This window comes from Octopus sinensis, linkage group LG2, assembly GCF_006345805.1.
Source record: "Octopus sinensis linkage group LG2, ASM634580v1, whole genome shotgun sequence".
NCBI classification, from domain to species: domain Eukaryota; kingdom Metazoa; phylum Mollusca; class Cephalopoda; order Octopoda; family Octopodidae; genus Octopus; species Octopus sinensis.
The window spans coordinates 69,574,448-69,646,536 of record NC_042998.1 but is presented as its reverse complement, the minus strand read 5'-3'; the positions used below and the strand labels follow the sequence as shown (position 1 = coordinate 69,646,536).

The window sequence follows — 72,089 nt, the reverse complement described above, 5'->3', positions numbered from 1 at the left end:
CCAAGCCGAACGCTGTAATAAGTGTGTGAACCTGAGAGGGGAATATGTTAGATAAAGTCATAATTAACTGATCCTTCTGTATTTTCTTTTACTCAAAGCCAGGAACTTTTCACCACCACCTTGTATAGACATAAATAGATATTATATACACACACACGCTTGGTACAGAATGACCTTGAACTCTGCTCTACATGCGCACTAAGTTTTAACGTTCTAGCTCACTTCCGCTGTTTACTGCAGTTTTTAGAAGGAAATTGTGTAGCATGTGATTGTCGCATTGACCATGACAGAGAAAATTGTTATTGCGACATCTGGTCAGAAGCCTATACAGAGTTGCAGAAAGTGTATGGAAAGAAATGTATGAGCCGCACACAAATGTACGAGTGGTTGAAGCGTTTCCAAGATGGCTGAAAAAATGTCGATATTGACAAACGTTCTGGGAAACCTGCAACCAGCAGAACTGAGAAAACTATCTCAGATGTGCGTGCAGCTATGAGGGGAAATCATCGAATCACCATTCGTGATTCATCAGAGGATGTGCAGATTAGTTACGGTTCAGTTCAGTCCATTATCACTGAAGATTTGAGTATAAGACGTCTGCCAAGTTTGCGCCAAAACCGCTTTCAGCTGACCAAAAAGACGCTCGCGTTTCAGTTGCACAAGAACTCCTTGATTGTGTCGAGAACGATGAAAACTTTTTGAAAACTTTGCATTTGCCCGAGCTTTTGGCAAAATTTGATGCAGATTCTCTGCTCAACTTTCTATCTCATGGTGTGCATGCACAGCAGAGTTCAAGATTAATCTGTGCCAAGCGGCTTCATTCAGCATGCTTTAGCTTCGTTACTATGACAACAGCTCGGATACTTATTGATCAGATACACCCAGTGATAATGTGAGTGCGTGTGTGTATGTACGTATGCGTGTGTGTTGGTATGTATGTGTGCATTAGGGTGTGTATATGTATGTGTGAGTGTCTGTAAGTGTGTATGAATGGACGGATGGATGGATGGATGATGGATGGATGGATGGATGGATGAATGGATGGATGGATGGCCAACTGACTGGCTGACTGGTTAGTTTGTTGGCTGACCAGCTGGCTGGATGGCTGGCTGGCTGGCTGGATGGATGGATGGATGGATGGATGGATGGATGGATGGATGGGTAGATGGGTGTATGAATTGATGGATGGATAAGTGTGTGCATGTATGCTTGTGAGGGAGCATGGTTTAGTGGTTAGAACATCGGGCTCTCAATCACGAGTTAGTAAGTCCAATTCCCGCACCGTGCTATGTATTGTGTTCTTGAGCAATTTCACGTTGCTCCAGTCCACTCACCTGTAGAAATGAGTTGCGACGTCACTGATGCCAAGCCGTATCAGCCTTTGCCTTTCCTTTGGATAACATCGGAGGCGTGGAGAGGGGAGGCCGGTATGCATGGGTGACTACTGGCCTTCCATAAACAACCTTGCCCGGACTTGTGCTTCGGAGGTAACTTTCTATGTGCAATCCCATGGTCATTCTTGACCGAACGGGGTCCTTTTTTATGTATATATGCAGTTGTGCATACATGTATGTTTCCTTTTTCTCTTTCAGTTTAAAGTTAATCTTGACCCGCCAACTACATTGTAGCAAAATTTTGAAGGAAAACGTTTTGTCTTGCCCATCATCCTTTAAATCATAAGCGGGTTTTGTAGATTTTTCTTGCCCCAGATGTCATGATCATTTGTAGCGTATGAATTAAGGAATTGCATTCTATCCTAATGAACCTAAATTCAGCTATACTTTGTTCCAAGCGAATTGGTACGTATCCTGTTGTCCCAATTCTATTATGCATGGAACTGAGGCTGCGAGCTGACAGAATCGTTAGCACGCCGAGCAAAATGCTTAGCGGCATTTCATCCGTCTTTACGTTCAGAGTTCAAATTTCGCCGAGGTTGACTTTACCTTTCATCTTTTAAAGGTCGATGAATGTACCACTTGATCATTGGGGTCAATGTAATCGACTTACCTCTTCCCCTCAAAATTGCTGGCCTGAAAGTATATCTTGGGTACTAGATTTGCAAACTCCTGATCAACGGTCCATAAACGTTCTTTTTCTCCTGTATTGTTCTGACCACACTCGCGTCCAGAGGGCAACTGATTTCCACAAAAGGCCATATTTTTTGGTTTCCTTCTGGTCTAACTCAAAAATTTCTGACCGATCGTGTTTTAACATGGCGGCTGTTTTAATTTTTAATTTCCACCAATATTCTTTTGACCCGTCAGTCTCAACGTAGTCAACTTATTTTCTGCTATCTTCTTTTTGTATGTTTGCATATACACACGTTATGCATGCACGTTTGTATGTATATATGTATGTATGTATATGTATGTATGTATGTATGTATGTATGTATGTATGTATGTATGTATGTATGTATGTATGTATATACGTATGCATGTATGTATGTATGTATGCATGTATGTATGTATATATATATATATATATATATATATGCGTGTGTGAGCGTGTGTGTGAGTGTTTGGGTGTGTGTTTGTGTGCGCGTGCGTGCATGCGTGTGTGTGTGTGCGCATCATGCACATTCGATTGACGCCTTTTGCAACTACTCGAAGTTCAATGACAACTGGATCGGACACAGGAACTTTTAATCGACGGAGTAGGAATATTCGCAAGACTGATCAGCTAATCCCGGAATCCCGATTAGCTTCACAAGGCATCATCAGATCAATAGATATTATTATACATTACACCTTGTCTTGAACACTATTCTTCTATTTGTAATAAGCAATGCAATTATAACACTATATATATGAGTGAGATTATTGATTTATTTCAATGATACCTGGCATAATATTTTCAATAATGCATTGCTCCTTTTAGTCAATACCTTTATCCACTCAGTGAACTCAAATGATCTTTATCATAATGTGAGAATGGAATACAGTGAGATAGCGCCTGAAGAAGTCGTAGAAACAATGTGGTTGATTTTGTTAGGGTCCCATAGATATAATCATGAGGAGCTCATTATATCTGAACAAGAGCAAGCTGCGGTACAAGAAGATTTCACAAGCGCTATAGATATACTAGGGGACAAACAAACATGCACACATACATGAAATATATATACACACATAGATACATATATATATATATATATATGCATTATGTATGTATGTATGTATGTATGTATGTATGTATGTATGTATGTATGTATGTATGTATGTATGTATGTATGTCATTCTTCAGTTTATTTCAAGATTTCTTGCCAATAGAGAAAGAACCGGTTTCTACCCTAGATCCAAGGCTCTTTCATTCGAATTTCAACATCAAAACATCAACAGTAGGGTATTTTTGTATGTATGTATGTATGTATGTATGTATGTATGTATGTATGTATGTATGTGCAGATTTATATGTTGTATGTATGTATTCTCATGCATAGAGTTACATATCTAGACATGCTCATATATATTTAAATGATAAACTTCTGGAAAGTTTCACTGATTTTTACAGTTCTAGTGATGGATGGGATCTGTAGTCTTCGAATTGGCTTTCTCCTTTCTAGTTTTGAGAAGCCTAATTTTTCAAAATTGGCATTTAGGTAGTGTGTTACATATCCCAGGGCTCCAATAATTACAGGTACAGACCTGAACTTGTAATCTGGATAGAATAACTTCAGATTTCTCAATAGTTCAGCATAGATGTTCTCTTTTTCACTGATCTTCAACTTTATGTTAACATCCGCTGGACAGCTAATTTCCACAACTGTGCACAGTTTCTCTTTTCTACCCCCAAATCATTATATCAGGTCTGTTGTGCTTACATTTTAATGAGATTTTCACTGGTACATTCCACCAGTATTCCTTTTTATTATGAGTGGCCATGGCTTCTATCATGTTGTGGGTTCTTATTTCTTTGTCCTCAGGATTATATTTCCGACGGATTTCATTAAAGAGTGTTCAAGCTACAACGTCATGTCTCATCGGTAGATATTACCGTGATGGCATTTTCCGACAACTGTGTATGATGTGGGTGATATCTTCAGCGTGAGCTCTACAAAGTCTGCATCGGTTGCCACATTTTACGGCTTTTCCTGCATCTCTATCCACTTTTGTGCCTCAGGTAGTTGGTTCATATTTCCTGTCCCTGGATTGCAAACGCATACTCTTCAAAGTGGGCGGTAGTAATCCGGCCATTGGTCCATGATAAACTGCTTTGATGATCGATGTTTTCTACTGACATATCCATACATAGTATTCTGCTCATATAGGCTCATCCTTTCATCTGATGATATGTTGCGGTAGAGTCGTGCGACTTTGGGCATGTATTCTAGGTTGTCAAAGAGCGTTGCACAACGAGCTGCCTTCCAAGTCTCATGATGTTATCAGCCTCATGTATGCAAACTCGGTCAAGGGATGCACTTCGACACTTGGTGTTTAAAAGATGTTGCTGAAGAAATATGATGCGACATTCAAATGCATTTTGGATCGCCTTGTTTTCGTTTTAGGTAGGGGCGTTATACGTCACTGTTTATTTGGAAATTATGTGTGCTTGTTAGTATTTTTTGGGTTTTCACATCAATCTCTCGGATCTCATCAAGCGTCCAATCAAGCAGCCCTAATGTTGGTATGAGTACTGGCACTGCAAACACTGTGGGCCACTGTTTTATGTATGTATGTATGTATGTATGTATGTATGTATGTATGTTGTATGTATGTATGTATGTTGTATGTATGTATGTGTGTGTGTGTGTATGTATGTATGTATGTATGTATGTATGTATGTATGTATGTATGTATGTATGTATGTTTGCATGCATGTATGTATGTATGTATGTAAGTATGTATGTATGTATGTATGTATGTATGTATGTCGTTCTTATATCTCATATGTTGAAATAAATCTTGTTGCGTCTTGGGAGAGTCATTAAGCCAATAATAATAATAATAAACACACGCACTGCGAGTCTAGTATTGTTGGCGTGCTTCCAAACCACATGGTTCTGGGTTCAGTCCCACAGCGTGACACCGTGGGCAAATGTCTTCTGCTATAGCCTCGGGCTGACCGATGCCTTGTAAGCGGATTTGGTAGACGGAAACTGAAAGAAGCCCGTCGTATATATGTGTGTGATGTCAATGGCCGCTGTGTATGTGCTTCTGTTTGCGTGTTTGTCCCCTACCCCATCACTGCTTGACAACCGGTGTTGGTGTGTTTACGTCCCCGTAACTTAGCGGTTCGGCAAAACAGACCGAAGGAATAAGTGCTAGGCTTCAAAAATAAGCCCTGGGTTCCTTTGTTCGACTAAAACCCCTCAAGGCGGTGCTCCAACATGTCCGTGGTCAAATGACTAAAAACAGATAATAGAATAAATGAATATATATATATATATATATATATATATATATATATATATATATATATATATATATATATATATATATATATATATATATATATATACGCTCTTAGGTCATCAAAGTGTTTCTACAATATATTACATACCAACAACGCAATGAGAATTACATCCGAAGAAAAGTATCAAAATTAATACATCGTATTAGGATACATAAGCAACAGATCAAAGATTCTTCTGTTATAAATGTGTCATATAGTAAACATCTAGACATTCGTGCAATGGAAAATTCAAAATATTCCCATATTTTTCAAATTAATGAGAAAGAATGATCGATAACGAAAGACAAAAGCTGAATACTGTATAAGAGTTTTAAATCTGAACCCGAACCAGAAATAGTCAATACTGCTACTAAAAGCAATTTCTTCTATACAGGTTACCCTCAAAGTACGTTTGAAAAGCTGTAAACAGCGAAAACGTTTACACAACACTTCTTTCGAAAAGATTTGTGTTATTCTGCTATTTAAGAATTTTTTAAAGATTATTTTTGCTTTAATTTATAATTTTTAATTTAAGAAAATTTTTCTTCAAATGTGATTGTATCAAGAATTCTTTCTGAAAGCGTTTTTGAATGCACTCACATATAGACACACAACCATACATACATACATACATACATACATACATACATACATACATACATACATACATACATACATACATACATACATACATACATAACATACATACATACATACATACATACATACATACATACATACATACATACATACAATATATACAGGAGTGGCTGTGTGGTAAATAGCTTGCTTATCAATCACATGGTTCCGGGTTCAGTCCCACTGCGTGGCACCTTGGGCAAGTGTCTTCTACTATAGCCTCGAGCCGAGCAAAGCCTTGTAAGTGGATTTGGTAGACGGAAACTGAAAGAAGCCCGTCGTATATATATATGTGTGTGTGTGTGTGGTGTGTGTGTGTGTGTGTGTATGCTTATGTGTCTGTGTTTGTCCCCCAAACATCGCTTGGTAACCGATGCGGGTTGTCCCCGTAATTTAGCGGTTCGGCAAAAGTGACCGATAGAATAAGTACTAGGCTTACAAAGAATAAGTCCTGGGGTCGATTTGCTCGACTAAAGGCGGTGCTCCAGCATGGCCACAGTCAAATGACTGAAACAAGTAAAAAAAGTAAAAGAGTATATACAAATATAATACTTATACATCTATATGTATGTATAAGTATATATATATATATGTGTGTGTGAGTGTGTGTGTGTGTGTGTGTGTGTGTGTCTGTGTGTGTGTCTGTGTGTATACACATGCATACACTTGTCGTAAGTCTGTATAGCAGATGTATGTTTGTATATCGTCTGCACTTCATATAGCAGAGAATTATATCAGTCTTTATCGTGTTAGTTGTCATGTCAAATTCCGTACAATTTTTATAGTAATGTGCATGTGTCTATTGTTTAATGTCTGTTTTATTTTGCAGCATTAATTTGTATGTGTGTATGAGTTTGTTTGCTTTATGCTATTCTTATATTATATTATGCATACGTACATACTTAGATAAGCACCTATATCATGTGTGTGTGAGAGGAAGAGGATAGTTAATTGCATTCACCGAAGTGCTCAACTGGTACTGATTTCATCTCCTCGAGAGAATGAAAGACAAAGTCGGCCCTCGGCAGAATTTGAACTCAGAAATATCGTTAATCGTTTTGTCCGACGAGTTAACCAATCTAGCTGCTCGCCACCTTAGAAAGATAGATAGATAGATAAATAGATAGATAGATAGATAGATAGATAGATAGATAGATAGATAGATAGATAGATAGATAGATAGATAGATAGATAGATAGATAGATAGATAGATAGATAGATAGATAGATGGATGGATAGGCAGACAGACAGACAGATACATACATATGTATACATACATATATATATATATAATATATATATATATATATATATATATATATATATATATATAAACACATATTCTACGTACACTAATGTATTACCTGTCCTATGACCCATAATGATAAGAGTAGGTAATATCAGGTAATATTATATAGATCCAATCAATTTTTATTTTATTTTAAACAAATACTGCGGTTTTTATACGAAAATAATGATATGAAAACTACTCTTAAAAATAATATTTAATAAATTTACAATAAAATTACATATAACAATTTTTAATTTTTCTATATTTCCAATAAAAATATGATTTAAATATCAATAATTCTGTTTAACTACAAATTAATTTTTCATAGAGCTTTAGGTGATAAGGACCACAGTTCCAAAATTATATACCTAACATTAATATAGGGCATCATATGACGGTAACACGGTAGGTACTGTATAGTAAAAGGAATAAATCCAATACTATGAAAGTTGTCTCCCTTCATAGGACGGACAAACAAATTTTAAAATGGCGACACTGCCAATTGCATTAATATTACATGCGTATAGAAAGATAGAAAGATAGAAGATAGATAGATAGATAGATAGATCGATAGATACATACATACATACATACATACATACATACATACATACATGGGTGGATAGACGAATGGATGGATGTTATGAATAATAATATTCTTAAAATAATAGGTTTAAATATATACCTTGGTTTATAAATATTCAAATTAAAATTTTAAAAATGGAGAGGTAACGTTAATATAATTTATTAACTGCAAACATTCAACATGTTGACTTACAATTGTTTCGCTTTTGTCCAAAAGAATTAAATTCCAATAATTAAAACATTTTATTGAGCAAAATCTCGTCAGGGGAGTAAAAAAGACATATCGTTAGGTAAATACATGTTCTTCTTCCAAAACATCTCAATAGACTGAACCTCGTCAGAGTAAAAAATAGATATCATTAGGTTATTACATTTTATTTTTCTAAAACATTTCAACAGATTTAATTCTAAATTATTTGCATTTGACGGATATTTGTACTCATCTTGTTTGTTGTTAACACAATGTTTCGGCTGGAGAGTCTATCAGCCGAAACATTGTATGAACAATAAACAAGATGAGGACAAATATCCATTAAATGTAAATAATGTAAATAATGAACATAATTCCTCATCTCTAAAATATAGAACTAGATTTAATTCTTTTGGGCAAAATCGAAACAGCTGTAAGCAAACATGTTGAATTTTTGCAGTTAATAAATTATGTTAACGCTACTTCTCTATTTTCTGGATTTTAATTTGTATGTATATAGATGCAATCAATTTTTATTTTATTTTAAACAAATTGTGGTTTTTATACGAAAATAATAATACTCTTAAAAATAATATTTAATAAATTTACAATAAAATTACATATAACATGTATATATATATATATAATGGCCCAGTGGTTAGGGCAGCGGACTCGCGGTCGTAGGATCGCGGTTTCGATTCCCAGGCCGGGTGTTATGAGTGTTTATTGAGCGAAAACACCTAAAGCTCCACGAGGCTCCGGCAGGGGGGGTGATCCCTACTGTACTCTTTCACCAATCTTTCTTCTGTTGGCCTGCTCGCTTAGCCAGGACTTATTCTTTGTAAGCCTAGTACTTATTCTATCGGTCTCGTTGCAGAAGTCATCACAAAAGTCATCACTCAGAGTTTCCCGTTCCCGTTCATCGGGAACGTAGAACTCCGAGTAACAGTTTTGAGATGTTTTTGCAGCTTTATTAATAAAGTATATTACTCTACTTCCGAGTACAATTTTTTCCATCTTGTTTCACATTTATGTGCTTACTCTGGTGTGTGCAAGTATGTATATATATATTATATATATATATATATATATATATATATAATATATATATATAAAGAAATAAAGAAATATATATATATAATATATATATATATATATATATATATATATATATTGTATGTGTGTATGTATATGTATGTGTGCGGTATACGTTTATATATTTATACACACACAAACATACCTGTGTATGAATGTATGTATATATACGTATAAATATATATTTATATTGTGCGTGCGTGTATGTTTGAATGTGTCTACGTGTGTGCCTCTGTGTATGTGTATGTGTGTGTGTATGTGTGTGTGTGTTTGTGTGTGTGTTTGTGTGTGTGTATGTGTGTGTTGATATTGAGACATGCTTTGGTGCATTGTTGAGGGAAAGAGAGACACGTGGGAAGGGTAGGGTGCACGTATGTATTTATGTCCACCTCCGTAAACAGGACACTATCAATGTAATCAACAGGAAGTGTAGCTAAATGTTGATGGGATTGAATGGCGGAAATTAAATATTGAACGCAAAAGAATTATGTAGAAGTTCCCTCCTTCCACCAAGAGAGGTCACGGCAAGGCTTGTCCCATGATTAAACAGGCTCCTATCGGTTCAGAAGATGATTAAGAGTTTTCTGGACGAGATCAAGAAACAGTAAGGGAAGCGATACTAATTCACGTTGCAAGAAGTAGTAGTAGTAGTAGTAGTAGTAGTAGTAGTAGTAGTAGTAGTAGTAGTAGTAGTAGTAGTAGTAATGGGGTGGGGTGGTATTCGATCAATCGTCACATAAATGTGTATGGTCACTTCACATCTATCCCAGACTGTATACTCATCATTGTTCTGGATCCACATATGGCTGATAAGAATAATTTACATCTTCGAATATCTGTTTCGCTTAAGAGACTTGATACCTATTTCTTAACTACCCACAAGGGGCCAAACACAGAGAGGACAAACAAGGACAGACAAACGGATTAAGTCGATTATATCGACCCCAGTGCGTAACTGGTACTTATTTAATCGACCCCGAAAGGATGAAAGGCAAAGTCGACCTCGGCGGAATTTGAACTCAGAACGTTACGGCAGACGAAATACCGCTAAGCATTTCTCCCGGCGTGCTAATGTTTCTGCCAGCATCTCTGAAACAAGGAGTACAGTATTTATACACCTTACTCATGGTTTTAATTTCGACTGATTCCCTGTCTCAGAGGAAGTGACCCTCCTAATGGTTTAACCGCGCGATCGGGTATTCAGTCCGATTATTTCTATGTCCCTGCGCATGATACAGTCTTAAGACATTTATTAGATGGTCGTTGACTCTCAAGAATTCCTCCGCCCTTTGATGGGTTTTGTTTTTCATCCCGCGATTAAACCGACAACTTGAATAAGAAACTGGCCATGCCGCGAGAATGATTCTGGATTGAAAGTCAACTGCAACCATTCAGTATATATCGTACACTTTCTAACCTTCCGTCTACCTTACACATCACAAAACTTATTAAACCTTTGTCCAAGAAGTACTGTCAATAGACTATAATACGGGATATCAGCGCTAAGTTGTGATGTGTACAAATGCAAACTTGTTACCAGTTCAAATGCATATTCGAGCCCGTAAGAAAGTTTTCACGATGTTTTGCCATGCAGAACATTTCTCACTGTTGACAAATGGGTGTGAATACGTTGAATTAGTTCGCAGTGTCACCCTTATTTACGGTGAGCCGCCAATTAGCGCTACCGGTCATTGAATGATGTCGGGAATGTCATAAGAGAGATACGGTCGCTAGTCAGCTTGCAGCGCCGTCCTCTCTGGGTTCTGTGGCTGAAGGGGAGATAACTACTGCGAAATGCAATGCAACTTACAGTCTGGGCAGGTGGTACTGCGAGCCTCAAGCATATTTGAACTGGTAACAAGTTTGTAACTATCAGTAGAGTCTTCCAACATTCCACAGCTTAATATTAATCTTTTGAAAAAGTGTCCAACAAGCCAAAACGCGGAACTGTAGCACTCCATCAAATATGATCTATCCATCCATCTTCTCCGCCCACTAGTCTTGCGAGGGCTGTGGTGATGGAATCTTCATGCACCTCCTACATAAAGTATTATCAGAAGCAACTGTCATCAAATCTTCCAAATAGATTCTCGGGCGAGACCAATGGATATTATCCCACCATCTCGTTCTCGGGCTGCCAGAAGATCACCTGCCGATCAGCTCGGCTTGAAGAGTCGGTCTTGCGATTCTTTCTTATAACAATCTAATAACATGTCCGCAGTAGCGGAGCTATGACCTCTCAATGTGGAGAAGAATAGTCTACTAGATTTCATTATCTGAAAAGAAAAGGAATGCTGTTGAAATTATCCCTTAATAACTATAGCTATTACTTAACTTATATATAATTATATTTTTACTAAACTATATAGTGATATAACTATAAATGTTAAACACAGTCTAAACATTTTTGAACACACAAATGCACAATATAAACACTACCTAACGCAGCTTAAACAATACCCAAACGTACAACCTAAACACAGACTAAACAAGCTTAAACACTGCCTAAACACAATATAAAGACGCAATCTAAACCTTACCTAAATACGAAACCAAAATACTACATAAACACACAAACATTGCCTAAGCTTATAAACAGTACCTAAATCCGAAACCTAAACGCAACATAAAAACAGGCTAGCCGTTTTGGTAGTGTTTAGATTGTGTTTAGGCAACCTAAATACATAGTCTAAATGCAATTCAAGCACACTGCCTAAAACAGACAACCTAAAAACCTAAATCCAACACTACCTAAATGCAATCTAAATGCACATCCTTAGCACGAAACCTAAATAAAACTTACCAGACATAAAGAGAAACTTGTACATCTTCCAGGGATTAACTAATAAAAAGACCCAGGATGGATTATGGTCGGCCTTTCTGGTCCCTAATCTCTCCACAACAAACTGTAAAACATCCTACATTGTAGACAGGTAACACCCAGAGACCACAATGAAACAACATTCAATATGAAAGACCATCCATTTAGCACGTCGGAAAAAATGCTTAGCGGCATTTCGTCCGTCTTTATGTTCTGGGTTCAAATTCCGCCGAGGTCGACTTTACCTTTCATCCTTTCAGGGTCGATAAAATAAGTACCAATTGATCACTGGGGTCGATGTAATTGACTTACCCACTCCCCCGAACTCGTTAGCTTTGTGTCAAAATTTAAAAGATCATTTGAACATGTGAGGGACAGTTTGTTGCTACAAGAAACTCCAGCAAACACAGGCAACTATAACCACTACTACAACACTAGAATAACCACGCACTGTAACAACCACCACCACTACACTATTGTCACCACCAAACTCTAAGCGTCACCTCTACATTACAAATATCATATCACTTATTCCCGTCACTAAGATTACTACCAATACCACCGTCATTATCACCAACACTATCACTGCCATTAGTCAATGAGGGAGCCCCTGGATGATCACTGTACCTGATAGAAACAACATCTTTATATAAAAAGAAAAAGGAAGGACACATTGAATAGTGTAGTCCAAGGTACACTGTGAAACGAAAAATAACTGGATGGTCACTGACTGAATACTTTCGACCAAATCATCACCATATTTACTGTCACAGTGGTCGTTTGGTTCCTGATCTTATTGCTGTTGCTGTAGTTACAATAGTAGTAATAGTAGTAGTAGTAGTAGTAGTAGTAGTAGTAGTAGTAGTAGTAGTAGTAGTAGTAGTAGTAGTAGTAGTAGTAGTAGTAGTAGTGGTGGTGGTTATGGTGGTGGTGGTAGTAGTAGTAGTAGTTGTAGTATTTGTTGTTGCTGTTTTTGCTTTTATAGTCAGTGTAGTTACTGTTGTTACTGCTGCTGCTGCTACTGTTGTAGTTTTTATACTTCTGTAGTTACCAGTGTTGTTGCTGCTGTTGTTGTTGTTGTTGTCGCTGTATCAATTGCTGTAGTTGCTGCGAATAGTTGTAGTTTTTGCTTATTTTTATCGTATTTGTCGTTGTTCCTATTTTTTTCTTTTTTTTCTTGCTTTTGTAGTTAAGTTATATTTGTTATTGCTGAAACTGTAGTTATTGTTCCTATACTTGTTGCTGTTGTTTTAGTCGCTGTTGCTGTACCTGTTGTTGTTGTTGTTGTTGTTGTTGCTGTTGTCGTCGTCGTTGTTGTCATTTAATTAAAACAGCTCAAGTAAAACCTCCCATCCTAATCTGTACATCCGTTGATGATGTTTCCCCGTAACTTCACCCTTCACCATCATCATTACCTTTATGAAATATTAGCACTGCTACCAGTACGACGACCACGACCACCACTCGATTACCGGTGCCACTGACACCACCGTGACGACTACCACCACTCCCAGTCATCACCACCACTAACAACAACAACACACTGAAGCATAACTACACACCATCACCACTACCACCACACTGTACAGGCTATTCAAAAAGAATGAGTCAGAACCAAAATTATGATTAAAATGTTACAGACCGAGAAACTAAAATCAGGTCAGAGAGCAAGAAAATAACCAAAAATATCAACAGCAGAAGGATTGCAGTGTTATTAAAATCTCTTTCTCCCTCTCACTGAAGGAGGACAATTGTCCGAAACGTTAGACTTCATTCCGTACGGTAAACTAATTCATTGTGATTTATTATCTACTATTTTTTTTATCAGACATATATTAATACACACGTGACCACTGCTATCACCATCACTACCTCTACTACTACCAATACAACCATCACAAACAACAACAACAACATTAACACTACCACCGACCCGCTAATACCTATTTCTTTATTATCCACAAGGGGCTAAACACAGAGGGGACAAACAAGGACAGACATAGGTATTAAGTCGATTACATCGACCCCAGTGCGTAACTGGTACTTAATTTATCGACCCCGAAAGGATGAAAGGCAAAGTTGACCTCGGCGGAATTTGAACTCAGAACGCAACGGTAGACGAAATACCACTAAGTATTTCGCCCGACGTACTAACGGTTCTGCCAGCTCGCCGACCCGCTAATACCACTATCGCCGCTACCACCAACTCCACGACCATCGACGCTGCCACCACCACAAACATCATCTTCACAAACACTCCCACCATCTTCACTATCACTATTATCATCATCATCACCACAACAAACAACACTACCACTGCTAACACCAATTTTATCGGATCCTTAATATTACCTAAATAATATGGTCTGTACCGTTCGAGTGGCTGGAGTGTAGTAGTAACAGTAGTGGTTGCAGTGGTTGTATTATTATACACTAATAGTGGTGGTGGTGGAAGTTTTGGAGTGATGGTGACAGTGGTAGTGATAGAAAATAAGTTGGTGGTGGAGATAGTAGTAGCGGCGGCGGTGATGGCGATGGTAATGGTGGCCTGCTGGTGATGGTGGCGCTAGTAGTAGTAGTAGTAGTAGTCGTTGTCGTAGAAGCAGTAGTAGTAGCGGTGGTGGTGGTGGTGGTGGTGGTGATCGTCGTGGTGGTACTAATAGCAGAAGTAGTAGTACTATAGTGGTGGTGGTGGTGGTTGTTGAAGCAATAATAGTGGTGGCGGTGGTAGTAGTAGTAGTAGTAGTTAGTAGTAGTAGTAGTAGTAGTAGTAGTAGTAGTAGCAGCAGTAGTGTCAGTGGCGGTAGTGGTCGTAATGGTTGTAGTTTATGGGAGTGTGGTGGTAGTTTTGGTGGTGGAGAGAATATATTAATTTTTGATTTTTAATGATTTAAATTGGAATGATCCAGAACCATATTGGAAAGGGGTGTGGGGTGGCGAAGGGAGGAGACGGATTAGTGTGGAGAGAAAGAAGGGGGGATTGAGAGATTGAGATGGAGCAACGAAGGGAGGGAGGGAGGGAGGGAAAGAAAGGAGATGGAGCAGTACAGAGAGAGAGAGAGAGAGACAGGGAGGAGAGTGAATGAGAGGAAGGGGATGAGATTGAGGTCAAAAGGACTGCTTTTGTAATGTGAACGTCACGTAAGCTACATGTGAACATGAAGTTATATCCACTATGGAGTTTCGTTAATGAGGAGGCAGCGAAGAAGAAAAGCCAGCTCATCCAGGAAACTCTTCTGGAGCATCAACTAACTACACGACTTAGCACTAATCGTCGTCGTCACCATCACCGCCGACCCATCGTCGTCACCGCCGCCGCCACCGTTGTCTTCGTCGTTGGCGTTTCCTGGTTGTCGAGAATGTTTTCAAGGTTTCTGAAACCCTTGAGTCACTCGCTAATAAGTTTGTTTAGCGTGAGAAAAGAGTTGCGTGTTCGATTCCTACCGTGCTTAGTCTTCAAAACACCTACATCCATAGAATTGCTATGCAAGACGATGGAAGGCCATCCCGATTCTATAGCGATGTCAGTATTGATATATCTCAAAACACATTTTATTGATCAGCTGTCAAACTTGGACATCACAACATCCTTCATATATATATTATATATATATATATATATATATATATATATATTCATATATACATACACACACACACACACAGCATATACATGTATATAATTGTATGGATATGGAGCAGTTTGGATTTAAATTGCACGACAATTAGCCAATAAATAAAACTCCATTTCCTTTATAAGCAAAGGAAAACTGTGAGAGGGGTTCGTATTATAATCCGAAATTCATTTTGTTGGACTCTACAACTGGTTGGGTCACAGAACACACACACACACACACACACACGAGTGTGTGTGTGTGTGTGTGTGTATGTATCTGTATGTATGTATGTATATGTTCCTGCCGTAAGGCTTCACTTCCACACACACCAGCTTAATTTACTTCGTTCTTAGTCGAAAGACACCTGTTATTAATGTCCTGTTGTTTGTATTTGTAATTAGTTAGTTAGTTAGTTAATTTGGCTCAAAAGCAAATAGCAAGGCCATGTAGGGGGACATGGAGTTAAGTACAGGGTGGTGTTCATGTAAAGAGTTCAGGCCACTTGAGGTCCAGGGAGGCTTTAAACAAAGCGGTCGTCGGCATCTTTACCATCTCGTCTGGCAGCTTGTTCCACGGATCCGCAACCCGGACGGAGAAAGCTCCCCTCCTTCGATTGAGATGAAATCGTCGCAGGTAGAGCTTTTCGGAATGACCCCGCAGCCGACGCTCTGGAGCAGGAGTGAAGAACAGCTCTTTCGAGAGGTTACCCTTTCCGCTTATGATGTTGTGGGCGAGAATGAGATCACTACGGCGGCGGCGTTTTTCAAGAGAATAAAGGTCGAGCGTCCTCAGCCTTTCTTCGTAGGACAAATTTTTGAGACCATGAACCATGCGGGTAGCCAGCTTCTGGACTCTTTCGAGATGCTGTATGTCTTTGAGGAGATAAGGAGAAGAGGCTTGAATCCCATACTCCAATATGGGTCTCACCAGCGTGACATAGAGTGGTAGGAATATGGCTGCTGTGAGCATTCCGGATGACCGTCGAATCAAGAACAGAATTCCGCGTGCTTTGTTGGCAGCATGGACGCACTGGGCCGAAGGCGAACTACGGGGTTTTTCGTCCTTGTTTTCGTATACATTCCCTTGCTTTCTTCCAAAAAATCTAATGCTCTTAGCTTAGATTTTCTTGAGGCCGACCAGATTAGAGCGGTCTCGAGAGTAACCGGCCGAAACTGCAAAGACGATCTGGTACTCGACTGAAGACTGAAAGCTCCGAATAACCCGTCCTTGTTTTTTCCTGTCTTTTTTTTTGTATCGTCTATATGTCCGAATGTTTTGTTGTCGCCTGTTACGTTCTTGTTCCATTTTTTGTTTTGTGTGTGTATATATATATATACACATACATAATTGTGTGATGGTGAACCGCATTATTTCCTCGTACATAAAGGCTTCATGTGGTTGGCGTAACTTGAGCGTATTTATTGGCGAGTCTGAAATAGTTCTTTCTACTATGGGCACAAGGCCTGAACTTTTGATGTGAGGTGACTAGTCGATTAAAATAAGTACCAGTGCTTGCCTGGTACTTATTTTATTGTCTCCGAATGGATGAAAGGCAAAATCAGCCTCAGCGGAATTTGAACTCAGAACTTAAAGACGAACGGAATCCCACTAAATATTTTGTCCGGCGTGCTAAGGATTCTGCCAGCTCGATGCCACGTTTGGTGAGTCTGAAATAATGAAATAGAAAAAGTTGCTAGGCTTTCTTTGAAGTGTTGAGTGCTTCTTAATTGATCGTGTAGCGGGTAAAGTAGTTGGTCAGAGGAATGGTCACGTGATAGGTAATGTTGTCGACAAGGTTCCTTCATATTTACTGATAATGGCAAACAGTCTTGCTGGTGGTGCTGTCATGACGTTCTCCCTTTTTTAACATGTACCTATTTCTTTATTACCCACAAGGGGCTAAACACAGAGGGGACAAAGACAGACATAGGTATTAAGTCGATTATATCGACCCCAGTGCGTAACTGGTACTTAATTTATCGACCCCGAAAGGATGAAAGGTAAAGTCGACCTCGGCAGAATTTGAACTCAGAACGTAACGACAGACGAAATACCGTTAAGCATTTCGCCCGGCGTGCTAACGTTTCTGCCAGCTCGCCGCCACAAACAGCTCTGTTTAACAGTTACCAGTTAATCACACGGTTAGCAGTGTTATCGATATCATCCGTTCCTTTTTTTACAAGAATTAGCAAGGTGGAATTCTGTTTTTGGAGTTAATCCTGTAATTATTAATGATTTCTGTTCTTTTTGACGAGCAACAGCAGGCGGTTCTATTATAAGGTTTGTGACAAATGAACATCTTAAGCAACACTTAACATACAAAATCTCTCTGTTCAGCCTTCCCCTTAACAAATCACATGAACTGTGTGTGTCCATTGCTTACATCGATTATACCGCACAGGATTCCTTCCTGCCCCTTCTATGCATACTGAGGAAGGCCACTTCCCCAATTGCATTATGGTCATGGTCTTTGTTCCTGTTAAAAGTTTTGTATTTGCTAGGTTTACTTTGAGGCCTCTCGAGTCTTATTCATAGATTTTCATCGTTTTTTTCTTCTATACATTAACACTTTGTTTTCCTTCCACGCTAACAATTTCCTTCCTAAATCTTCGATAAATTCAGCTCCGTATGAGAACTAAATAATCGGTACACAGAAGTGTAGACGAACAGCTATTTTTAAACTCTTCTTTTAGTGCCTGGAGAACTATAATAAACAGAAGGGGACGAGAGACAATGCCTGGTGGATACGTAACTGCACGCTAAGTTCGTCACTGAACTCGTTAAAAAGTTTCACCTTTCTGGCGGCACCTCTGTACAAGGCTTGTATTGTTCTTACACATCATTCATCTACACTTAGTTTTATAGACGGCCATCAGACTATACAGCAAAGCAGTCTGTCAAAGCTTTCTCTGAGTCAGTCGCTGCCTTACTAGGAAAAGGAAGGACATCGGTGATACACCGTTTTGGTACAACCTAAAACTGCAACTCATCAAAGTTTCTTCTCTTTCTAATTAGTTGTGCTGTATTTGCATGGATTCTGACAAATGAACATCTTAAGCAACAGTATGGCAGCTATTCCATAACAAGTTCGCTGAAATGGTTGTTTTGTTTATCCATCAGTTCTGATAACGGTGCATATGTAGATATGATAGTCCCATTGTCTACATTATTTAACGCTAATCAAAGCTTAATTATTGTCACATACTCAAAATAATTCTCTTACATTATTTATTCGCTATCAGCAATGTCTACACTTTGAGGAAGTGGTAAGTTTCTAGTAGTGAGAAGGTTGTTTGATATGCATTTCCTGCATCCGAGATCGATGGATGCACACTAAAGGCCAAGTGTTCCTAAATTATCACGTTCCTACGACCATGCACAGTACTAACACCTTTTTTTTATATATATGCTGTATTAAAAACACAACTTTCCAAGTTTTATCTTTCTATCAAGATTTTGTTATAACATTATTGAGGTATGCTTGATAAGGTTCTTTTGTTTGTCTTTTTAGCGAGGGTGAAGTTTCCTTCTCTCTGCTGCTTGTATTGAGGCCTATGTACTGCGATATACATGATATTACACTTCTGTCTCTTGATGTCTGCAAGTAAGGCAGAATTGATGGTCTTTGCCTCTTGTTTCCTCTGTTTTATAATTTTATGAACTTAGGAAGAACTTTTGTTACAGTTACTACTCCTTTAAAATCAATCCTGAGTATGGCTTTGCTAACTTTTTAACTAACTGACCAAATGATATTTAAAGAGCTAAAGTAGTATTTGAATGGAATGACAGTGAAGATGATCAATGAAAATTCAACATCATCATCCTTTTAACGTCCATTTTTCCATGCTCGCAAGGTAATATTTCCCCATTACCATACATGTTCGCGCTTGTATAGCAGTGACAATCATTTTACAACTACCATGCAATATCAAGAGACAAGGAGAAACCAACATAGAACACACACACAAACCAGTAAGCACATTAATGAAACACAAGATGGAAAAGTAGTACTCAAATACGAAAAGTAGAGTAATACGCGTTTTATCAAAATCGAAAAAGATTTTTTCGATTTTAATTATATATATACACACACACACACATCATATATATATATATATATATATATATATATATATATATATATATACACACACACACATATATACATACACACACTTCTTCCAGTTTCAGAAAGATTTTCAGCTTTAATAAAAAGTATATGATATAATACATGTGTGTGTGTGTGTGTGTGTATGTGCGTGTAAATTAATAATAGCAGCTAGACACAATATAAAAATCATAGAGGAAAATTTTAATCTTCATTTATTGTGGATGAGAACACCTACATTGCAATAAAGAAGTGTTAAAACTCTTAAAACTGTGTGAAGAGCACATTTGTATATACTGGGTGATAACCACCCCATGAGCAAAGCTAGAAACTTTGGGCCAGTTTCATTCTTTACTTTGGGACACATCAGCAGTGTCACCCCATTACTTCCATGTCAGTATATACAAATGTGCTTTAAAAGTTTTAACTCATTTCTTGCAATATAGGTGCTCTCAGTACCCTCAGGCACAATTAGTGACGAATATATATATATATATATAACAGGTTTCTTTCAGTTGCCCAAGATACCATACAGTGGGACTGAACCTGGAACCATGTAGTTGGGAAGCAAACTTCTTTCCACACAGCCATGTCTGAGAAATGTTTAGTACATGATATTTGATAATAATATATACACTTTGAGTGTTCATTTTGAATTCTTGATTGAGCTATGCACAAACAAGTATACATTCACAGATATGTATCGAGGCATTAACTGTAATTCACAAAGCACCTCTGCTGGTTCCACATATAAAATATTCATACCAGTGTCATCTAAAAAGGCACTGAGTACACTCTGTAAAGTGGTTGGCATTAGGAAGGGCATCCAGCTGTAGAAACCATGCCAAAACAGACAACTGGAGCCTGGGCAGCTCTCTCGCTGGCCAGATTGCTGTCAAATCATCCAATCCATGCAAGCATGGAAAATGGACGTTATGATGATGATAATGGTGATGGTGGTGGTGGTGATGATGATGATGATGATGATATGATGACCAGCAAAATAAATTCTATGGAAATAAAACAATGAAACCAACCAATAAAAAGAATACAGATGTTTATTGTTCTTGTTGTTTCTTCTTTTTTTTTAATGATTCTGATGAAAAGATCAATGAAGAAAAGAGGAGTGGGGAGATGTGCATTTTATCATATCACCAGAGGAAAAAGGAGTCTGTCGCTTGATATGATAAATGAAGAGGGTTCTAGTGATGGTGGGCTCTTCTATAACAATAATAATTGTTTCTAGTTCAGGCACAAGGCCAACAATTTGGGGTCAGAGGCATACAGTTGATTAAATCAGTCCCAATATTTTGAGTGGTATTAGTTTAATTTATTGACCCCAGAAGAATGAAAGGCAGAGGTGATCTCAGCCAAATTCAAACTCAGGAATGTAGAGAGCCATAAATACCACAAGGTAGATTTTTTTTTTCCAGCACTCTTCCAATTCTGCTGTCAACTGTTATTTTGTCCAGCACTTTCCAAACTCATAATAATAATGACTGTCTCTAATATTGGAACATGGAGGAGGGAGCTAGCTGATTAAATCAACTCAGTACTTGACTGGACCATTATCTTATTAACCCCTAAAGGATGAAAGGCAAAAACTGACCTTACACAAGATTTGTGCTCACAAAGTAAACAGCCAGAAGAAATATCTTAAGGTATTTTGTCCAATAATAATATTAATAATAATAATAATAATAATCCTTTCTACTATAGGCATAAGGCCTGAAATTTTGGGGGAGTGGGCTAGTCAATCACATCGACTTAATTTACCAATCCTGAAAAGATGAAAGGTAAAGTCGACCTCGGCAGAATTTGAACTCAGAAAGCAGCAGCCGATGAAATACAGCTAAGCATTTCACCTGGCATGCTAACGATTCAGCCAGCTCGCCACCTTAATAATAACAATAATAATGATGATGATGATAATAATAAATGCCCTAATGCAGTCCCAGGCAGTGGCTCTCATGGTTTCTGATCCTAACTGATTGGAAGTGTTATCATGTATATGTTTTGTCTAATATAGACTTACTTGTCAATTGTTTGGCCTTCACCAGTTGAGCATGTCCCTTAGTGGCTGATGATATGTGCATATTAGATCATGAGCAGGAGTAGTGGGGGAGCATCATAGCCACATGTTGAGAGGAATTCTTTTAGAGTTTGAATAATTCATCTCTGGAAACATGGGTGTTTCATTCAACATCCTTAAACAATCCTTATTCAGGGAGCTTTTGAGTGGGATGGGCCACTTGACATGAGGGAAATTCTAACTGGGCCCCACCTGCAAGGTCATGATCTGTTTATCTTGATATGAGATCACCATGTTGCATGTATTTGATTGTGATGCATGTACCTGGTGTACCCTTATGTGATGGATAGTCATGATGGCCATATTGGGCTTTGTATATTTAAGTCATTTTGATGGCATGCACTTATCTCACTCAATAATAATAATGGTTTAAAATTTTGGCACAAGGCCAGGAAGTTTGGGGGAGTGAATAAGTCGATTACATCGACACCAGTGCTCAACTGGTACTTATTTTATTAACACCAAAATTGAATTTCAACTCAGAACGCAAAGACTGATGAAATGCCACTAAGCATTCTGTCCAGCATGTTAACAATCCTGCCACTTCACCAATAATAATAATAATAATAATAATAATAATAATAATAATAATAATAGTTTCTAATTTAAGCATAAAGCCAGCAAATTTTGAGGGGAAGGGCATTAATTGGTTACATGAACCTCAGTACTTAACTGGTATTTTATTTTATAGACCCAAGAAAGATGAAAGACAAAGTTGACCTCAGAACATAAAGAATCAGAAATGTAATAATAATGATCACCGATGTAAATGAAGTGAAGTAGTTTCGGTTGAGAATTGAAACTGTGACACCAAATTTGGCTCTCTGAGAACTTAGCACTCACTACAGCATCTGCATAATGACAATGATAAGGATCGTGATCATGATATTGATAATGGTGGTGGAAGTGCTGTTGGTAATGGTAGGTCATCTGAACAGGTGAAGAGCCAATTTTACAATGGGAACAAGTACAGGGAATTAAATCCACCTTAACAATGACTGTGGTATGTATTTTGTGAATCTAGAGGGATGAAAACATGAAGGTGATGCTGCCAGGATTTGCTCTCAAGAATCAGAGACCATTAACTGGATACTGTAGAACATCTTGTCTAATGCTATGTCATCGACGACCATTTGCTTGCTACTCGGCTACAGACTTACTAAGGCTAAGCTAGGCTAAACCTTGAGGCCAATTTTGAAACATCTCACCCAGTCGGTCTGCACATCTCACTGTTACACCCTACCCTCTCCCACTCCACCCACCCCCATCAACACAACCAACATAACCATCCCGTAGCCCCTAGAGCCCAACAAACACCCACTCGTCCATTGCTGTGGTTCTCATTCATAAAGATGTTGATAAAGCTCTTGTCCAAGTCGGATATAATTCTCTTTCTCTTCAGCTGTCATCTGGGTCACCATGTTGTCGGTAACTTCATGTAGAGGAACACGCATGTCTCCGATGCAAACCATGGGCACCTCCTCTTCTTCCTCCTCCTCTCCACTGTCCATCTCCTCTACACCTACAATACAAGACAAAAAAAAATTACTTGATGAAAACATTTCAGATTCAATACCAAAAATAACAAAGAAAATTTTTTTATTCATGCACAGGCACAGGCATGACTGTGTGGTAAGAAGCTTGCTTATCAACCACATAGTTCCAGGTTCAGTCCCACTGCGTGGCACCTTGGGCAAGTGTCTTCTACTATAACCTTGGACCAACTAAAGCCTTGAGTGAATTTGGTAGATGGAAACTAAAAGAAGCCCCCACTGCTTGACAACTAGTGTTGGTGTGTTTGAATCCCTGTAATTTAGCAGTTCAGCAAAAATGAGTGATAGAATAAGTAGGAGGCTTAACAAAAAAAAAGCACTGGGGTCAATTCATTCACTGGACTAAAAAAATTCAAGGCAGTGCCGCAGCATGGCCAAAGTCTAATGAGTGAAACAAGTAAAAGATTAAAGACAAAAAAAAAAAAAAAATTTTTTTTAAAAATAAGATTATGTAATTTCCAAGCTTTACTCAAAGACATTAGAAGCATATATGATGATTTGGTTCCTGCTAAGATCTGAACTCAGGTCAAGCACCTTGCTATACTGCAAACATCACAAAATCAAATTAAAATAAGAGGAAGAATGTTTACAAAATATATTCATAGGGTCAATATATGATCCCAATCAATAATGGATTTGCATTATATTTCTTTTATCTTACTAATTATATCTTAGATGCATTTAATAATAGCATTTTTAATTATTAGTTTCATTTGTAATTACTTCTGACATTTATATTTTATGTCACCAACACTTTTCCTTTTTTTAGTGGCAATAAACAGGAGAGAAACTACAATACCAGATGTAGGAAATAGGTTATTTAATTTGGTTAGCTCAAACCAAACTGATTAAAACTAGGAAGTGTCCATATGTGCATTAGCACCGGTTTTGTCAATCAATCAACCATTTGTTTTGTAAAATGGTTGACTGATGAAACAGATGTTACTGTATATATGGAAAACTCGAATTTCAATTGGGTTGATTTCAGTTAATCAAATTAACTTCATATAAATGGATCAGAGATGAAAGACATACTGGAGGAAGAGGAGACAGAAGAGACAGACACTGAAATGGCTACAAAACTGACAAAAAGTCCAGAGATGTATTAATTAATACATATGACATGACAGGGGAAGAGATAGAAAAGCATAACATAGAGAACACAGGGGAAGTTCACACAGGACAACATACTGAGAGAGACAAACAAGATCTGTAGCTGGTACAAGGTCTCAGTATTAAAAAAAAAAAAGAAAAAAGGGGGATGACATGGTGGTGGAATAGTTATGTAGATACAGCCATAAAAACTAAGAGATGGGCCTGGGAACACTGGAAGAAAAGAGTCAGCAAATAGTAAAATCAAGTAGCATGAAGAGAAACCCAAAGTAAGGAGTTTATTCTTATTCTTTTACTTGTTTCAGTCATTTGACAGTGCCATGCTGGAGCACTGCCTCTAGTCGAACAAATCAACCCCAGGGCTTATTCTTTGTAAGCCTACTACTTATTCTATCGGTCTCTTTTGCCAAACCACTAAGTTACAAGAACATAAACACACCAACATCGGCTGTCACACATATATATATATGACACATATATATATATACATGTATGTATATATATATATATATATTTACCCTACAGTGTCATTCTGAACATAAACAATCTCATAATGGAGATCTCAAGAGCTATGAGATAATGCATAATTAATTCAAAACAATGTGAATAAATAAATATTAAATTTGACAGAGTAATCATAGTGTTAATTATAGCCATCCACTGTTTTTCTCTTATTTGCAAAGTATGATTCGAACACGGAATGTTCTTTGAAAATTAATTAAAACACTGACTGTTAATTACCATTATACAAAACCAGCCAAGTATGAAGATTAATAGATTCAGTATGCAGTATATTTGTGTTAAAAACATTATTACTGGGAAATGAAACACTTCAAGTTGTTGCTAGTATGGCTAATAGATATTGAACCTCCTGTGGCAGTAAGGAACATTTTTAGACCCTCATCAATATTCCTTTAACCCTGGTTTCTATGATACTAAGAAGAAACAAATGTGTTTTTTGTTTGTATTTTATTAATTTCTTAATTTCTTAATTTTTACGTGCCGGTGGCACGTAAAAAGCACCATCCGATTGTGGCCGTTGCCAGCCTCGCCTGGCCTCCGTGCCGGTGGCACGTAAAACGCACCCACTACACTCATGGAGTGGTTGGCATTAGGAAGGGCATCCAGCCGTAGAAACATTGCCAGATCAGACTGGGCCTGGTGCAGCCTTCTGGCCTCCCAGACCCCAGTTGCATCGTCCAACCCATGCCAGCATGGAAAGCGGACGCTAAACGATGATGATGATGTATGTATACGATATGAGCTTCTTTCAGTTCCCATCAACCAAATCCACTCACAAGGCTTTGGTCAGACCAAGGCGAAAGGAGAAGATACTTGCCCAAAGTGCCACACAGTGGGACTGAACCCGGAACCATGCGGTAGGGAAGCAAGTTTGTTACTACACAGCCATGCCTGCACCTAGTTTTCTATTTTATGAAGATCAGAGGCACAAGATATTGAGAATTGAACCCAGGACCATGTGGTTGGTAAGCAAGCTACTTACTACACAGCCACTCCTGCACCTATATATATATTGGTGCTCCTGCACCTAAATATATATTGGTGCTCCGGCATGGCTAGAAAAAGTATAAAAAATATACAACATCCAAGTGTGTGGTCATGTTAAATGTGTAATACATACAACATGTCTATGTATACACACATACGCTTACTGCAATGTAAATACTCACACATGAACACAGATATACACATATAGGTACAAACACACACTACAGTCTATACACATACACACACAGACATGTATTGGTACAAAATGCATATTGTAATATAGACACACACACACACACACACATACAATGACACCAAACACACTCTACAGTATACAGACACACATACAAGGTACCAAACACACACATACACACACACATAAATGGCACCAAACACACACACACACATATAAATGGTACCAAACACACTCTATAATATAGACACACACACACACACATACTACAGTACAGACTCATACATGTATACACATCTTAAACCCAACACACACATAACAAAAAAAAGGATTGAGTCGGCCAATAACAAATTGTTCCATCGTCATCATCACCGTAATCACCATCATCACCATCATCATAATCACCACTATCATCATCCTCTTAATCAACCTATAAAGCCATGACCATCACTACTATTGTTGTCAATTGCTAATGACCATCACCAACACCATCATAAATCCTTACAGCTATGACTACCACCATCATCATCGCCATCGTCATCATCTTCGTCTTCATCCCCCTACAGCCATGCCCACCACCAACCACATAATCACCACTACCACATCAACCACAGCCGCCACATCAATAACCACAACCACCACATACCTGTCCATCAAATTACACAGACGGTTACATACGAAGGATCAAAGGATGGAAGAAAGTGAAGGGGAAGTAGGTTCACCCACCACCACCACCACCACCACCACCACACATACACACACACACACACACAAGCATACTGTCAAAACAGATTACAAAGCTGAACCCCTTTTTTAAGGTCCACTGGACCAGAACAGCAGTGGTGATGGTGGGGGGATGAGGTGAGGGTGAGGGAGTAATGCGGGCAGAAACAGACACATCATTGTGTTTTAGCAGTTTTGATGTGGATTGCATATGTTCAATGTTGTGCTTCATTGGCTGAAGATTCTACCACACACACACACACACACACACACATGCATTATGGTGGAAGTGCATAGAGTCTAATACATATTAGTTTATGTGAGATAAACAGGGACAGCATACCCTCCTGAGCCATGGTTTTGTTCCATCAGCTATCAGGGTGACTGTATATGTCAGTAGGTTAGAAAAGAAAAGAATTTAATGTCTCTGGTTGGTGGAGACGGTCAGCAATTGTTCCTCGTTGCATTGGTCAGGCAAGGGATGGGAGTCGATCCTGATTGAAATTCCCCAATATTTCAATGAGGACCCATCACACCCATCCCTTATCCATAACAGATAGTAGCCTATGTCTACACCAATTTACACAGCCTAGAGTCATTTAGTTCTTTTCTTTGAGTGCATGGATGGAGAGATGTAGATACATCTATACGGTATGTTGCATACATACATAGACATACATATATACGTTGGTTTCCAATTTTGGCACAAGACCAGTAGTTTCGGGGGGAAGGGCTAAGTCTAGTAAATCAACCCCAGTGCTCAACTGATATTTATTTTATCGACCCTGAAGGGATGAAAGGCAAAGTTAACCTTGGTGGAATTTGAACTCAGAACACAGAGATGGATGAACTGCTGCTAAGCATCTTGCCTGGCGTGCTAAAGATTCTGCCAGCTTGCTACCTTGACATGCATATATATTGACTGATGGTGTACACACACACATGCAGAGTTATATATAAATATGGGTTATCTCCATCATACACCCAAAAAACTTGGTTCTGGAGCAATCACTGCTCTTACCACCACTATCTCTACCTGCACTGTCAAATTTCAAGAATACTGAAACTGGGCAAAATCATAAAAATTCCAGAGACAGACCAAAACCAAAGTGAAGCATAGACCCATCACTCACCTATGCACACCCACTTTGGTATCACTAACCCACATAGGGTCCCTCGACAAACCATCACACAGATTGGAACACTATGATCAATTCCCATGCTATGCACAAACCTAACAGAGAGATGGCTTCCACAACGAAATACCATGACAACCATTGACATCAGCAAAGTGTTTTGAGTCTATTCCCCATTATTCACTCATGCAAAATATTCAGCACAACATAGTAGGTAGAGGGACTCCGAAAGGGGTCTCAGGGAGTAGCATCCCTGCCTTCCTGAGTTAGTTTTCCAACACATTTAAAAATCATGGTAGAGGCCTTGGTCTCAGAAACACACATGTCTAGAAACTGAGGTGGGGGATAAGCAAGGGCATACTCCCCATAGAAAATCTAGCTCCAAAAAAAAAGCCTCATGATAGCAAAGGAGAATGGGCACCAGCCAGCCCAAAGGTTAGGGTGGGCTGCACCTGCCTACTTTGGTTGCTGTGGCATTGAGGTAGATCCGGCCACCCCTATTAACAGGGACAAAACCTGGATTTAAAACACTGGATGATGATGATGATGATGAACATAAATGATTGCTACGAAGCTATGTATCAGACATTAATAGAATGAAATGATTGGGTATGTCTATTTGGGCACTAGTAGTATGGAACGGCCACCTGGACGGTGGAATTGTTTTGGGGACAGTACTTTTTGGCACTATAGGCAGATACACACACATGCACATATGTGAAGAAATATACACATACAGGTAGACAGATGAAGAGCCAGAGAGAAACGTTACTATTTATTAATTGAAACTGATCAACAGAAACACTTTCACTAGCTGTCATATATATAAAATGAAGGAGAAAACTAAACAAAGATTAGTTGTTAAGTTATTTAGTAGTTGGACAAGTTAGTTGTTATCTAAAATAAAAACAAAATTTTCATGGTGCCAAAGCAACCTGGAGACTAAGCATCTGATGTCAAATAGGTCAGCATTGCATCAGCTATACAAAATGGTCAGAACCAAAACAGCTACGCAAAAACATCCCGTATTCCAGACATTAAGTCATTGTAGGGTACAAGGATCACGCTGCTAGAACTTGCAAATTCTTCAATGGTGTATCATAGGTCTCCATCTTCTCACCAACAGTTTTCAACCAATATCTACATGACTTTCCACACTTCATCATCATCATCATCATCATCAACATTTAATGTCAGTTTTTCCATGTTGGCATGAGTTGGATGGCTTGACAGAAACTGGCATGACCATGGGCCATGCCAGATTCCACAGTCTGTTTTGGCATGATTTCTACAGCTGGATGTCCTTTCTAACACCAACCACTTTAGAGAGTGTACTGACAGCTCTTTACGTAGAACCAGCACCCACCTCACAAAAAACATAAAACCTAGTACACAGATGATATCACTTTCGCATCTGCTCTACTTATACATACAACTACTCCAACCCTATACCGATCACTGATAAACCTGCTTCTAAAACAACAGACTTAAAGCAGTACCTACCAAATCAAGTCATTCCTCTTACCAAACAATACCGGAGGATATCAAATACAACCAACCATTACACTTAAACACTTGAATGTACTATATGCAGAGAAAATAAAAATAGGTGTTACTCTTTTACTTGTTTCTGTCATTTGACTGTGGCCATACTGGAGCACCGCCTTTAGTCGAGCAAATCAACCCCAGGACTTATTCTTTGAAAGCCTAGTACGTATTCTATCAGTCTCTTTTGCCAATCTACTAAATTACAGGGATGTAAACACACCAGCAATATTGCGGGGGGAGGACATACACAGACACATAAACATATACACACACATACATATATATATATATAATGGGCTTCTTTCAGTTTCCATTTACCAAATCCACTCACAAGGCTTTGGTCAGCCAGAGGCTATATAAGAAGACACTTGCCCAAGATGCCACGCAGTAGGACTGAACCTGGAACCATGTGGCTGGTAAGCAAGCTACTTACCACACATGCGATTCCTTCACAATGTCCACAGCAAAGAAAAGGAAATGATGCAAAAACTTACTCATAGCAATCACAACAACTACATTTGCTCAATAGAAAGATACAATAGCAGTGGTGCCTATGTTTCACTTGTTCCAGTCATTGGACAGCAGCCATGCTGGGGCACCACTTTGGAGAGTTTTAGCTGAACTAATCATCCCCAGTACCATTTTTTGTTAATTCTGCTACTTATTCTATTTATCTCTTTTGCTGAACCACCAAGTTACTGGGATGGAAGGAAAGCAACAGCAGTTGTTAAGTGGTGGTGGGGTGGTGGTGGTGGGAGTCAAACACAGACATAAAGACACACACACATGCAAATATATATATGTGGTGGGCTTCCACACAGTTTCTATCTTCCAAAGTCACTCACAAGGTACTGATTGACCTAGGGGCTACATTGGAAGACACTTGCCCAAGGTGCCATGCAATGGGACTGAACCTGAAACCACAGGATTGTAAAGTAATCTTCTTAACCACACAGCCATGCTGGCAAACCAATATATCTGATGCATCAGGGGTTGTACCAGCCCTTACATGGGCCACCAATCTAACCATAACAAAAACAAACCAAAATATACTTAAAAAAAACAGAAAATACAACATAACTCAGTTCACAATATATTAGCTTGTACACAGATCACACCCTCATACCATCTCAAGTAGGGAACAAAAGTACTACAACTGAAAGAGCATCTGGATATGAGGACACGGATGGTTGCTGCAGTAAGCTTCAATGAACACAATCATGCCCCCACCCAGCAGCACCACTACTACTACTACTACTACTACTACTAAAACCACATGCACATAGAAATAGCAGCAGCAACATCAATGGCCTCACTTCCCTCTCCAACCTTACACACACAGTCCCAGGATGCACACTATCAGCATTATGTGCAGAGAAACAGCAACTGTTGTACTCTGCCCATGTCCACCTTGCCTATCTGTGTTGTGGATGACTTGAGGGCAATATGTGCAAACCATCACACTGTATTCCATACAATTCATCATGACATGCTAGAGTGTGCAGTACTGTTATCAACTGGACCAGTGATTCTCAACCATTTTTTATCTATGGTGCCCTTTGATTCCTATTTTACTTTACTGGACCCACATACCCATTCATCATCATCAAACGTCTGTTTTCCATGCTGGCATGGGTTAGATTGTTTGACTGGAACTAGTAAGCTGGAGAGCTACACCAGATTCCAGTCTGAACTTGGCTGGATTATTATATGGCTGAATGCCCTTCCTAACCCTAACCAACCATCCCAAGAGTGTAGTGGAGGCCTTTTATGTGTCACTGACACAGAAGCCATTACATGTCATCAGCACTGGCCACAACTACAATTTCAATCATCATTATTCAACGTCCACTTTCCGTGCTGGTATGGGTTGGACAGTTTGACTGAGGACTGGTAAGCCAGGAGGCTACACCAGGCTCCAATCCGATCAGGCAAGGCTTCTACAGCTGGATGCCCTTCCTAATGCTAAGCACTCCGAGAGTGTAGTGGGTGCTTTTTACATGCCACCAGCACAGGGGCCAGTCAGCAGCACTGGCATCGAACATGCTCAAATGGTGCTTTTTATGTGCTACTGATATGGGAGCCAGTCATGTTTTAAAATAATCCCTTTATAGTTTTATAATTAAATATCATTAAGAATTGTATTAAAAATTGTTAAAATATTTCGTGAACTGTTGAAATATAACACGCATATAAACTTAAACAATAAAATTTATATGGAGCCCCTAGGGTCATGTGGACCTCAGTTGAGAACCTCTGAGCTAGACAGAGACATGGCATATATAGGAAGATGGATATGAGGATTATGCCTTATGGTTTAGTCACAATGTACCATAGGACAGGTTGATCAGAAATAACCTGAGGCACAGCAGCAGCCATCCAAGAATTTGGACCTGGAGATCTCCATTTCCAGCAACTTCAAGGGCCACCTCCCAGTGGTGTCGGGTGTCAACGAAGAGCCCTCAACTACAACAGGATGACCAAAGTTTTTATTTTTTCAAGGTCTGGGGTCTCCCGCCCCTAAGCCCTAGACCATCACCTAATCACCCTTACCTGTCTTGTTGCTTAACAACAACAACCTGAACCCCCTAGGACTTCAAGTCACCCAACTGACAAAAGTTTCACCAGTTCTATACCAACTCATGAAAGGTTCTTCTTTGACTCCTTCCAGTTCTCCTAGGCTTGTCAGACTACATCCCTCACACAGCCAAAATCCATAATCAGGAAATACTTCAATCTTGATCACCTGCTGACCATTTAAAAAAGATTGAGATATACAATGAAGGCTAATAAGTGCAAGCGTTGCTGTGTGGTTGAGAAGCTTGCTTCCCAGCCATATGGTCTTAGGTTCAATCCCACTGTACAGCATGTTGGGCAAGTGCCTTCTGCTATAGCCCTAGGGGCAACCATACCGTTATGAGTGGATGGACAGACAGAAACTAAAAGAAGCCCATTGTGTGTGTGTGTGTCTGTCTGTCTCCGAGTCCGTGTCCTCGTCTAGATATCACATGTTGGTTGTAAATGAGCATCCCCATCATACAAATGAGATTGTTCATTTCCAGTCTTCCATAAAAGGACAATGTCTAGCCATGGGAAATATTATCTTGCTTGGAAACAGGTGAGGATTTGGTGACATAGAAAATCTGCCTCAACAAATTTCTGTCGAACTTATGGAAAGTAGTTGTTACATGACAGTGAATGAATGAAGTACTAGCCACAAATAGCAGATGGTGCTGTTGTTAGACACACGAAAATCCTGGAATACAAGGCCACCTGATTGATTACCAAAGATTCACTCACCAACATGCTACAATCTCAGCATGAGCCAATAGGGAAGCTTCTATGAGGTCGCTCACATAGCTAGAAATAGTAACAGAGTATCCCTCTATTAAATTTCACCCTACCATCTTACAAAAAAAAGGGACACAGAGGAGAGCATTGTCTATAGTACAGTATGTTTGAAATAATATCAATTTCAAATTTTGGCTCAGGGCCAGCAATTTCAGAGGAGGTGGGGGCAAGTCAATTACATCAACCCCAGCGCAAAGTTGATCTCAGCAGAATTTGAACTCAGAACATGAAGACTGGCAAAATGCTACTGGGCATTTTGTTCAGCATGCTAACGATTCTGCCAGTTTAATGTTTGAAGTAATATCTTAATAATCTTATTTCATCTGTCTTTATGTTCTGAGTTCAAATTCCGCTGAGGTCAACTTTGCCTTTCATCCTTTTGAGGTCAATAAATCAAGTACCAATTGCGTACCAGGGCCAATCTAATCGACTGGCCTCCTCCCCCAAAATTTTGGGCCTTGTACCTAGAGTAGAAAAGAATATTCTGCAATAACCTTAATGTTTGAAGTAAGATCAAGACAGTTATAGCTGGGTTAAATATTATTGCATACTGGTACACAAATATGCTGTGTCTTCTCTTGGCCTTTTCTACTGCTACAAAGGTATCTGTTCCTCTCAACTAGGCAACTGTACATCTCTACCTCCTCCTGTCACTCTTCTCTCTCTCTTTTCTTGTCACCTTTCCACTTCCCCTTCCCTTCCTCTTCCTGTCACTGCTTCTTGTGTATTTCCTTCTCCTCCTCTCCCTCCTCTTCTTGTCACTTCTGTATCTCCTCCTTCAAGCCTACACTAAGAACTACCCCCTCCTCCAATCCTTGGCTCACATCACTACATCACCTCATCACCACACTATCCACCAACACATCTCACCTCACCTCACAACAGCAGACATCACATCTTACAACCAGGCCACACAACACAACACAACACAACAAACCAATGAAAGAAAAAAAAGCACTACAGGGTTACTCGAATGGCTAGAAACAGCAACCAAACAGCCCTTAAATTACATAAACTATACAAGTACACTTTGGAAAATGTGGTACTGGGTTCTTTACACATGGGGAAAAGACAAGATGGTCACCATTGGAATGTCTTTGATCACAGGTCTGCTCAATCAATATTGAACTGGGATTAAACAACAAGTACACTTCATCATGCCTCCCACCCCACCCCCAAAGCACTGCTAATATGCAGTACAAGCAACATGCCTCACCTCTCCACCCCTACCAATTAGCAAAACAAATACATAAGACAGTGGTGATGATGATGGGGCGGAGGGTGACAGTAGTAACTAACAGTGGCTGTGATGGGGAAGGTGGTGGCTGTGATGGTGAAGATGGTGATGGTGGTTGTGATGGTGAAGGTGGTGGTGGTGGTTGTGATGGTGAAGGTGGTGGTGGTGGTGATGGTGAAGGTGGTGGTGGTGGTGGTGGTGATGGTGAAGGTGGTGGTGGTGGTTGTGATGGTAAAGGTGGTGGTGGTGGTTGTGATGGTGAAGGTGGTGGTGGTGGTTGTGATGGTGAAGGTGTGGTGGTGGTGGTGTGGTGGTTGTGATGGTGAGGTGGTGGTTGTGATGGTGAAGGTGGTGGTGGTGGTTGTGATGGTGAAGGTGGTGGTGGGGTTGTGATGGTGAAGGTGGTGGTTGTGATGGTGAAGGTGTGGTGGTGGTTGTGATGGTGAAGGTGGTTGTGATGGTGAAGGTGGTGGTGGTGTTGTGATGGTGAAGGTGGTGGTGGTCGTTGTGATGGTGAAGTGGTGGTTGTGATGGTGAAGGTGGTGGTTGTGATGGTGAAGGTGGTGGTGGTGGTGGTGGATGGTGAAGGTGGTGGTGGTGGTGATGGTGAAGGTGGTGGTGGTTGGTGATGGTGAAGGTGGTGGTTGTGATGGTGAAGGTGGTGGTGGTTGTGATGGTGAAGGTGGTGGTGGTCGTTGTGATGGTGAAGGTGGTGGTGGTGGTTGTGATGGTGAAGGTGGTGGTTGTGATGGTGAAGGTGGTGGTGGTGGTTGTGATGGTGAAGGTGGTGGTGGTGGTCGTTGTGATGGTGAAGGTGGTGGTGGTGGTTGTGATGGTGAAGGTGGTGGTGGTGGTGATGGTGAAGGTGGTGGTGGTGGTGGTGGTGATGGTGAAGGTGGTGGTGGTGGTTGTGATGGTAAAGGTGGTGGTGGTGGTTGTGATGGTGAAGGTGGTGGTTGTGATGGTGAAGGTGGTGGTGGTGGTGGTGGTGGTGGTAATGGGTGTGTCCTAACTAATTGCTGGTCTTTTTGAAATGAACGCAACATTTAGGTACAATTGGTGCATTTACAGGGAGCAGGGGGGGGGAGAAGGAAGTGGGATTACACTGAACATCATTACCTCCCACCACATCTTTCTGTTATTATGGAGTGTGTGTGTGTGTAACTGACTGCGTGTGTTTGTATGTATGAGAGAAACTAACTTTATGCATGTGGATGTGTGTGTATGATGGACTGTTCATATATGTATTTGTACGTGTGACTGTATATTTGTATTTGTGTGACTCATTGTGTGTGTGTGTGTGACTATGTATGCTTGTAAGTCCATGTGTCTGGTTATATGCGTGCGTGTCTATGTCTGTGATTAAACTGTATGTCTGTACTTCTCAGTGTGTATGTGTGTCTGTGTATGTGTGAATGCATGTGCATGCCTGTCTGTATGTGTGTGAGTGATTATATGTGTGAATGTGTGTGTGTTTGTAAGGTAGAATATGTGTATATAGAATCTATGTCAACCTGTATATGTTTAATTAACACAAAGAGTGGGTGTGGCAGTGCCCATAATCCTTGCAGTGTGTGTGAGTGTGTGTGTGTGTATGTGTGTGTGTGTGTGTGTGAGTGTGTGCGTGTTTGTAGGAGGGAGTGGGGGAGTGAATTCTAACTAGTGAGGTTGACATATTTGATGTTCAGCCAATGTTTGATGTTTGTGGGGAAATATATAGACAAGGAAGGATTAAAGAGGGACGCAATCAGTAAAGATTGGATAGGTATGTAGAACAGTATTACTGGGGGGGGGAGGGTGAGATGCAGTAGGGCTGACTGCAGGAGAAGGTGGTGGGTGGTTAGGTACTTCAAAAGAACAGAGGATGTTGTAGCAGTTGAAGAAAAGACAGCCAAGGGAGCAGTGCAGGTATTAGGGTCTGTAATAACAGCAGAACCGTCTCATACATGTGAGCAACACTCCAATGTAGGCCTTGAATTTTGTAGTGTTCTTATTTGATTTGAGGCATGGCTGTGTGGTTGAAAAGTTTGTTTCCCAACTATGAGGTTTCAAGTTCAGTCCCACAGCATGGTACCTTGGGCAAGTGTCTTCTGCAACAGTGTCAGACTGACCAAAAGTCTTGTGAGTGGATTTGATAGACAAAAACCTACTTGCCTGGCCATGAGGAAATATTGTCTTGCGTGGAAACTGGTAAGAGTTGATGACAGAAAGGGCATTTAGCTGTAGAAAATCAGCCTCAGTAAATTCTGTCTGACTCATACAAGCACAGAAAAGTGGTCATTAAAATTATAATGACACCAATGGCCACCACTGCCACCACCATTACTGCCCTCACCATCATCATCTAAAAAATAAAAAAACTTGGTTTTCAGGGTGTGGTCTTTTGCAACTGAATTTTTTTTTCCTTTTACTTTATAGTGTCTGGGGAGAGTCATTCCGTTTTAACGCCTCGTTAATTAACACACCCACCAGTTAGATTTTCACTCATTCACTTATTTATTTTCTCTAAAATTTCTGTTGCTTCTTTTAAACTCTTGAACAGTTGTTGACTCTGTCCATTATCAGAGCTGCGTTCTTTTTGTTTGTTTGTGCACATGTGTGTGCGTCAATGTGCATATGTATACACATATGTATGTATGTACGTATGTGTATCTATGAGTATGTGTGTACGTGTGTGTGTGTGTATATATATATACTACATATGTGGGAAATTCTGTTTGTGGGTGTGTTTGTGGAGTGGTTAGGTAACTCCTACATCGTTTTATCGATTTTGATGAAACTTGGCATGTGAGTAGAAACTCATGTCTGGAAACCTCATGTTGAAAAAAAATCGATAATAGGGCTATATATATAAGGATCCTGGAAGGGATCCTTATATATAGCCAAGGGAAATAACATTCACTTTCCTAAATAATTTAGTAAAAATGAAATTGAGTATGCTTATTTCTTAGTATTTGAACTGTTAGAGTTATTTTCATAATTTACCCAGTACAACACTTAAACAAGCAAATAGTATTTTCCTAAACAATAGAACCACTTATTTTGGTTAGTGACTTATTCACGAATATATCAACATTAGCGCCTCTGAGGGTAATATTCTCTGGGAACGCAGAGTTATTTTCTTGTCAGAGTTATTTACTTTAATTGTTATTATCTCATACCTGATTAGCCTGTTATTATGTAACATGCTTCACAATTTTAGTATATATACCTTATTAGTATTTCCTATGTTCTATATACTCTGGGAATACATTAAAGCCCTTTTCGGGGCTACTTTATTTGAATTCTTACTATCAGGTAACTAATTTCATGTTATTACATAACTGACTTCACAATTTGGGTATTCAAAACCTATTGGAAATTTCTAAAAACAAGATCCTGTGTAAGACAGTTCGGTAATCTCCGTAAATGCACAAAAACCATTTTAAGGGCTACATATTTTGTTTTGTCATTATTGGATTAGCAAAACAATTATGAGAACGGAACCAAGGGATATTCCCCGCTTTCCTGGGAATTACCAGGTACATCAGCTAGTATATAAATATGTGTGTGTGTGTGTGTGTACATTTGTATGAATGTATTCTGCATATTCATGTTTGTGCTTGTGTGTGTGTGTGTATGTGTGTACTTGTCTATCCATATTACCTATCTACTTATCTATCAGTTTACTTACATATCCATTTACCTACTAATACATATATATATATATATATATATATATTCATCAAAGAATGGAGTGCAATACCTATCACCCTTCAGTTTCTCAGGCTTCAGACACTGATGACAAGAAGAGAGGAAATTATCCTCAGATTGGAGACCTGACTTGAATGTTTACAGCAAAATAATTTTCACTAAAGACACCTCAGAATCAGAAGGTGGGGTATTAAATCTGCCAACACCTGAGTACTTCTATATGTATAACAGCAGGCATGGCCGTGTAGTAAGATGTTTGCTTTGTAACAAAATGGATTAAGGTTCCACCTCATTGCATGGCACCTAATTGTAAGTGTCTTCTACTACAGCCTCAGGTCAACCAAAGCCTTTTGAGTGGAGCTAAAAGAAGCCCATCCTTTGCTTGTTTGTGTGTGTGTAGATATGTACATATATATTGATATACATACATATGTATGCATTTATGTGTGTATATATATATATATATATATGTGTGTGTGTGTGTGTGTGTGTGTGTGTGTTGTGTGTGTGTACACAGGAATGTATGCATGGATGGATGTTACTGTGTGTATGTGTGTGTGTCTCCCTGACTCGACATCATGTGATAGTTGTCAACAAGTGGCCCCTGTCATAGAAGCAGTGTTTTTGTTTCCAATCTCCCATGAAAACAAGTCCAGTTATGGGCAAATATTACCTAGCTGGAAAACAAGTGAGGGCTGGTGACAAGAAAGGGACTCAGGCATAGAAAATCTGCTTGGAAAAGTGAATATTAAAACAATGATCATGATGATGATGTATATCAATGTGTGTGTGACTGAACAACACACCAATATGGATTTACTTGTGGTTTACTGTGGCTGAAGTGTTTCAGGGATCTAAAAAGATATCTTAGTCTTTATGGTTACCCTGAGGGTTTTAACTCCATGTTGCCCCTCCCTTCAAGACGAGGGTAGGTGAGGTTGAACACTATTTCCATAATATGTGTAGTGGTTATGTATCAGTATTATTGAAGTACAGGACATGGTTGTTGTGTATTTGCCTTGTTGAAGTACAGGGAATGGTGGTTATGTATTTGCCCTGTCAAAGTACAGGTAATAGTTGTATATTTGTATTTTTGAAGTACATCATCATCGTTTAATGTCCGTTTTCCATGCTAGCATGGGTTGGACGGTTCAGCTGGGGTCTGGGAAGCCAGAAGGCTGCACCAGGCCCAGTCTGATCTGGCAGTGTTTCTACAGCGGATGCCCTTCCTAACGCCAACCACTCCCTGAGTGTAGTGGGTGCTTTTTACGTGCCACCTGCACAGGGGCCAGACGAGGCTGGCAACGACCACAATCGGATGGTGCTTTTTACGTGCCACCGGCACGGAGGCCAGTCGGGGTGGCGCTGGCAACGGCCACGTTTGGATGGTTCTCTTACGTGCCACCGGCACTGGTATCACAGCTACAATTTCAATTTCCATAAGACGGTTATGTATTTTCCCTGTTGAAGTACAGATGATGATTATTTATTTGTGTTGTTGAAGGACAAGATGTGGTTGTACTCTCATCCAAACAATGTTTTCAAATCATGGTAATCGGGTTGATGTTTAATTCCATGTCAGCCTTGATCCATGAGAACTATAATCAAAGGTATTATAATCAAAGACAATCCTGTCTTTTTAGGAGTATGTAGGACTATGTTTTCGAAGGTGTTCTGTCTTTATTTGAAATGTCAGAGCATGGTTTAAGGGAGATTTAGTTGCTACTTCTAGCAAGTTAAGCAATCATAGAGGAGCTAGCAAGCTGGCTTAGTTAATAGAGTGGTTGTTGGTGGTCATGATAGTGGTGGTAATGGCGGTAGTGGGGATAGCTGCAGTGAGTGTAGAAGTGGTAGGGGTGAGCAGTAGTAGTAGTAGTAGCAGCAGCAGCAGCAGTAGTAGTAGTAGTAGTAGTAGTAGTAGTAGTGGTGGTGGTGGTGGTGGTGGTGGTAGTGGTGGAGATGGTGATAATGGTGGTGATGGTAGTAGTATAGTGATAGTGTTTTGGGTGGTGGTGGTGGTAGTAGTAACAGTAGTAGCATTAGTGGTGGTGGTGATAACGGTGGTGATGGTAGTAGTATAGTGATAGTGGTTGTAGTAGTAGTAGCAGCAGCAGTAGTAGTTGTAGTAGCAGTAGTAGTTGTAGTGGTGGTGGTGGTGATAGTAGTAGTGGTGGTAATAGTACTAGTGGTGGTGGTGGTGATAGTACTAGTGGTGGTGGTGGTGATAGTAGTAGTGGTGGTAATAGTACTAGTGGTGGTGGTGGTGATAGTACTAGTGGTGGTGGTGGTGATAGTAGTAGTGGTATTACTAGTAGTAGTGGTGGTGGTGGTAGTGGTGGTGGTGGTGAAGGTTATAGAATGAGAAAGGAAGAAAGAGAGAGGAGCAGTGAGGTTGTGGGAGAGAGGTGAGGGAACAAAGTCAGAGTTTATGGGTGGAGAGGAGGTCTTTGAAAGCACTTTGAGTAATTACTTGTGTTTGCGTATGTGTGTGTGTCGGTGCGTGTGCATGATTGGATGTGTGAGAGTCGTTCTAAGTGTATGCAACTGTGTGTGTGTGTGTGTGTGTGTGATTGTGTATGTCAGTACGTGGTCGAGTCATTATGTATGCGTATGTGGTTGTGTCTATATTGTGAGCATGTAGCTTGGGTGAATGATTGTTTGTGTGCAGTTGCGCATATTTCTGTGTGTGCAGGTGTGTGTATGTGTGTAAAGTTGTAGGTGAAGGTTGCGTTTAATACATTGTGTGTATGTGTGTGTGTGTGTGGTGTGTGTGTGTGGTGTGTGTGTGTGTGTGTGTGTGTGTGTATTGAGATATGTGGAAAAAAAATGAATGCATTTATTTCTTCACTTTCTCAACATATGTGTGTATATATATATATATATATATATATATATATATATATATACACAAACACACGTGTGTGTATGTATTTATGTCATCAGTACTCACTTGTACTTCTATTATGCAATAACACCAGCAGCACCACCACCACCGCTGCCTTGCATATACATACATCGTACATGTGCACAACACACACACAGATAAATACAGATACATCACAAACAATATACTACACAGTAACACACGTACACACAAACATGCATATATATTCAACACTTCTACAATATACTACATGATGACATATATATATATATACACACACATATGGGCTATAACAATACTTAAACACACACACACACTCTCATACACATACACTTACACACACAACATCCTGCGCCCATCTTTCCATACTAAACCAAGTTTTGTTCTATAAATGAAGGGTTTAAGCAGGGTGGTGTGTGGGGTGGAATGTTTACTAGACACACCTCGCCCCCTTTGCCAACATCACTAGTATACAAATACTACTACCACCCCCACTACTACCACTACCACCGCTGCCACCACTGCCATGATGACCATCACCCACAACTGCAATATTACGACTATTACAGTAAGCGACACCAACACCACTATTACTACTGCTACTACTTTTGCCACTAACACCCCCACCAGCACTGCCACCGTTCTACTACTAATACTAATACTACTACCACTACTATTGCTGCTGCTGCTACTACTACTATTACTACTACAACCACTACCATTGCTGCTACAACTGCAACCATTACAATTACTACTGCTACTGCTTTAACAATCACCACCACCAATACTACATCCACTACTACTACTACAATCATCACTGCTGCTGCTGTTACCGTTATTACTACACTCAGAGTGCTACTACAATAAAGGCAAAGACACAAGTGACTGCAGTTATGGGTGTTGAACACGTATCACTGAACATCCCAGATGTTAGTACAAGCAGTGCAGACTGGAAGATGTTCTTATATTTCACAGCAGTTACTCATGTTTCACTATCTTTTATATACTGTTACATATCTTAAGTTACTACAATTAAAACATGGCCATTAAAAGCAGAGGCAAAAGTGGCTGAATTCCTTTCAAGCATTTGGCCTCATGGGAGGCAAAGTGGTTGAGTTCCTTTCAAGCATTGGGCCTCATGGCAGGCAAAGTGGTAGAGTTCCTTTCGAATGTTGGGCCTCACAGAGGCAATGACCAAGACCTCTGGCATTATACATGCTTGAGAAGACCTTTCAAGCCAAGCAAAATCAGTCATGGTAGATACCAGTGTCACATAAAATGGCACCTGTGCTGTAGCATGTAAAAGCACCCATTACACTCTTGGAGTGGTTGGTATTAGGAAGGGCATCCAACCATAGAAAACCATGCCAAATCAGACTGGAGCCTGGAGCAGTCTCCCAGCCCAGTCAAACCATCCAACCCATGCCCGCATGGACAACAGATGTTAAATGATGATGACAATGATGATGACACTGCTCTGTCAATAATAAACACAATTAGGTTTGTATGCATATACATCATTTAACATGTGTTTTCCATGCTGACATGTGTTGGACAGTTTAACAGGAGCTGACCAGCTGCTCAGGTTCTAATAGTTGGTTTTGGTATGGTTTCTATGACTGGCTGCTGTTCCTGACACATAAAAGGCACCCATACCAGTAACAAGTAAGAGGTACCTGTGCCAGTAGCACACAGAAATCGCCCTGTACACTCTGTAAAGTGGTTGGCATTAGGAAGGGCATCAAGCTATAGAAACCAAGCTAAGACTGATGACTGGAACCTCTTCCACCTCTCTCTCTTCACTGAGTTATCCTATTTCACTACTTCTCATTCTCTCATTATAAATATTTCAATAGACTTATTAAATGTAGCATTGAAATTATCATCACCGTCATCATCATCATTTTAGACACCATCAACATTATTATTATTACAATAATCACTCCCTGCCCCCATCTCACCCAATCCAACCATCCTCCTCATTCTCCCCTATTTTAGCTCACTATCCAAACATCCAAACTCCTCAGTATTATGGCCCTATGGAACTCTCTTCTTACTCTATTATTTTACCTCAAACTCTGAAAGTTCTGTCAAAAGCTACGGGCATTGTTCCTACTTCTCAGACTAAACAGGTCACACACATCTATAAATAGCAACAACAAATGTATTAACATCAACTGACCCCACTACAAGACTGGAACTTTCATTATATTGACCATAGTCACATTTGAACTCAGTAACTAAATATGCTTTTCTACTCTAGGTACAAGGCCCAAAATTTTTGGGGAGGGGGCCAGTCAATTAGATCAACTTCAGTACACAACTGACCCGAAAAGAATGAAAGGCAAAGTCAACCTCAGCAGAATTTGAACTCAGAACGTAAAGACAGACAAAATACCGATAAGCATTTCGCCCGCTGCCTTTCAGTAATTAAATATTGATAAAAAACACTGGTGCCATGTAAAAAAGCATCCAGTACACCATTCTGTAAAGTGGTTGGCATTAGGAAGGGCAACCAACTGTAGAAAACAAGCCAAAATAGACAGTAGAACCTGGTGTGGTCCCTAGCCTTGCTAGTTCCTGCCAAGTCATCCAACCCATGCCAGCATGGAAAATGGACATTAAATGTTGATGATGATGATGATGATGAAGTATCACGAATATAATGTAGTGTTTCTAGCACTTAGACACTCAGCTTTCAATGACACTTCTTCCAGTTATAGATCGGTGCCACAATGGAGCAGAAATGAAATGACTCTGCGCAGTTGTTCAAATGTTGATGAATTAGTAATGGCTGAGTGAACACGCACAGCCTCTTTTGGTGACAGCACTTTTTGACACTGGAGGCAAACACAATCATACACAGAAATATATACAGACAAATGGTAAGAATAAAAGAGAGAAAATAGAGACATAACAATTTATGAATTGAACACAATTGATGTAAAGGGTTCCCCTATCCTCATACACATAAAGAGAAACAGACTAACATAAACTGAGACAGGAGAGAATGACAGAAACATTAACCTTTTAGTGTTTAATCCTTCATGGGCGAGCAGAGTCCCTTGGGACACCAACAAATTTTAAAAGTTATGCATTTTTTAAAAGTTTACATTTTTTTTATTTAAATGATTTTTATATCGCATGACTTCTATTGTCAATAGTTTATGTTCTTTTATTTGTTTCAGTCATTTGACTGCAGCCATGCTGGAGCACCACCTTTAGTCAAACAAATCGACCCCCAGGACTTATTCTATCAGTCTTACAGCTTTGAAGTTTCAATGGTGTGATAGTTTATTCTTAGAATGTCAATGTAGGTTAGATGTGAGGGGCTAGATATGGCCAGTTTGAATGTAAAACATGTTGGATATTTGGGCTGGATATGGCCGGCTTAAACACCAAAGGGTTAAAATGGTGTGAATACATAAGCTTTACATTTGACAGAATAAAAGACCTACCCTTCAAATGTTGGGCGATATGCTGTGCTTAAGAAGACCTGTCAAGCCAAGTGAAATCATAGTCATGGCCGATACCAGTGCCACCTGACTGGCACCTGTGCCAGTAACACATAGAAAGCAGTGTTTGAGCATTGGACCTCACAGAGGCAGTGACAGGAGACTGAGATCCTTTGGTGATATGCTATGCTTGAGTAGAACTGTCAAGTGAGATTCTAGTTGTGGCTAATGCTAGTGTCACATCAATGGCACATAAAAAGCACCCACTACACACATGGAGTGGTTGGCATTAGGAAGGGCATCCAGCTGTAGAAACCTTGCCAAATTGGACTGGAACTTGGTGCAGCTCCCTGGCTTACCCATTTTTAGTCAAACCATCCAACCCATGCCAGTATGGAAAGCAGACATTAAATCATTTAACGACCATCATCCATACTGGCATGGGTTGGATGGTTTGACCAGAACTGGCAAGCTGATGGAGCTGCACCAGACTCCAATCTGAATTGGCATGATTTCTACAGCTGAATGCCCTCCCTAACGCCAACCACTCCGAGAGTGTAATGGGTGCTTTTATGTGCTACTGGCATGGATGCTGTTTGCATGACACCAGTATCTGCCACGACTGCAATTTTACTTCGCTTGATGGGTCGTCATCTCAAGCATGACATAATGTCAAAGGTCTCGGTCATTCATCAGTCTCCATGAGGCTGACGATGCTAAAAGGTTAAACTATTTGATATCAAATAAGTCAATGTCAAAGCAGCAACACCAAATAGGTGGCACCAAAACTTGTGCCAAAAACACCTTATACCTATAGTGGAAGTATTATTGTTGCTGTTATTTAGCTTCAGATCAGCCCTGAACAAACAGATCTCGGATGAATTGGTATTCCAACAATGACCATCTACACATTGTGTAACTAATACTGCAATATTCAATGTTGTTGTAGATGTTATTCTCTAAGATTGTAAGGCCTGGTGATATAAGAAGGGATTTGTGTGCTGTTTCTAGCGTGCCAAACTCCCATTTCAGCCCATGGTATTACTGTTGTCAGCATTGGCAAACAGTGGAATAACAAGCTTACTTGAATATGGTAGGGTAGGTGGGTGGGATGTACACATGAGAACGGTGACAGTAATACGATGATGATGATGACAATGACAATTGGTGATCATGACAGTGATGTAGAGGGTGGAAAAGATGGATGGTTGGTGGGTCAGATTGATAGTTGTAAGAGAAGAAATGAATAATGATGATGATGTTGATGATAATCAGTTGGTATTTGTGGTGGTGTTTGATGTGATTAAGGTAGTTATGATAGCCCATCATCACCACCACCACCACAACTACTTACACCACCAGCAAAACACCATCTTCACCACAGATACTAACCCTACCACCTGCCACATTGCCATCAGCATCATCTGTCATCATCATCATCATCAATAATATCACCAAAACTACCATTGTCACCACAACCACCACGGCAGCCTTCCTTCCGAAACTCTTTAAGACACAGAGTCAGTGGGACGATTGTAGCAAGGTAAGGATATGCAAGGTCTTCACTTTGATGATGAACCAGCTGTATGCAGCAGGGTGAGTGGGACCCATAGAGGTGTAACAGACAATGTAGGAAGTGGGGAAGGGGGTTGAAGAGTCTGGGGTGAAATGGAAGGTCAAACAAGGAAAGAGAAGGAAGAAAAGGAATGGAGTCTGAGGTGGAGTTGAAAATAATTCATGTGGATTAATTAAATAAGAAAGCAAAGTGACATCCTGGTGGTGGTAGTGGTGGATTGGTAATGGTAGGGGTGGGTTGGTGAGGGGAAAGGAGTAGAGAGTAGGGTAGGGTGGAGTGACAGTAGAGTGGTAGTGGTGATGAATGTGGTTGTAGAAGTGGTAGTTGTGGTGCCAGGGGTGATAGTAGATACATTTGTAAAAGTGCTAGTTGTACTGGTGATAGTGGTAGTAGTAGTGGTGGTGGTTGTGATATAGTGGTTGTGATGGTAGTGGTGGCATTGTCATACTGTTAAGAATGGTTGAGATAAATATGATGGTGGTGGTGGTGGTGGTAGTGGATTGTGGTGTGTAGTCAACATAAGTCAACATATTGATATACTGTTCCAACATAGCTATGTTGACACACACAGTCCCAACATTACTTATGTTCATACACACACACACACTCCCAATATCACCTTTGTTCACACAGTAACACACACAAGACTCCCAAAATCAGCAGTTCACATACACACCCACAGTCCTACTACCAGATATGTTCTCATACATACACAAATACACAGTCCCAGCATCACATATGCCCTCTCACACTATCCCAACAAAACTACATTCACACATACACACACACACACACACATACAGAGTTTCAGTATCACCATGACACCAGCACCTATTCTGGCACTGTTTTTCTATACATCACTGGTAGGGAGATGAATTGTTGCTGCCTCTAGTAGCCGAGTGTCCATCAAAGAAGAGATCAAGGAATGTTGAAATCACATGATCAGGTGGTCTTGGCACTGGAAGCAGTAGGAATTTATCTCTCTGCTAGCAATGTAAACAATAGTGTATTTTGCACCAAAAGCCAATATCAGAGTTTCTCTCATGGCGTCTACTGCAGTATAGTTTGTCCTAACAGAACATCCACTTTTAAGTGGGGGATAAATATTACCTCTCAGTTTTAATACAGCCTCTCTCACTAATACATAAGTATCACCTATGTTATCTCTCTCTCTCTCACACACACACAAATAGTCCCAATATTAACTATGTTCAAACACACACACACACATACACAAATATACACAGACATATACAGTTCCAGCATTACCTACATTTACACATCACCTGTGTTCTAGCACACAGCCTCAACAGCACAGATGTTCTCACACACACACACAGAACCCCAACAATAACTACATTCACACACACACACACACATTGTCTTACAACAACTTCCAATCTCTGTTTTACTGCTGTTATATCCAGTTTAATCTATTTCCTGATGACATTGGGTGAGACAGGGATCCTAGACTCCTTTTAAGTAGGATGTAGAGCAAGAAAACAGCTGGGAAACCTTCCTCTACCCCCACTCCACCGCCACTACCTATTTCCTAATATTCTTTCAATGACACCTGACCTTTGTTCTTGCCTCCTGGATTGAAAGGGGAGCTCAATGTAACAATATGGAGTTTCAAAGAGAGGTGTGGGAGGGTGACGGGGGGGGTGTAAGGGGGAAGTGAGGGTGGATGGGAGGGTCTATCAGCAGGGTAGGAGATTAACTACTAGAGGGCTAGCAGAGACAAAATTTGCCTTTATATGACTATCTACCCATTCACATCACCGTGGGGGGTAGGGATGTGAAGGTAGAAGGTTGTGTGTGTGTGTGCATGTGTTTGTGCATGTGTGTATGGAGGTAAAGTGAGAGGGGAAAACGGTTGCTGCCTCTCTTAGTTTTTCTCTCTCTCTCTCTCTTCCCTTTCCCTACCTCACACCCCGAAGACAAAAGTGAGAAACAGAGAGCAACACAACAAAAGAGAAGAAACAATTGGAAGACATGACAATGAAATATTATCTAGAGAGGTAGGGAGGAGGGGAGGATAGATTTGAGGGGGAGAGAGAGATAGGATGGTGTATCTAGATGAGATAGGCTACTGTGTGATATGTATGTGTATATATATATATATATATATCAACACTTCATAGAGACAAGGGGGAGGGAGAGAAGTAGGGATACAAACTGTGTGATGCAGAGAGCATGTACCTCAATGCTGACACTCTGTATGTGTGGGCATATAAACATACATGTGTGTGTGTATGTATGTGTGTGGTAGAGTGATAGTGTGACCTAAAATTAATGCCATTTATGACAAAGTTGTAGAACTGTTTAATAAATTTCAATGGGTAGGAGAGAGGGATATAAGAAAGGTCACAGAAATTGAATTTAATATTTTTTCAATTGCTCTACCAATAACAAACAGCAACAACAATAACAGCAATGATAATAATAATCCTTTCTATTATAGGTACAAGGCCTGAAATTTGGGGAAAGGAGCCAGCCGATTAGATCAACCCCAGTACACAACTGGTACTTAATTCATTGACCCCGAAAGGATGAAAGGCAAAGTCAACCTTGGCCGAATTTGAACTCAGAACGTAGTGATGGGCAAAATACCACTAAGCATCTCGTCCAGCATGCTAACAATTCTGCCAGCTCACCACCTTAATAATAAGAAGAATAAGAATAATAGCAACAGCACTCAGTGAGCGCAAACCTCTGCCAAGGCAACACCAACGTCTTCTCAACAATTAGTCAGAGATGGATTTTAAATTGAGAATATCTAAAATAAACTTGATTGCTCTCACAAATGAGAGTACTAAAAATGAACCCGAGCACTCTCAAAAATTAAGTGAAGAAACAGGGAAAATAATCCAGATTCTTTGTCGGGTACCAAATCGATCTCAAAATCTAATCAGTCTGTGCCAGTCATGATGCCAAACATCCCTGAAAGTTTCATCCATACCCATCCAGCAATTCTTGAGATATTGTGTCCATAGACAAACAAACAAACACGACTAAAAATAATACCTCCACCTTCGCTAAGGCAGCAGTAAATAATAATCCTTTCTACTGGAGGCACATGGCCTGAAATTTTGGATGGATGTAGGACTAGACAATTGCATCAAACCCAGTATGCAACTGGGGTCAACCCCAAAAGGATGAAAGGCAAACTGGCCTTGGTGGAATTTAGGAGAAAAGAGTGCTAAGCAGTTTGCCTAGCATGCTAATGATTCTCCCAGCTTGAAGCTTTATTATTATTATTATTATTATTATTAGTAGTAGTAGTAGTAGTAGTAGTAGTAATAATAATAATAATAATTGTTTTGTCTTGGTATAAAAGATGGGCTACAGCAAATATTCTGCTCAATACCATAGATTTGCTTGTCAGTTGTTTGACCGTAACCAGTTGAGCATGTCCCTTAGTGGCTGACGATATGTGCATCTCTGATCATGAGCAGAAGTAGTGGGGGAGCATCATAGCCATGTGTTGAGAGGGATTCTTTGGGGTTTGAATAATTCACCTCTGGAAACATGGGTGGTTCTTTTAACATCCTTAAACAACCCTTATTCAGGGACCTTTTGAGCGGGTGGGCTACTCAACCTGAAGAAAATTCTAACTGGGCCCCACCTGCAAGGTCATGTGCTTTTTATCTTGATATGAGATCACCATGTCGCGCACATATGGTTGTGATGCATGTGCCTGATGTACCCTTATCAGACGGGTAATCATGATGGATATACTGGGCTTCGTATATTTTACCCCAGTGTCACTTTGATGGCATGCACTGCTCTCTCACTCAATAATAATAATAATAATAATAATAATAGTTTAAAATTCTGGCACAAGGTCAGCATCAACACTAGTGTTTGACCCGAAAAGGAATAAAGGCAAAGTTGACTTCAATGAAATTTGAACTCAGAATGTGAAGATGGACAAAATACTGCAAAGCATTTGACTCAGGATACTAATGATTCTGCCAGCTCACCACCTAATTATACTAATGATAACAACAGCAACAAATGATATTAGTGTTCTTAATAATTTTACCATTATTTTTATTAAGAAAGTAAAATAAAAACTGAGAAGAATTAAAATGAAATGAAATAACCTTTTTAGATAAATTTATTAATATTTTATATTTGTTGCCAATATATTTCTTTATATCTCTTTACAGAAATATCCTTTAATTTCTCCTCCAACCCCTATCTCCTGTACCCCTCACACATACCTGCTTTCATTAATACTACAATGTAATACAATAGTCTTTTAACAGCAACAAACACCATACAACACACATACACATCTCCACTCACAATAGCATACACACCCCAACCAACACCACATCTCCACACATACACAGCAGCAAATTGGAAGACAAAAAGCATTGTTGTATTTATTGCAGTTCCCTATCTGCCAAATTCGTTAAGCTATATGGCTATATTAAAAAACACTTTCCTAAGTTTCTATACTCTAAGACAAACCCACACACCTAGGGAACAAATTTCTTAACCACCTAACTATACCGATACCATTAAAAAGAAAGGGTGATCATGGTTGGAACGTTTTTGATTGGAAGTTTACTCATTGAGAGCTGACCTGCAACTAAATTGCTAAAACATTTACACATAAATATGTAAGAATTAATATACATACTGCTTTATAAACACACACATACAAATATAAATGTACAGACAGTAAATAATTACACAGACACAAACATATAGAATGATTCAGAAGGGAAAGGGGTGAATGCTGATTCCTTACAGCCTTAGTATATTACTGGTACATATGGCTTAAAGTTTACATATAACCAGGACAAAAAAAAAAAGAAATGACAACTATAAAGGTATTTGAAATTTGCCTCAATTCTCATTCTACTCCTTAAGAAAAAGGAATAAAATATTCCAAGACGAGCTGATGTTGAGTACACACACACGCGCGCACGCGTGCATACAAATAATGATTAACTACTAAGCGTTGATACTGCCCCCCCCCCACCTTCATTTTTACTTGCTGAATCTGGAAGAAGAGCCTATGATCCATTGCAGGCCCTCTGAGATAGGTGAGACTGATGTTATTAATGTTCCATTTAAAATGTTGCAAATGAACACCTGCAGGAAAGACATGAGCAGGGAGGAGATTCCAGGGGGATAATGATCCGGGGAATAACAACTGGGCGTATGCAAGAAGAGTATTGATGAGGAAGAGAGACAAGTGAACTTGGGGGAGGGGGACATGAAGTGGTGGAGATATAAGACTAACCAGCTCCAAGGTATAGAGACCATTATGGTTGCAACAGAAAAAACAGAGAAAGGAGATGGTATGCCTGTGGGCCAGAGGTAAGAGTATGTCAGTTAGTGATGGAATGCCAGTCACCCAAGTGGTTCTTCTCTGGATGTAGTCCAGGATGCTTGTATGCATAGCCATAGCGCCATTTCAGGCGGGGGAACAGCACTCCATTATGGGCTTTACTTGTGGGCCAACAGAGAAAAAATAGTCTTTGGGATGTAGCCCTAGTTATGCTAAGGACATGCTTTTACCAGGAGAGATCCTCAGTAACAGTGAGGCCTAACATCAGGAATGACTATAAGAGTTTTAGCTGAGTGCTTCTTGTGTTTAGAGAGAGTGTGAAGTCATCAGCATCATCATTTAATGTCTGTTTTCCATGGTGGTATGGGTTGGACAGTTGAACAGGAGCTGGCAAACCAGGGGATCACAACAAGCCCCACTGTCTGCTTTGGTATGGTTTCTGCAGCTGGATCTCCTTCCTAACACCAACCACTTTATAGAGTGCACTGAGTATTATTTACATGGCACCAGCACCAGTGAGGTTACCAAGTAACTCACAAGACAAGAACTCCTCAACTGAGTGAGTGTTGTATTGAGGGAGGTGGCTATATGCTAGGTGATGGGATGTTAAAATATGATAGAGAGACTGGTACAGGTGTCTTGTTGTAAGGGAGATACATGGTTACTCCTCTTGGAAAAGAAAGAGATGATGGTGGTGAAAACGGTATTTTCTTGATATGAAAAGTGTTTGGGGATCTTTTTATTGTTAAGAGACAAGGTTGCTCCCACTGGAAAATGCTCTCAAAGTCTCCATTTATGGAATCAATGCCGGTTTTGGTATATGATGTCTTTGATTGCCTGTGGATGATGCATGGTTAGAGAGGATGAAAGGCGATGTCATCTGCATAAGAGTGAGCGTTGTTGGATGTAGCAGCAAATACGTCATTGATGTATTAAAAGGAAGAAGGGACAGAACCCTAAGAAACACTAGAGCTGAATGAGAATGGGGCTGAAAGAGCTCTATCTACACATGCTGCAATGACGCAATCTAACTGTGCTACCGATCCAAGAGCTGAAAAGGGATGCAGCCTGTAGGAAGTAAGTTTGACAATAGATCTGCATGCCAGAAGCCCGTTCAATGGCACAAGAGAGTAGGTTTCCAGTCGATCTGCACAAGCCATAATGGTAGTAACTGAGTTAAAATTTATGTAAAATAAATTTATGTCACTACACTCACGGAGTGGTTGGCGTTAGGAAGGGCATCCAGCTGTAGAAACTCTACCAGATCAAGATTGGAGTCTGGTGCAGCCATCTGGTTCGCCAGTCCTCAGTCAAATCGTCCAACCCATGCTAGCATGGAAAGCGGACGTTAAACAATGATGATGATGATGAAACTGTTTATACTTCTACAATACAAATTCTTTTATACAATTCCTAACAATATCTAATTATAAAAATATGATTGGATGTTTTAAACATTGAATGACTATCAGGGTCCAGTAGAGTAAAACGGGAATCAAAGCGGGGGTCCACAAACAAAATATGGTTCAGAACCACTGTTTAAACCAAACCAACGATCACAACAAAACTTAAGAATGACGAAGTGAAAATCAAGGGTAACAACTTTTGAAGTCTATTCGTATATAAGAACGACAACTCATGAGACTATAAGACCAGTAACTCTTCTTTACAAGCTGCCGTACTGACTGATAGGTTACTGTTGAATAGACAACCACAAGATAGGTTTAAGTCAGTGTAAGTAAATATGATAACCTACATATTACAACATATAATCAGTTCCACAATTACATAATAATAACGTTACACTCCTTTCAATTTAATTACAGAGCTATTATTTTAAAATTTGCTATTTCAAGTTGAAACGGATTGAACAAAACTTCTTACAGTTGTTTTCTATGGCCAGATATGACATAACTTGTACATCATTTCAAGTAAAATAACCTCTAGATGAAAAAGGCATAGTAATGTAACGTTTCATATCCGAACTTGGAGCCATGTCTGACAGGTTTGAATTAACGTTTTTTCCTTCTACACCTCCTCCTAATTTAGTAATTTCGTTCCTATCCTTCTCACCTCATCTTATTCTTTTACTTCTCTCTCACTTTTCCTCCTCGTTCTATCTAGCTCTCTCTCCTATCACTTCTTGTCCATGTATGAAGTTCCAATGGTTCCTGCACTTCTTATTAGTTGCAGCCAGTTCTTCTTCGAGGATGTAAATCTCTGCTGTCTCTCTTTAATTTCTCTCCTGTCAAGTTTTTCCTGAAGAGCTCTGTAACATTGAGTTTTCCACTCCCCATGGCAAGTTCACTGTACTCTTTTTGTCAATTTTACTAAATCTTAGTTAAACACATCTTTACTATATCTATATTACATTTAATATAACATGGGTAACTTGACAGCTTCATTAGTATCAGGCAAATGCCTTATGGTTATTTGTTCAGATTTGTGTTCTCTTGAGTTTAAATCCCACCATCATTCAGGTGTCAATAAAATAAAGTACTAATCAAATTTTAAGGTTAGTTCCTCTCTGTCTCTCTCTTTTAGAAGTGGTTAGGCTACACAATGAGGACATGACAGATAGCCATTTCCACTCTACTGCAGTGCAAGAACATGGTCTTCAAAGTTCTGGTGGAGTATGGACTTGTGACTTTAAAGATACACAAAATAGCCTCTATGTAGTCAACTGAGCTGCTAGAAATAACAGCCAAATAGCCTTCAAATCACACTCACCATAATCATCATCCTTCATCCTTTCACATCTACATGGGTTGGCCAGATCATTATGGTCCAAGTCAGTTCTTATTGAAAGTTACTGCCCACTTAGACAGGTCAGAGGACCCCCCCCCACCTTTGTCATATGTTCCATGGCATGGTTTCTATGGCTAGATACCTTTCCTAAACCAACTGCTTTGCTTGGAAGGATGTCCTGAGCAAAACTAAGATTCCTCCCAATATCACATCTCTCATAAAAATGGAAAGAACACATTAGATATTGTAATCCCAAAACCCTGAAACTAATGGATGGTCACAACTGGAATGCTTTTGATCAAAGGACTGTTCAGTCAAGACTGACCTTGGGCTAAATAACAACAACAACAACCTACAATAAAGTAAGACAACAAAAAAAAAGCTATTGTATGGTTACTAGATATGTTAATATGCTAGAAATAGCAGTTAGTCTCCTTCAAAATGCATTCTACTGCTAATAAGAAGGGAAGGACATGTAAGACAATATAGTTATAGAATATGCATATTTTTTTTCTTTGTAGTAGGCTAATTGTAGTCGTAGATGTACAAAAGTTGAGGATGTAATATCTATTTCTTTACTACCCACAAGGGGCTAAACACAGAGGGACAAACAAGGACAAACGGATTAAGTCGATTACATCGACCCCAGTGCGCAACTGGTACTTAATTTATTGACCCTGAAAGGATGACAGGCAAAGTCGACCTCGGTGGAATTTTTGAGGATGTAATAGCTTTAACTTTACATCTGCAACTAAAAGAAAATCTGTGGGGATGTCATATAGGAAGAGAGAGAACTCACCGGTCACTGACGTTGATGGTTGAACTGTTTCTTCATCTGAGTCACTTGATGACCCATGGTCACTACTTGGAAAGATAGCCATTGCTGCAGCTGAAGCTACAGATTTCTTCTCATGCACTAAAAGTGTTCGCATGATGTCATCACTGCACTCCATAGATTCTGCTTTGGATGTGCTTGGCTTGTGCATCACTTCAGCTGGCTGAAAACAACACAGAAAACAAGATATTCAAAATATTTAACAACACTTCAAAAGAAACAGGAGTGAGAAAGAGAGAGAAGGAGAGAGAAGGAGAGAGGTAGTGCTTTTCTGTTCTATAAGAATTTCTTTTCATGGACTTCTGAGGAGAGACTAGAACAAGCTTACCAATAATAACAGTATCAAAGTTTGGCACAAGGCCAACAAGTTTGCGGGAGGGATAAGTCAATTACATCGACCCCAATGTTCAACTGGTACTTATTTTATCGACCTTGAAAGAATGAAAGGCAAAGACGACCTCAGCGGAATTTGAACTCAGAGCGAAAAGATGGACGAAATGCCGCTAAACATTTTGCCTGGTGTGTTAACAATTCTGCTAGCTTGCTGCCTTAAGCTTCATCATCATCATCATCGTCATTTAACGTCCACTTTCCATGCTGGCATGGGTTGGACAGTTTGACTGAGGACTGGCAAGGTTTCTACAGCTGGATGCCCTTCCTAATGCCAACCACTCCAAGAGTGTAGTGGGTGCTTTTTACATGCCACTGGCATGAGGGCTAGTCAGGCAGTACTAGCATCAACCACGCTTAAATGATGCTTTTTACATGCCACCTGCACAGGAGCCAGTCATACAACACTGGCAACGACCACACTCGAATGGTGCTTTTTACATGTCACCGGCACGGGAGCCAGTCAGGTGGCACTAGCAATGACCACGCTCAAATGGTGCTTTTTACATGCCACCGGCACAGGTGCCAGTCAGGTGGTACTGGCATTGGCCATAACAATGACTTCACTTGACTCAACAGGTCTTTGCAAACACAGTTTATTGCCCAATGGTTGAAGAGTACTATTAAATGGGCCGGTTATGCTGCACTGGATAGGCCACAGTTACAGTCTCACTTGGCTTGCTGGGTCTTCTCAAGCACAGCATATCTCCAAAGGTTTCAGTTGTTTATCATTGCCTCTGTGAGGCCCATGTTCAAAGGCTACTAACCACATGGTCAGAAGTTCAAATTTTAGTATTGTCAATGCGTAAGGCACCTATCTACTTGCTTCTGTTTGCCTGATTGTCTGAAAAGCTAATTTCTTCTCAAAACATACAAAACTCTACTTGAAACATTAGAATTTGTGTCACCACTGTAACATTTGAGGGTTTTATTTAAAGAAACAGATTTTACTCTGACTTCTGAATTGAATGCTTTGTAGTAGGAAAATACATACATCCAGCTATAAAACCAATTGCCTCTACAAATAAATCATCTTACCAATGCAAACATGGAAAAACAGATATAAAGTAGTAAACCATGACAGTCTGGAAGATGGACGTGAAATGATGATGGTGATGATTATATTATGTGTGTGTGTGAATGTATGTATAAATAAGTGATAGGTATGGCTGTGTGGTTAAGCTTGCTTCCCAACCAAATGGTATTACAGCCCCAGCTCAACCAAAGCTTTGTGAGATTTGGTAGATGGAAACAGAAAGAAGCCTGATGTGTATATGTGTCTATGTGTTCCTTGTCTTGAAACCATACGATGCTTGTAAATCATCATCAAACAAGCAATCCAGTCTTCTATGATAAACATGTCTGACAATGGGGAAATATGTAAGGGTTGGTAGCAGGAAGGCCATCCTGCCATAGAATATCTGCCTCAATATAATTCCATTTGACCCATGCAAACATGGAAAAGTGGACATTATGATGATGATGATGATGTGTGTGTCACCATCCGAAGACCCGGCGACGTAGTCAGTCCACCTGTGCATACCTTCCCTCTTATGACACTTGTGAAGACCTGTTGAGGCAAGTGTGTGACACTTGTGAAGACCTGTTGAGGCAGAGGCAAGTGTGTGACACTTGTGGAGACCTGTTGAGGCAAGTGTGTGACACTTGTGAAGACCTGTTGAGGCAAGTGAAAATCAAATCAAAACAAATCAAAATAGATGAACATCAATGGAATTTGTATCTTTGTGGTTCCAGTACCGGTGGCACACAAGAAAACCATCCGAACGTGGCCGTAGCCAGTACCGCATCGACTGGCCTCCGTGCTGTGGGCACAACAAACACCATCTGATCGTGGCCGTTCGCCAGCCTCATCTGGCACCTGTGTCGGTGGCACATAAAAACACCATCCGAAGACCCGGCGACGTAGTCAGTCCACCTGTGCATACCTTCCTACTTATGACACTTGTGAAGACCTGTTGAGGCAAGTGTGTGACACCTACTTATGACACTTGTGAAGACCTGTTGAGGCAAGTGTGTGACACTTGTGTAGACCTGTTGAGGCAAGTGAAAATCAAATCAAATCAAATCAAACCAAATCAAAATAGATGAACATCAATGGAATTTGTATCTTTGTGGTACCAGTACCGTTGGCACACAAGAAAACCATCCAAACGTGGTCGTAGCCAGTACCGCATCGACTGGCCTCTGTGACGTGGGCACATAACAAACACCATCCGATCGTGGCCGTTCGCCAGCCTCATCTGGCACCTGTGTCGGTGGCACATAAAAACACCAACCGAAGACCCGGCAAGACTAGTCAGGCCATAACCTGTGGCCCCTACTTGGGACGTAGTCAGTCCCCTGTGCATACCTTCCTTCCTTCCTGTGACACTTGTGAAGACCTGTGAAGACCTGTTGAGGCAAGTGAAAATCAAATCAAATCAAATCAAAATAGATGAACATCAATGGAATTTGTATCTTTGTGGTACCAGTGCCGGTGGCACACAAGAAAACCATCCGAACGTGGCCGTAGCCAGTACCGCATCGACTGGCCTCCGTGCTGTGGGCACGTAACAAACACCATCCGATCGTGGCCGTTCGCCAGCCTCATCTGGCACCTGTGTCGGTGGCACATAAAAACACCATCCGAAGACCGGCAAGACTAGTCAGGCCATAACCCGTGGCCCCTACCTGGGACGTAGTCAGTCCACCTGTGCATACCTTCCTTCTTGTGACACTTGTGAAGACCTGTTGAGGCAAGTGAAAATCAAATCAAACCAAATCAAAATAGATGAACATCAATGGAATTTGTATCTTTGTGGTTCCAGTACCGGTGGCACACAGAAAACCATCCGAACGTGGCCGTAGCCAGTACCGCATCGACTGGCCTCCGTGCTGTGGGCACAACAAACACCATCTGATCGTGGCCGTTCGCCAGCCTCATCTGGCACCTGTGTCGGTGGCACATAAAAACACCATCCGAAGACCCGGCGACGTAGTCAGTCCACCTGTGCATACCTTCCTACTTATGACACTTGTGAAGACCTGTTGAGGCAAGTGTGTGACACCTACTTATGACACTTGTGAAGACCTGTTGAGGCAAGTGTGTGACACTTGTGTAGACCTGTTGAGGCAAGTGAAAATCAAATCAAATCAAATCAAACCAAATCAAAATAGATGAACATCAATGGAATTTGTATCTTTGTGGTACCAGTACCGTTGGCACACAAGAAAACCATCCAAACGTGGTCGTAGCCAGTACCGCATCGACTGGCCTCTGTGACGTGGGCACATAACAAACACCATCCGATCGTGGCCGTTCGCCAGCCTCATCTGGCACCTGTGTCGGTGGCACATAAAAACACCAACCGAAGACCCGGCAAGACTAGTCAGGCCATAACCTGTGGCCCCTACTTGGGACGTAGTCAGTCCCCTGTGCATACCTTCCTTCCTTCCTGTGACACTTGTGAAGACCTGTGAAGACCTGTTGAGGCAAGTGAAAATCAAATCAAATCAAATCAAAATAGATGAACATCAATGGAATTTGTATCTTTGTGGTACCAGTGCCGGTGGCACACAAGAAAACCATCCGAACGTGGCCGTAGCCAGTACCGCATCGACTGGCCTCCGTGCTGTGGGCACGTAACAAACACCATCCGATCGTGGCCGTTCGCCAGCCTCATCTGGCACCTGTGTCGGTGGCACATAAAAACACCATCCGAAGACCCGGCAAGACTAGTCAGGCCATAACCCGTGGCCCCTACCTGGGACGTAGTCAGTCCACCTGTGCATACCTTCCTTCTTGTGACACTTGTGAAGACTGTTGAGGCAAGTGAAAATCAAATCAAAACAAATCAAAATAGATGAACATCAATGGAATTTGTATCTTTGTGGTACCAGTGGCGGTGGCACACAAGAAAATCATCCGAACGTGGCCGTAGCCAGTACCGCATAGACTGGCCTCCGTGCTTTGGGGACGTAACAAACACCATCCGATCGTGGCCGTCTGCCAGCCTCATCTGGCACCTGTGTCGGTGGCACATAAAAACACCATCCGAGCGTGGCCGTCTGCCAGCCTCGTCTGGCACCTGTGTCGGTGGCACATAAAAACACCATCCGAGCGTGGCCGTTCGCCAGCCTCGTCTGGCATCTGTGTCGGTGGCACATAAAATCACCCACTACACTCTCGGAGTGGTTGGCGTTAGGAAGGGCATCCAGCTGTAGAAACACTGCCAGATCTGACTGGCCTGGTGCAGCCTTCGGGCTCCCCAGACCCCAGTTGAACCGTCCAACCCATGCTAGCATGGAAAACGGACGCTAAATGATGATGATGATGATGATGATATATATATATATATATCATCATTTAGCATCTGTTTTCCATGCTCACATGGGTTAGACGGTTTGACTGGAACTGGTAAGCTGGAGAGCTGTACCAGGTTCCAGTCTGAATTTGGCTTGGTTTCTATGGCGGGATCCCTTTCCTAATGCCAACCTCTCCAAGAGTGGAGTGAGAGCCTTTTACATGTCACCAGCACGGGTGCTTTTACACGTCATGGCACCAGTCATGACAATGATTTCACTTGGCTTGATGAGTCTTCTCAAGCACAGCAAACTGCTAAAAGCCTCAATCACTTACGATTGCTTCTGTGGGACCCAACATTCAAAGATCATGCTTCACATCAGCAGCAGTCACTCAGCTCCAAATGGCTACATGCTTTATCAACAGACAAATGAAAATCAAATATTTCAACTTTTGCTGCATCTTTTGTTACCCAAAAGATTACAAGTCTAACAACAGGAAGAACATGAAACCAGTTGTAGAAACAACTGTTCCAGCAAACAATAAATCCTTCTATACACAGAAGTTGAAAACAAGAAGAACTCCCTAACTCTTACCTTGCCAATAACAGCTGTTGGTTTCTCAATTGTACTCTCTTTCATCCAGACTGGTTGTTCTTTCGCAGGTTTGTTATCTCGCTGGTTTGTTTCCTCTGACACTGTGATCGTCACTGTATTCTCCTCATAACCATAGCTGATGTTTTTGGTTGCTTCACCACTCCATACCGATTTACTATCATATTTGGGATTATTACTTTGGGATCTGGAAAGGAAGTGGACAAAAACAGTTAAACGAATGCAGATGGTACTTAGTCTGATACTGTTCTTTATCATCATTATATTTTTTAATTTTCAAACAGATTAGAGGAGGCAGAGTAACACCTATGAGTGGTTAGTCTACATTACAACTAGAGGAGCAGAGGGCTGGTTTCCTGGTTTCTCTGGCATGTATATTACTCCCTGAATGGGACGTCAGTCCACTACAAGATCACTCATTTTAAACAGTTGAGTGGACTGAGCTAATATGAAATGAAGTGCTTTGCACAAGAACACAAAGCATCACCCAGTCCAAAAATCAAAATGAAAATCTTATTATCATGAACACAACCCCACTAACCACTAAGCCATTGTACTTCCACACCCATAAAACATGATCTGAATACTTGCAAGAGTGGACTCTGCTACAAGCACTAAACAGGACACCAGGTCAAGTATAATACACAAAAACTGGAACACTCCTTCTGTCCAACATCTACAGGTTCCATTTACCAAATTTCTTTCAAAAGGCTTTGAATAACTCAAAGACATTTACTAAATATGCAGCCAGTGGGATCAAATCCCAGAGTACAATGTGTAAAACAAATTTCGTAACCCCACAACCATGTCAGAATAAACACATACACTTAACATCAGCATTGATGTATCATTAGATTTTTCCATGCAAGAATAATTAGACATGCTTGCAGTACAGTGAATCACCATTCATCTAGGACCATTATCATCTTATCTATAAACAAAATATCTTAAACCTTTTAGCATTCAAATTACTCTGTCATATGTAAGTGGCATGTAAAAAGCACCTACCGGTCGTGGCCATTGCCAGCCTCGCCTGGCTCCTGTGCCGGTGGCACATAAAAAGCACCCATTACACTCATGGAGCAGTTGGCGTTAAGAAGGGCATCCAGCTGTAGAAACACTGCCAGATCAGACTGGAGCCCAGTGCAGCCTCTTGGCTTCCCAGACCCCGGTCGAACCATCCAACACATGCCAGCATGGAAAACGGACGTTAAACGATGATGATGATGATGATTGCTTTGAATTCATTGTGCATTATATCCTAGCTTTGAGAGTTTGATGATGTGATGGTTTATTTTTAGAATGACATTGTAAGGTAGGTATGAGAGGCCAGATTGGATTGGTTTGCACATAAAACAGATGGAATATTTTGATCAGATATGGTCAGTTTAAAATGCTAAAGGGTTTTTAAGATCTCATATTACAGTGTCCCATTCCTCCAAGACAACTACTTCCACTCTACTGCAATGTAATAATGTGGTTGCTGAGGCTCTGGAAGAGTATGACACAGGACAAGTTATGATACAAGTTAAACAGATAGTGCTGGAAAGGTACCCATAGGACACTCTCTACCAACTGTACGCAACACTTTTCCCTTAAATGAATAGAGACATTACATGGTTTAATACTACATCTTTATGAGTGGATGTCTGTATTCAAGTCCTCTCTGTTGTATTTAGACCAGACTCTGTTGGATGTTGACATGAGTTCACAGCATACCAACACCCTTTACACTTTTTAACATAATTTTGTCCACTTTTCTAACATCCACATATCACTGCTTGTTAACAGGCAAATCACATATCCAGTTCCTTCTCCAAGACATAAATCTCTCAACAGTGAAATATATCAGACTATGGAGCCTATATACAGCCAGATGGAATGGACTGTTAATGGTTACATGTCTTGACTATGTACTTGTTACAGCAATGATGAAGCATTGTATGAACTATTAATACTTCAGATTCGTTGTCTGAAACTGAACTGCCTCATACAGTCACCACTCTCTGCACACACACATAAAAATATAAATTATTTCAGTACCCATGTCTGTGTGGGGGCCAGCATGCCATAGAATAGGCCCAACATTTATTCTGCTTGCCATAAAAGGCAACTAAAAGTGGCTGAGGTAGGATTTGCACACCAACCTTGTAAACCATCACCAGTAACTATTGCTCAAAACAGAGTTGTTGCCTGAGTGATGCAAATGTGTCATCTGGCAGGCTAGTAGGGAATCACCAACAAATGGTAGATGCAGCAACATGCTGTTATAGCATATGCCCCCACACTACTATTACTAGTCACATGAGAGTAGGGATCTATACTTGGCAAGTTTTGCTTCAGTTGGTAGATCATGGCAAGGCAACATTGCAGTGTCCTCTCCCAGATGCAGACCTGAGTAAGGTTGCATGTAAAAGCAGCAGTTGACTATGCAGCAAGTCTCTCCTCTTCATTTTACCAAAAGGCCAATACAACTTTGCACTAGTAACATTGCAGGAGATACCAGGACAAAGTTGAAGACAATTTCAGACTGCTTTAGGGACTCCAGCTCCTGTTATATTACCAATTAAATTGAACCTTGAAGGAAGGAAGATAAACTGATCGAAGATTTGAATGCAGAATATAAAGAATGAAACAATGCTCTAGTAATTTTGTCAACGACAATATCTAAATATATATATATAATCATCGTTTTAACAACCACTTGCCCACGGTGACACGCAGTGGGATTGAACCCAAAACTTCTTAACCACACAGCCATAAATGTATATATATGAATACTTAAAAATACATACTTATATACACATGCACGCACTAACATCGGACTACAGTCAACGGTATTTATCACTGGCTTATAAACCCTAAGTGGAATTCTCGTTTGATGTCATTTTAGATGAACGGAAGCAAATCCAAGAAAGACAACCAATACTCAATATCACGAGTTACCTCCCTTACCTACATTCTTGTCAACGAACTTTCCTATAATCAATAAACGTGTTATTTTCTCGCGTAAACTATGATTTTCAGTGAAATCGTTCTTCACTCAAAACAAAATATCTTTCTATAGTGATAATTATATTATTATATTTCAATTCCCATTCCAGATCTAAGACGATAAGTATTACGCTTTTTAATCAAAGAAATATTAAGAGTACTTCTGAAAAACTATTTGCAAGTCAAAGTAGGTGAGACAGTTCCCACCTCTCGTAAGAAAATACTTTTACCCAATAAGTCTCCATCCAACAATATCCTAGTGTCTCCCATCACAGGCCGATATTAACCCTTTAAGATTATTCTGTCAAATACAATGCTTACTTATTCACATTGCCTTGAATAAATCATGGGCAAGACTTCCGCCCGTCCTCCTCCCACCCAAAAAACCACCCGTTTCTAAAAATGTTTTTTTTCGACACAAACCCCACTTTTCGGCTACGGGGAATACGAATCTACAAAAAGAATTGGCAAAAGTCGATTAGGGTGTTAGAGTTAGTGTTGGGGAAAAAAGTCAAAATTGAAGAATTGGGGGGAAGGGGGAGAAATTTTACAATGCCGATTTTTGGCAATTTTCCAGAACCTCCGTATCCAAAAACGGGGGGGGGCTATGACAAAAAAAAATTTTTTAATAAACAAATTTAGGAGAAAGTGGGAGGGGGGGGGGGCGAAGTTCTTCCAAATCATGCATCATGTAGCTTCCATATATTGATGATGCAATTGTTTATATTTAGAATGACATTGTAGGATAGGTGTGAGAAGCCGGATCCAGCCAATTTAAATGTTACATGGACAAATACTTTAAATCCCACCCCACCCACTGGAGGCAGAAAAAGAGGAGAGAAAGATTTACATACTTTTGTGTAATTGATTTCATATCAACAGGTTCTGGTTCAAGAATCTCCGGTGCCAACCGCACATCCTCACATTCTTTCAGCAAGTCATATATTGGTTGGATCTGTTCATTGAACTTTGCTAACATTGTCCGTGCATCCTGTTTTGGTATTGCACTCTCATCTTCCTCCACCTCTACCTGACAAATCATACACACTAATAAACCGGTGTATGGGTCTAATAACTGGCCGGCCTCCAGGTCAGTGTAGGTCTTCTCACACTGTGTACACTTGAAGGACGACCGACTTGTGCTCTGACGCTCAGCTGCCTCAATCTTTCGATAGACGTGATCCAATTTATATTTGACAACATTGACAAAAACTTTATAGTTGATGAAATAGTAGTTGTGCCGAGTGGTGTGACCCTCAGCATCAGTCTCAACCCTCATGCGCACTTTCACAATTTTATCCATTTTCAGAGTATTCAGCATAGAACGTAACTGTTTGCGCTCAAACTTCAACAAATCAATAATGTCATCTTCCTTCATACAAGGATGTCGCACTAAAAGATCTAAAATAATGGCGTGTTCAATACTGTAGAACCCTCGTACTATGAGGCGGACCAATCTTTTCAAGGATTCTGGTACCTCATGCAGTAATTCCACTTCCATGTCTCAGCAATACTGGTGAAATACTTGCAAAAAAGAAAATGAAAAACACAGATATAAGTAAAATTGATAAAAATCAAAACATCACTTACATTAGAAACATAATCAATACAGTCATTGGTCATCCAAACATCAACAAAAGACTACCAAGGTAGTCACATGATCAATTAATTGTAAGTCTAATTCCCAATCATTTAAAAGACAAATCAAATGTCTTACAAGAGAATATCAACTAGTAAAGGGGGAAGAGTCAGAGGAGGAAGGACAGTGCCTGTGACCTTTTCTTGGACCTCTGGGACCAGTGAAAGGAAGTTATCCTCAGATCAGAAGCCTGAACAGATGATGGCATCAAAGCAGGCAACTGAATAAATCTACCACTTAAAAAATAAGAGCAGTCTCTTTGACAGGCTTCCTTATAGTTTTCATCAACCCAGTTTTACTTCAAGGCTGTTGTTGAAGACATTTGCTCAGGATGCTGCGCAGTAGGATAAAATCCTAAACCAGATAGCTGCAAAGCAAACTTGTTAAATCCCACAGTAGTAAGTCTAATTTATTTATATCAACTAATTAGTTGTGTAAAACCTGGGTGAGAGGACTGACAAGTAAGACCACATATAAGGGTAGGATAAGTAGATTCAGGAATATCAGTAGTCTGATCAGTAATAAGATTCCGTCTTCAGCCTATTTCTCTTCACCACACAAGAACTCAGGACAGGCTGCTGATTAGCAAAAATGAATCAAAGATGTATAAATAAAACTTAAGTGGGCTTCACAAACGATATGAAGGTAAACATGACACAAACTGGATGATTAAATTTATGAAAGACAGGGTGAGAACCATAACATTAGCTATCTCCCATATACAAGAGTATCCATAAATTAAATGCCTTAAACTATTTATGTCTCAGTAGAAAAAGAATATATAAGTTATGTTACCTAAATGACACAATGCTACAATTGGTATGAATGATAGTATAATGACTAAAGAATCAGGAAGTTACAAATAAGGGTGAATTAGTATAGAAGGAGAACTATACTTCCATTGCTGCTAACCACCCAACCCATGGTTAAGTAGCATTTTACATTTTCTCTGTTGTTTTAAAATGTTGCTATGGCTTGACAAGGTCTATCATACAGTATTTTGAAAATTGTCACAATCTTATTTTCTCATCTATTAGGTCATCATCATCGTTTAACGTCTGTTTTCCATGCTAGCATGGGTTGGACGGTTCAACTGGGGTCTGGGAAGCCAGAAGGCTGCGCCAGGCCCAGTCTGATCTGGCAAGGCTTCTACAGCTGGATGCCCTTCCTAACGCCAACCACTCCGTGAGTGTAGTGGGTGCTTTTTACATGCCACCTGCACAGGTGCCAGACAAGGCTGGCAAACGGCCACGATCAGATGGTGCTTTTTACGTGCCACCGGTACGGGGGCCAGACGAGGCTGGCAACGGCCACAATCGGATGGTGCTTTTTACGTCAGCAAATTAAAATCTGACCTCATCAGATTCTATTCCCCGAATACCTCCCACTGTCAGTACACAACAATAACAATACCATTTTTGACTATTAGTTTTGATTTTGTTAGTAGTTATTGTCTTTCCAGTTTACAAACTTCCTCTTGAATTTATTATTTACATCATTTGGCGTTAGGAAGGGCATCCAGCTGTAGAAACACTGCCAGATCTGACTGGCCTGGTGCAGCCTTCGAGCTTGCCAGACCCCAGTTGAACCGTCCAACCCATGCTAGCATGGAAAGCGGACGTTAAACGATGATGATGATGATGATGATCAATAAACAATATGGAAAATAATTCTTTTTTTGGAAGATAAAGCTATAAATAATTTCAAATTTTGGCACAAGGTCAGCAATTTCAGGGAAGAGTTAAAGTCAATTATAAGAACCCAAGCATTTAACTGGTACTTATTTTATCGATCTTGAAAGGAAAAAAAAGCAAAGTCAACCTCAGCAGAATTTGAACTCAGAGTGTAAGTAACTGAAAGAAATGCTGCTAAGCAATTCTGCCAGCTTGCTGCCTTAATAAAAGCTATAAATAACAGCATATAACTATTATAAAAAAAACCACTGCATGGAAAAAGTTCAAGGCTGCCCATAGGATGGAAGGATTAAAGTTTCCAAAACTGATGTAAAAATTCAAAGGACTGCTATAGTCCAATGTTATAATGCTTGTTTTTTTAATCGTTTAATTGTAGGTTTGTATCCCAGAAGTAACCTTCAACATATTCTATTTAAATGGGTTTCTAACCCAATATTTACACACTATTATTTATAGCTTAATCTGCTTCGAGACCCACCAATCCAAAAAAGAATTCCTTCACATTCTCTTGAAGTTTATAAATTCTTATGACATCAACATTATGGAAAGTATTTTTTCAATCAATCACAGGCTTATTCTTGAAATTTTATCAGTCCCGTAAATTTTTTTAGAGAAAATGAAGAAAAATAGCATATTTTAAAATAATGTTTTGTTGGGATTTTTCCCAACTAATATATTGTGGGATGTATAAAAAAAACTCATTATACCAGTTGCATTCCCTTGAATTATAACTTTTGAAACTCAATAGCAAAGAAACAAAAGTTCCTGCACATCATCCACTGCTTCAATGAGTTGTTTGCAGAGTTTATGAATTGTTACATGTGGTTGTGCTATAAGTTCCCATGATATGGGAGTGATTTGGGTTGAAACTCAGTGCATCACTATTTGGTTGTATTTTTGCATTGCTTGGCATGGCAGCTTTGATGCATCAAATAGTGAAGGTATGATTGCACAAATGTATCCACTCCAGTGGTATCCCATGAGACACCAGTCCTCATCTCCAAGTTAAATCATTTGGACGTTTCCCATCTGACCAATAAAACAATACATACACAGCATACAGAGGAGACAATCAGATTACTATTCAACTCCCAGCGAAAATTTGAGGACTGCCAATTAAAGAAGTAAAAACAAAATAATAACACATTAATGGAAAAGTCAACTACTTCGCATCATTACTTTTAATCTAATCACAATTAAGAACTCGAATTCAATTTATAACAAATTAATTTTATATATTTCCTCCTTATTTGTAGACAATATGGGATACCAATTCACAATAGGTAACATGAAAAATGAAGGAAAACAAAATTTATTTTTGCGATTGCTAGTGTTGTTGTTTAACACCAGGTCAGCTTTGAACAAGTAAACATGACCAGAGGCTTTCAACCGCGACTTTGTCACCCTTTTTTTGTATCTATGAAATAGATAAAGAATTAAGAGTTCTCCATCCTTCCTGTCTTTTCCTAAGCACCGAGGGCCCACACCCACTTTAGGAATATGTATTATTGTTTTCCTGTTTTAGAAACACATAGTGTACTTCTTTATTGAGACTGTCGGATATGATCTGAAAGCTGTTTCGCTGCTATTTCTGGCAGATCGATCCTGTATCTCTCCTTACAACATTCTGGTGCAGTTAATTCGAATCCACTGGTTACAAAAGAAATGAGAATTATATTTTTATGTCTAATATAAATGAAACTTGGATAGAGGGCATACAAAAAAAAATGTTCATTAACTGTGAAACCTACAAGATGTCAGTTCGCTTCCCACATGGCACTCCCATTTTCTCTTCATTTACATCCTTCCTATCCATCCCACGTTTACATTTACTATATGGGTAAATATTGGATAGATTAAAAGAACATTTTGGCGGGGAACATAATTTCTGTTTTAACTATTTACATATCGATGCAATCAGTTTTGATGTGATCAACAAATAAATGTATACAACTTGTAATTAAACACAAGTATACACAATACCTACACAAACACGAGTCAAGACTTTACGCTAGATCTACAAGAAACAGCAGCCAAATTTTCCTTTATTCACACTCTATCGTTTTAAAAAAGGAGAAATGTAGCTTTAAATAGTTATGAAAAGAAAGAAGATTTGATAGGCGTGAGTGGAACATCACTGACCATATGATCTTGGGCTAAACAACAACAGTTGATCTAGGGCTAAACAGCAAATATATATATGCATGTGTGTGTATGTATATATATATATATATATATATATATATATATTTAATACGGTGGTTCTCGCAGTGTATGTGTATAGAAGATGAAGGATAAACTTTAGCGATGTTCGTTAAGTTTTCTTGGGAAAAAGGCGAACCGAATATAGACTCCCAAATGTAGCTTGTTGGAGAGAGTGTATGTTAAATATTAGTGAGATACAATAAAACTAACTTACACACAAATACTAAAGATTAGCCATTACTGTGAGCAATTCTTGTTATAAACAAAACATTTGTGAAGCGCGCCATCAGCTTCCGGTGGCGGGTGTTGTTACAAATCAAGGAATGTATCTCTAAAACGAAACGAAATTTAGTTTCAAACACAAAACGGAATACGATTCGTTTGTAATGCGATAAATAAAACAGTTGTTATTGTTGTTAATTAACCACAGTTCGGTCATTAGATTGAAGAACATTCCGACGTTGACCATCCCATCTTTTGCTCAAGTCTACCGTGTACAGGGTATTATCTGTCCCTGCAGCGCTTCCTTGCTGATTCGATATTGTAGAGTATAATAATAGAATACTAATCTCATCTCCCACCACCGCTTAGTTGCCCATCATCCATGGACAATTATCTTTAATGTCAGCCTTGTTCTGTTGTCAGATCTTCAACATCTTTAATTGATATATAACATATCTGAGTCTGATTAATGGAATACTGAAAAATTCTGAAGAAAAAAAATTCCTTTAGCATTGTAGTAAAGTACAGCAAGTGAAATATGAGAAAAAACGCACTAAATTGTAGACGTGATTTCTGTAATGATTTCTACTAAAAAAAAATTCAAAGTAATTTTTCTTTAGTTCTGTCGTGTAAAGATGCGTGGCCTACTGATTAGGGTATTGCACTCATGACCACCAGATCGTGACCGTCATGTCAAAGAAACTGTCCCAACGTCTTTTCTGTCTGTCGTAAGAGATGACTAAATGAGGTTCAGGTAGGATTTGCACTCCGATCTCGCAAAAACCCTCACCAGCAACGGCTGTCCAAACAGTCCCATGGGGTTGGAGAGTTGTCACCTGAGTGGTGAAGAGGCGTCATCCACCAGGAGCAGTAGATTACCAACAAATGGTGGATGCAATGACGCACATGCCACCATGCTAAAACAACAACAACAACTACTACTACTACTACTACTACTACTACTACTACTACTACTACGCACCATTCGAAAACTCCCACGGGCCGCAGTTTTTCCCGTTATTACTCCACATCTAGGTACTTTTGGCTTATCATTGGCCAATGTTGTAAAGTTCCTTATCAGGGCATATGTCTGCTGCGAACAATAGGACGGATCAGTTTTCCTATTGACAGTATAGCAGAATCAAAACTGAGTCACTAGGTAGCTGAGTAGACATCCCGACCAAACCACAGTAGTTTCATGTGATCAGCCAATTAAGTTACCAATCAGCATCAACCCATCGCGTGATCCTACTTTCTAGAACTTTCTCACTAAGCCCTAAATAAAGGTGACGTTTGGTGGTAATCCTAGAATGCTGAGACAGCTGCTCAATGTCTCCATTCTCATTCACCACCAGCCATCAGCAGATAAAAGACACAGATTTTGTTGCTATGAATATTCCACGATTATTTTCTAATTGTGATAGGTCATCCTCAGATTGCTGTATTAGTTAATTTGACAGAGATCGCAATAGTATGTCATTTCCTGTGTGTAATTGTCGCTATTTTTGTAAAAGTACCAACACAGATAACACTGTGTGCAGTAAACAAATCTTTTTTTATTATTATTATGAGTGTTGTTACTTCTACATGCAATCCAAGAAACACATTTTCATTCATCAGTAAAACTCTAGTCGTGACAATAGATACTGCAGGCTGTTGCAATATATGCAGTTTCTCACAAAAGGGGATATTTTACAACCAGTTGGTCAGCTCGGGCACGTAATTGAAACATGTCAAGGCAAGCTACTCCAGACTGATGAAGAGCAACGACTCATAAACTAGTCTCTAAATGCTGGCTTTGCTGGGTGGAGGTTCTTATCTCCCCTGTTTGAAAACTTAAGGACACGGAACGCTTGTGTCACATAGCCAACTGGAAACGATGTTTCCTGGGGCTAGATAGCAGTAGCATAAATGCAGTGAGCTTGTAGAAACGTTAGCACGCCGGGCGAAACGCTTAGCGATATTTCGTCTGTCTTATGTTCTGAGTTCAAATTCCGCCGAGGTCGACTTTGCTTTTCATCTGTAGAACGACCGTGCGAAAAGGAGAGGTGACGAATAAATGACTCCTTGAAACACCGCACGGTCGACTTACAATAAAAACCAAAATATGGATAAATGAATTCAAGTGCCAGAAAGAATAAGGAGGAAGACGACACAACCGTTAGAATGTTTAAGAGAAAGGTTTTATTTAGAAGTTAACATGTGGGTAGCAGAGTGTCTGTGTACGTGTGTGCGTCATAAGTACATACATAAGAACAATAAGACAGGCCGTCAAGCATACAATAACGTGTATGTGTGTACAAACAAGGGTGTATGCGTGTGAGATAAAATACAGAGCATAGAAAGTCTATAACAGGACACAATGAAGATAAATACTAGTTCGTAGTAATGAACGCAATAGTAGTAGTTCTGTAACAATGAGGCTGAGGCGACAATTGCAGAGCCGGTTGAACACATGCCGTGTAGCGGTTGTGGTTGCTATGCTGTGCCGGGTTACTTGGTACAGAAGGTTCTCGCGGGTTAAGCTTACTGTTAACCATAGGGAAGTATTCACAAACAGCGTAAAGTTAAACCTAAGCGATGGCTGTGGCGTCGTTGAGATGAAGGCGGCGGTGGTGGAGACGACGTTAAGATAAAGGCGGCGATAGTGGAGGTTCTGAAATGCTGTTGGTGTTGTCGCTGTCTGGCGCTGGAATTGGCTGTGTCGCTGAGTGCTCTGTGGTCAGAGGTTAGTCCTTAGAAGGACTAGAACCAAAGACTAGATAAGGTTTGTTGTGACTAGCTTTATAGAGATTAGTAGGCTCCAGCAGAGAATTTAGAAGACTGTGTCACGGGACCTTATCAGAAGGCTGCGATTGGTTGGGTCGCACATTGGCGCGAAATAAAGCAAGAGACAAACTGCACTAAAACCAACCAATCAGAGTAGTGGACACAACAGGGCCCAAGCGGCCGAAGGTTAGCTGTTATCTGCTACGTCCGTATTTGTGTTATATATGTCAGAGAGAGAGAGAGGGGATGAATTTCACTAAGGGTACGCTACATATCCCTTCGGGGTCGATAAATTAAGCATAAGTTGTGTACTGGGGTCAATCTAATTGACTGGCCCCCTCCACCAAAATTTCGGACCTTGTGGCTAGAGTAATAAAAAAATTGAAACCTGTCCATTTTATAGGCATTCATGTGGATTGTTTTAGTACTTGTAGTTTTTCTGAGTGGCTCTCAACAACAGAGATACTCCCCCCCCTCTTGTTGTTGAAACGTAACTTCCCTGTACTTTTCTATTTTCCTATATAACTGTTATTTATTATTTAGGGCGGGTCTATACGTGACAT

General features: G+C 39.9%; 1 protein-coding gene across 1 annotated transcript; it reads right to left on the bottom strand.

Annotated features, from left to right (window-relative positions):
* Positions 1-22,466: 22,466 nt before the first annotated feature.
* LOC115232586 (general transcription factor IIE subunit 1) lies at positions 22,467-68,866 on the bottom strand. The gene is made up of 5 exons (XM_029802550.2): positions 68,750-68,866; positions 63,852-64,521; positions 59,986-60,190; positions 54,661-54,859; positions 22,467-23,353 (listed from the first exon to the last, which is right to left on the bottom strand). The coding sequence occupies exons 2-5, from the start codon at positions 64,496-64,498 to the stop codon at positions 23,172-23,174; spliced, it is 1,233 nt and encodes a 410-aa protein (XP_029658410.1). The 5' UTR covers positions 64,499-64,521; positions 68,750-68,866; the 3' UTR covers positions 22,467-23,171.
* Positions 68,867-72,089: the final 3,223 nt, after the last annotated feature.

What these genes read in the sequence shown, in the direction of transcription:
- LOC115232586 (XM_029802550.2), bottom strand. Translation starts at nt 64,498, where the DNA reads ATGGAAGTGGAATTACTGCATGAGGTACCAGAATCCTTGAAAAGATTG. An exon ending in ATGAAATCAATTACACAAAA is followed by an intron (nt 60,191 to 63,851) that starts GTATGTAAATCT and finishes CTTCCTTTCCAG; the next exon opens with ATCCCAAAGTAATAATCCCA. An exon ending in CAACAGCTGTTATTGGCAAG is followed by an intron (nt 54,860 to 59,985) that starts GTAAGAGTTAGG and finishes TGTTGTTTTCAG; the next exon opens with CCAGCTGAAGTGATGCACAA.